A 71,401-nucleotide genomic window follows, 5' to 3' on the forward strand; every position below is an offset into this window, starting at 1 on the left:
GGTAACACTGATGGGGCAGTCGTTGCTGCAATGTCATCTTCGTCTTGTATATGCTACTGCTCTGGTATATGATCCTGATAATTCAGGTACTCCACCTACTGGCTCGGGTCAACCACCTGTGACTGTTCAGGCTGTGTAGCCTAAGAAGTCTGAGAAGTCCTTGAACCATCCCCCCTCCGACATCTTCCCCTCTTTGGGATGTGCCCGCTTTGCCTCTCCTTCTGATGGCTTTGTGTCATCGCACACCTACCACCGATCATCTTAGATGGATCAGTCGGTGGCCCTTGGTCTTGATCAGACATATCTACACAAAAATTTAAAAAATTAACATCATTTTCATAACCTAATCAAACACATTAAACCTAGATTAAACATAAACATTCACATTAAACCTAAACTAAACATAAACATAATCAAACAAATTATAAGTACTTTGTGTGCATCATTTCAATATAATCTAAACTAAACCTTCACATTTCAATAAACATAATCATAAACATAAACATTCAATATAATAATTATAATCATCATTTCAACATAAACATAAACATTCACATTTCAATATAATTTGTGTGCATCATTTCTTTATCAAACTATAATTAACATCATTTCAATAACCTAAACTAATTAAATAATCAATATAATTATCATTGAGGCATTTTATCAAACACTTTGTGTGCAAAGTATAAAACATATTTAAAGAGTGTCCATTTGCCACCATTCAAAACCACATTATCATTAAACATCATTTAAACAGCATAGGCAACATCTACATTCATTTATCAATTCATAAACTACACATGCAATGTTCAAATTGTCAATTCATTCATAAACCCTAACCACATGCAAACTACTCATATTTTTTAAAAAACTTAAACTAAACAAACTAACATTATGATTAAAATGATTGATGCAACTTACTTGTCATAATGTGGGGATGAGAGACTTGCAATTCGTGAAAATGGAATTTGGAGAGAATTTTGGAAGTTTTTGAAGAAAAGAAGGAAACCGCAAAACTGAGTTTCTGCTTCTGTTTATGTTCAACACGCGCCGAGGATTTCCTCGGTAGTTGACTGCAGTTGGTTTTCTTTTTCATCGGCACTTATCTATCGAGGGGTATTTTAGTATTTTATTCGTGTTTCTCAGCCTAACAAGATGTGTCAACAACAATTTTTAAAAAGTATTTTAACCGGGTAAAATTGAATTTTCACGTCGATTAATGAACTGATGTAAAAAGTTTTCATTGTTGAAAGTCTTTCTCTAAGGTCTTTCAATGATCAGAATAAAAAGTCTCAAAGTTTTTATTAGTAAAATTAGAACCTACACTTTTAAGCCGATTCTAAATATCCCTAAATGTAAAACCAAAGTCAGCCAAACATGGTGACAATGTAACGTTGTACAAATAAACTAACACGACCATGACAATAAACTTCTTCATCAATTCCATCTTCTCTAGTCAACTCATCATCTACCAACACCAACAATGTGTAAGAAGCTACATGGAAAGCAAGCAATGATGAAACATCATATTATTCAAAAGCATAAAATGAGTAGAGTTTGATAATTAAAAGTTAAAACGTGCTTTTAGCATAACTCGATTAAACATTTCAATATATCATATGCACTTAACACATAACATATCATGATAAAAAGATTAACCTATAGGTGGTGAAGGTGGTGACCATGAGAATTAAATTACAAATTTAGCCTTACATTTTTTTTAACAATATAAGACCTATTATAGACATAATTAGGGTTATAAACCTTTTTTTTTTTTTTTTAAATTTAACCTTACAATTGTTTATAATTTGTATCACATTAATTATATTTATTTAACAATTATAAAAATTTACCGTTGTCTTTTTCAATGTGTTTAATTAATACATTATTCGTCTCATTTTAATTGTCTCTTTAACATTTTTCTCTGTCTCAAAATAATTGTCAATCTAAAATACCAATGCAACAATTATTATTTTTCCAACCATTATACTCTTATTTATTAAATTTCATTCAACTTAATTATTCCACTAACTACAATTAATAACAGTATTTTAATAAGTTGTTTTGGAAAAAAAATTCGTCTCAAATTATAAGTCGGTTTAAAATACCAATGAAGAATTAATGTTACTTTTTCTATTATACCTTTAACTAATCATTACTCTCTATTCTTTCAATTCTTTAATTTATCTTTCGCATGGTATTTATTAAGGAAAATTTTGTAAAACAATTCATAATATTTCTTTTCCATACAAAATTAATTATAATTTTAATACGTGTGAAATGTCAAATTGTCATAAATTTAGATAAAAAGAGTACTAATTTTACCATTGAAATGAACACAATTAATATTTTACCATTGAATTTGGGAGTATTATACATGATTGTAAAACTTTATTTAGTCAATTTTTATGAAAACTCAATGTTGAGTTTGTGCGAAGACAAACTGGACCGTTATAATATTCCTAAGGACCTAAAAGACCCTCAAAAGGGCTTCCTAGACCCTTCAAGAAGGCCTTAGCACCCTTAAAAAGAGCCCAAAGGCCGAAGGCGCGTATTACCCATAGCGCCGCCTTAATAGTCTCTAAAATCTTCTAGAAACCGCCCTAAATACATAAATACCCCTATTACTTGGAGACTAAGCAACCAAAACCCAAGCCCATAGAAGGCTATAAATACCACCCTTGAGAACACTCTCAAGGATCCAATATTCAGTCTAAACCCTAATAGACGATTCTTAACCCTAGAATCTTTATTGTACTTTTTTTGCAAGTACAGTTGGCGCCGTCTGTGGGAAACGGTAAAACTAACCTAGACCACACTCATAAACCTTAAAAAGAGGAGCCGGCAAATACCAAACCGGCTTCGACTTCAATTTTCCGGCGAATCCATCAAACGATCAAACATCAAACTGCCTCAAAGCGATCAATCTTTCTAATCACTATGTGTTATCGACTCCTCATCGTCTGTCGTCGCCATTAATGCCTGAAAGAATTCATGGCCGTTTTTCGAACCAGGGTTAAATTGCATCTCAAAGGGAAGAACCATTCTTTTCTTGTACTCCAATAATCTGCTAGCGTGTTTCTTAATACCTTTACCTTTAAGCGATTTCTATGAGTAAACTATGACTTTGATATTAATCGTTTGATTCTCATGAAAGTTATCATTTTATTTTTTCTGTTGGGCGGTTATCTTTGATTTGGAGAATAGAATTTGTTATTATGACATACTTAAATAATCTTATTTGTATACATTAGACAATTATACTATATGTAATTGGTTCCCTTATTTATCTCGTTAACTTCAACTTGCTTATGTAAAGATCTTATTTTGAAAAGGAACAAGATCACACCAAACTGGAGGATATACATATTTTGGATCTATTTAACTATGGAAGATCCAACCAACAAGAGGACCTCAATTCATAAACATTATAGTCATCCTCATGAGCAGGCGGAGATGAATTCATTGTGGTTTCTCTCGATGCCAACGACACCATGGACAACGGTTTTACTCATCTTTCTTTCCTTATTACATATATTTTAAAAAAATATTGTCGAATATATTTTGAGAAAATATATTTTTTGATTTGAAGAAAATTTGTTGTCAAATATATTTTGAGAAAATATCGGTTTGATTTGAAGAAAATTTATTGTCGAATATATTTTGAGAAAATATACTGTTTGATTTAAAGAGAATTTATTGTCGAATATATTTTGAGAAAATATCGGTTTGATTTGAAGAAAATTTATTGTCGAATATATTTTGAGAAAATATACTGTTTGATTTGAAGAAAATTTATTGTCGAATATATTTTGAGAAAATATACTGTTTGATTTAAAGAGAATTTATTGTCGAATATATTTTGAGAAAATATACTGTTTGATTTGAAAAGAATTTATTGTCGAATATATTTTGAGAAAATAAACTGTTTGATTTAAAGAGAATTTATTGTCGAATATATTTTGAGAAAATATACTGTTTGATTTGAAAAGAATTTATTGTCGAATATATTTTGAGAAAATAAACTGTTTGATTTAAAGAGAATTTATTGTCGAATATATTTTGAGAAAATATACTGTTTGATTTAAAGAAAATTTGTTGTCAAATATATTTTGAAAAAATATCGGTTTGATTTGAAGAAAATTTACTGTCGAATATATTTTGAGAAAATATACTGTTTGATTTAAAGAGAATTTATTGTCGAATATATTTTGAGAAAATATACTGTTTGATTTGAAGAAAATTTATTGTCGAATATATTTTGAGAAAATATACTATTTGATTTAAAGAGAATTTATTGTCGAATATATTTTGAGAAAATATACTGTTTGATTAGAAAAGAATTTATTGTCGAATATATTTTGAGAAAATATACTGTTTGATTTGAAGAAAATTTGTTGTCAAATATATTTTGAGAAAATATCGGTTAGATTTGAAGGAAATTTATTGTCGAATATATTTTGAGAAAATATACTAGGTTCCCCGTGGCAGAAATAAAGTGTAGTATTGTTAAAAAGTCACATGTGAGGGTCTTAAACACCCTTTGTAAGGACCTTAAACACCCTTTGTAAGGACCTAAAAAGGTTCTCCAAAAGGTTTGTTGGGCTTAGGCGCGCTCTCCTAAAAGACGTCGACCCTCAGAACTTGCCTGAATCTATTATTAAGAACTCTTCAGCTTTAAAAGCACCATGCCTTGTACCAAGACTTGTGCTTGGGGGCTGTGGACCGTCATAATATTCCTAAAGACCTAAAAGACCCTCAAAAGGGCTTCCTAGACCCTTCAAGAAGGCCTTAGCACCCTTAAAAAGAGCCCAAAGGCCGAAGGCGCGTATTACCCATAGCGCCGCCTTAATAGTCTCTAGAATCTTCTAGAAACCGCCCTAAATACATAAATACCCATATTACTTGGAGACTAAGCAACCAAAACCCAAGCCCATAGAAGGCTACAAATACCACCCTTGAGAACACACTCAAGGATCCAATATTCAGTCTAAACCCTAATAGACGATTCTTAACCCTAGAATCTTTATTGTACTTTTTCTGCAAGTACACAAACAAACACGGTTGTCTATGAGTTAGCAAAGGCAACCACGTTAGAAACTAGTTTTCATATCTGCGTTAATCCACCAGATTATATTGAATACATTTTGATTAATGAAATAATATTTTTCTTGCTTAAAGAAAAGGGGAATTAGTCACTTTAGTCCCTGAATGAGAAATGAGTAGTCACTTTAGTCCCTGAATGTAGATAAATTGCAAAACAGTCCATGGATGTAGACTATGTTGGTCAATCTCAGGGATTATAGTGATTAACAGAGTCTACATTCAGGGACTAAATTGACTAACGGAGTCTGCATTCAGGGACTAAATTCGCTAACAGAGTCTAATGGCTAGAATTTACCTTATAAGGTGAATAAGTGGGGTGTCCGGGGTTCGAACTCTGGCCTCTCAATATAATAATGCGTTGTTCTACCAACTGAGACCGACGACTCTTTTTTTTTTTTTTTGTAGATAGATGAAATTGAAAATTCATTATAAACTCACTCACACACAAGTGGAGGTACCGGGTTCAAACTCCGTCATGGCATCCGACCTAACAATTTCGGCATTTTGGCAGTTGAGGTAGGACTTCTGGATCGACGACTCATTTCCTATTCAGGACTAAAGTGACTAATTCCCAACAAAAATATTAAATAAAATGCGACGGAGGAAGCATAGTGGAAAAGGAATGGGATAAGGTTTATCTTGTTTATTTACAACGAATTCATTTCACTGAACCTTGAAACTGCAATAACGGCATCACTGAATGGCGAAGGGGAAGAAGCAACTGATGTCATCGGCGCCATGGAGAGGCGAGGAGGATACCACCGAACAATTCCCAGACGCAAATCTCAAAGTCACCAGTCAATCTGATGGAACTTCAACTATGCATGTCCCCCGTTCCAAATCCAACACTCATAATCACGATGATGATGATGGAATTGAAATTGATCCTGAACTTCGTTACAGTTTTCAACGCAATTATCAGGTCTTCTTTTCTTCAATGTATTCAAATAATTCATACTTGTTTTCAACCTGTTTGCAATTAGGTTGTATACCAAAGCTTATTGTTTTATGGTGTTTGTTAAGTGTGAAAAGTTTATGTAAATGATAGGCTTAAATACACTTTTGGCCCTTAACTTTTAAAAACTCACAATTTTGACCCTAACTTTACAACAAGCAACACAAATATCAATTTCTGTCCTCTATCTTTAACAAAATATGCACTTTTGGCCCCTTATCTTTTAAAAAAATAACAATTTTGGCTCAATGTTTTGAGACACGTGGCATCTTCTCAGCAGTTTTGCAACGTTTTGTAAAGTTAGGGGGCCAAAATCGCAACTTTTTAAAAGTTAAGGGGCCAAAAGTGTATTTAAGCCTAAATGAGATGAAGCACACCATAATTATCTGACTAGTATAAAGATTAGCAGCATAAAAACATACAAAATTGAAACATGAAGCCCTTTCGGTTGCAGTACAGTAACGCTGCAGAACTTTATAGTGCCGTAAGAAGCGGCTGAAATGTCGTTGAAAAGACTTATAACTGTTATATGAAAGTGGCAGATTGAATGTGTTTCAATGTTTGGCTTATCTATGTCAAGGACACCAACATGTGTGATTATATTCGATCACTTTTAACTGATTATGTTGTTAGTGTCGTGTCTAGTGTTTGTCTCTGTTTCATAGCTGACCACTGGGAGGGACTATTGATAGATTTCATTTCATTTGCATTTGACTAATAATCTATAACTGATTAATATAATAAATTATTATCTACGTATCAGTAATATGTAAACTGATTGCCAGATAACTTTAAGTGATCGTAACTTGTAACATTTCCAGGTTTTCTTCGTTCAAGGTTGATATGTTAGGTTCTGTTCTGATTTTTGTCTAAAGGGAAATTTAATTAACTCTATTTTGTATGATTGATTTGTTTATAATTGATTTTTAAATTGAGAACCAGACGCAAAAAATTTAGTTAAAATTAAAATTGTTATGTTGAATGTTATTACTTTAGAAATGAGTTTGGTGTCAAACCTAGTCAACTCCTAGCATAAATTTCTGAAGCTGAGTAGAGTAGTAAACACAAAAGGTGTTTTTTTTATCCGTTGTAGTGAAACCAAGATTTGGAAACAAGAAATTTTGATTCAAAGTAACAAAACATCTAGGTTTGTAGCAAATTCATGTTTGACATAATGTTATCAATCCCAGATCGCGGGGCGTAGTGGTTGATCCCAAAAATACTAGATTTGTATCAAAATCATGTTTGACATAATGTTAGCAATTTATGCAATTTTATATTTATAAAAACTTAACTAGCTTTGATTGATTAATGATGCGGTGAACAATGACAGCATGGATGGGTGAGTTAGAAGAATCTCAAACACAGTTTCTGGTGTTTTCTATTTGCAAAGTCCCAAGGGCTTTTTTGGATTTTTTTATTTCGTTATAAAGTGTGGTGCTAAAGCGGCCGGCCATGAGCCACTATTTTGCGGGCTATAGTGGCAACGATAGAAGCTATTCAAGCCCACGGTCGCTTCACTAAAGTGATCCTCTACTGAATTTCCTCCAGGGGCTACTCTGCCGCTATAGGGCAGTATTGACAACCCTGGTCTGACACTTGCTACCATGTACCCAAACACACAGTTAATATATTACCTTGGCTTTCTGTTTTGTTGTTTGACTTTGTCTATGTGCACCATAAATGTATATTTAAGTCTGCTATTGTGTAATTAAAGTCTGTTGTGCTGTTGTTCTTACCTACATAAATGACCATGTATCATTTTCTTCTTAGTTCTTGATTGTACAATTTGATATTGCTTCCACTATTTTTCTCCAACAATCAAATGTAATATACTTTTCTTTGTATTTGCAGTTTCTACAGCGAGTTTTTACCATTGACACTATGGTGAAACCTCTTCCGCCTGTCATGGCTTACAATGTCTCTCGCAACTTGAACTTCTTCACGCGCATTTTCACTCAATTCTTTGGTATGTTAGATTTAGTGCACCTTTTTAGACAGCTAGAGATTGCATATAATAAAATATATAGAGCCAAAATGTTTCAAAGTTCCCATTATTTTAAGGATCTCTTAAAATCAAACTCAAAGGCCCAAATAGTAGGACTAGGAGCATAAACAGCTCTTACGTTGTTCCTACGCTCAACAGTGGCCTTTACTTTAAAATGCGCCCCACCCAGCCCAGACATTGTCCTCCACCTCACCCAACAATTGAGCTGCACGAAGATTATCTCGAGATTGAATAGTTTGCACGAGTGTGAATGTGACGTCCCCCATGGTCGACATGTCTCATCATTGTTCTTCAAGTCAAATATATGACAGTGTATTTTGAACTGAAATCCTTGCTGAAACAAAAACCTGTAGTACGAAGTACGAACTCAACTTCCCACATCCCTCCATCACCATTTGATTAACTTTCATATTTCAGAGTCAAATCCATGGCTTGTGCTATTACATATAACATGGCTTGAAACCGTCCATTCACATAAAACATCACCTCTTTGGTCCAACACAAACTAGAGATTTCCTTTAGAAGTTGGGTTGAAGCAAAACACAGAATCTGGAGTGCGATAAAATAGATTTCATGGTGTTACATTCTATTCTGTCATATTTTTAGCAGTTTAAACAATGGTAATTGATATCATTTTATTATATTCCTCTTTATTTACCCTCTTCCCATCAATCCAAATATAGCTTTAGCTCAACATTTTTCCTCTTCCCATTAATCTGAATATAGTTTTAGTTCAAACGTTCTATCCAATGATCTTTTTGGCAAAACTGTCAAGTTCTTCAAATCATCTGTGTGGGTGCTATCCTGTATATATGAATTGCAGTCTCATTACCATATTTATGCTTGTCGTGGTCAAAAGTTTTATTTGCGCCTCCTCGTTGGATTAACACATAAAATTTTTGTAGTTCCTATGCATTTAAAATAGGACGACTATTCAACAGATTTTTATATTTGCTCTGTTTTTGTTAATATGGTGTATGTTATCTGTTGCACTGCAGATCCTGAAGGCATTGCAGCTGCCCAGAAATCCATGGGAATAGGACAGGAAGACAGAGATCGCAGAGTTCGGTGAAGATAATCGCAGAAGACACCATAAAATAAATAAAAAATATATGTAAGAACTTTGAAGATGATATTGAATTGTCATTTATGAGTAAAAAATTTCTTGATGTTACTACTCGCAGAATTGTCGAGCTTGTTTGTCCTGATATGTACTGATGTATAGTACAAGTTGAGTAGCGTTACAATTTGATAATGTGTTTGCAATTTCCTCAAAAAAGATATCGTGTCTGCAATCTGTTATTTTTGTTAGTTGTGCTGGATTATTACAAATTTACTACTCTATTACATTTTTTGGGTGCACCCTTACTTTCAAATTTGATTGTATAGGCATACAATAGTTTTGAAAAATTGAGAGGATACATTTTTATATATTTGGACTCAAACCCAACCAAGTGATGACATGCATTTAATTTGGCTTGTGTTTGGACTCCATTTATGTGCATAATAAGTTAATAGGAAAAAACAGGAAGAGAAAAACAAATTATGGTGATGACCAAGGATTTTTCATCTTCTCAAAGAATACTTCTGCTTCTACAATAATAGATTATTACGCATGTATATTTTGAATGTGTTGTTGATATCTCTAGGATGATGAGCATGAAGGATTGTTCTTTTATGTGCATTAGGAAGTTGAGGCATCAAACGATCTACAATTATGTTTGGTTGGATCTTTTGTTACAAATATATTGATTTTGGCACTGATATGAATTGGAGTTTCGTTACAAAGCATTTTTCCACCTCGTGTAGTTTTAGGTCCAAATCCATAACCTAATGGTATGGTTTACGTTGGAAAGTTTCGAGGATTATACATATGATTTAGAGATTATAATGTTTTGATAATTTACCTAATGAGGAAAATGACCATACCAGTAATTTGTGTGATTTGGTATAGAGTGACAACTAATATTAGACAACCTTGGTGACAACCACTTTTCTCCTCTTGGGATTGGACAAAAACAATGGAAAGAAAAAGAGGAAGAGAGAGAATAAAAACATATGTGAGTATAAAAGAGAGAATTGTTTCAAAAGTTATCAAAAAGTAGTTGTATAAATATCATTTCTCTAAATATGAGTGAACCATCAAATTCGTCCCTGAATTTTCACGCGTCGGCCAAATTAGTCCCTCAATTATGCGAAATTTCAATTTCATCCCTGAATTTGTCAGACGTCCATCAAAAAGGTCCCTCCGTTAACGGGCTCCGTTAGCCATGCTGACATGTCGCCTGGCATGCTGTGCTGTCCTGTACGCGTGGCAAGAAGGAAGCCACGTGTTCAGGGACGAATTTGATTGATTTGGAAAAAGTTCACTTTTCATTTTTCAATTTAATTTTTTCGTGCTTTTCCCATTTTGCCCCTGCATTACATATTCCTTCTTCTTCACATTTTACTCAGAAACATCAAAAACATCCTTGACTCTTCTCCTTCCCGCTAAAACGTTCTCCATTGTCACCCCTCCAAAATCATCATCATCTCCATCGATTCTGGCGTGTTTGAAGTTCCTGTGTTCGACCGTGATCAAAGGTAACACCTTTCCTTGAGTTTATCAAGATTCTGTGTTCATTTTGGCACCGTTTTTGTTCATTTTTTGGTTTTTTGGTTTTAAGTTTTTATCATTTCGTTTTGGCGTTTTAAGATTATGTGATCATTTCGTTATCGTTTTGTCCTTTTGTTGCGTGTTTGAGACAGTTGGTTTGGTTTGATTATTCGTTTTTAGGGTTTTGGGTTAAGTTGTAAAAATTTGAAAATTTGATTTTTTTCCTGGTTGATTACTAAATTTGATGAACATTTAACTTTGTAATGAAGGAAATTACACGTTTGTTTTTGAGTTTTGCATTTTAGTTTTGTATTTTTTTGTTGTTTTGTTTGTGATTAAAATCAAGGTTGCCGAAATGTGTAGGATGGAAGAGCATATAACACTAATACTGCATCATGGTGGTGATTTAGTGCGAAATGAGAATCGGAGGCTGCAATATGTTGGCGGTGAATTCTGTGTATGGGAAAAGATATATGTTGATGAGTTGTGTTTGTGGGACATTGAGAAGATGGTGAAACATTGCAAAAGCTACTTCAAGGTATCTAAACTAGGGTACATGAAGCCGTATGAGGGTGTTGCAAATGATCTGAACATCTGCTTGACTCCATTGACAACTGATCAACATATTTTGGATATGGTGCAAGCTGCAAGGTCTAATGGTAATGAAGTTGAAATATATGCACAACATTTGGTAGATAGTGATGAGGTTGAAATTGTTCCATTAACAACTGAAGAGAGGGAGGAGGTTGAGAGAGAAATGGAAGAATGTCTGAGAAGTGCAAAAACAAGGGAGGAGGAACCAATTAAAGTTATGGAGGTTGACATACTAACTGTTGAGGAAAGAAATGTGGTAGAGTGTTTGGTTGCTAGTGTGCAAAATAGGGTTGATAATGAAGAGGAAATTGTTGATGATATGCAGGAGGGAAGGGAAGAAGACAATGTTGGTGCTACTCAAGGAAGGGAAGAAGACTATATGGTTGATAATGAAGGAGGAAATGTCACTCAGGCTCAAGAAAGTCAGCCTCAAGAAACAGTCACCCAACAAGAAACTCAGGTTGAGGAAAATGTCACCAAAGGAGCTCAGAAAAAGGCAAGGAAAAGCAAAGGCAAGGAAAAACAAACTGCTGCACCAAAAAGAAAAAGACCAGTGAGATACTCAAGAGGGACTGGGGTGACCATTAATGATGATGGCCCACTTGTGTTTGATTCTTCTAGTGATGACACTGATTTTGAGGCGGATTATGTGGCTGGACATAGGGACTCTCACTGTGAGGTAGGTAATGGTAGCCAGGTTAACATTGAAATGTCTGAGCCTAATGAAGTATGCAGTGATAATGACAGCTATGTTTCTGAGGAGTTAAGGAGTCCAATAAGCACTGATGATGAAGGTGATGGAAATAGGAATATAGTTTATCCTCAATTTAATGAAAATGCTGGATTTGGTGATGTAAACTTGGAACTTGGAATGGAGTTTGCTACTCTTCAAAAATTTAAGGATGCTGTTAAGGATTACACCATTCACAAGGGAAAAGATATTAAGTGGTTGAAGAATGATAAGAAGAGGGCAAGGGCCGAATGCAAGCATGAAACATGTGGTTGGGTAATATATTGTGCAAGGGATGAAAAGAGGAAATGTTTTCAGATCAGAACATTTGTGAGTAAACATGATTGCCCTACAGATTTCAAGAATAAACAAGCTAATAGGAAATGGGTGGTTAAGATGCTTGAGAAAGTCTTAAGGTTTGATCCTGAAATAAAGCATAGAGAAATATTTGATTTGTTCAAGAAGGATTATAAGGTGATTCTTGATGACAACTTGATTTTTAGGGCAACAAAAGAAGCAAGGGATTTGGTTGAAGGCAGTGAAAGGGAGCAATATGGTCTTTTGTGGGATTATGCAAATGAACTGCTGAGGAGTAACCCAAACTCAACTGTGAGGATGAATACAACACCAATGCCACAGTCCCCTCCACAATTCAAAAGATTTTATGTTTGTCTGGATGCATGTAAACAAGGTTTTAAGGCAGGATGTAGACCATTGATTGGGTTAGATGGATGTTTTCTTAAGGGGTATTATGGAGGGCAACTTTTGTCTGCTGTGGGACAAGATGGAAATAACCATATTTATGTCATTGCTTATGCCATTGTGGATGTGGAGAATAAAGATAACTGGAAATGGTTTTTGGAATTATTACATAAAGATCTTGGAGATTATGAGCGTAATGGATGGAACTTCATCTCCGACATGCAAAAGGTATGAATAACCATCTTAGTCTTTTTCATCTTTCATGTTATGTCCCTTTTTTTCATGCATTCTGATGTATAGTAATAGCTGAAAATAGTAAGTAAAATAATGCAGGGACTATATTGATATTTATTAATATAATTCAGGGACTACTTTGATATTTATTAATATAATTCAGGGACTACTTTGATAGTAAGTTGTATAATTCAGAGACTTGTTTGATAGTAAGTTGTATAATTCTGGGACTTGTTTGATAGTAAGTTGTATAATTCTGGGACTACTTTGATAGTAAGTTGTATAATTCAGGGACTACTTTGATACTAAGTTGTATAATTCAGGGACTTGTTTGATGGATAGTGATAAAATTCAGGGACTTGTTTGATGTATAGTGATATATTTCAGGGAATAATGATTCTGTAATTGTTAAAATTGGCAGGGTTTGATTCCAGCCATGCAAGAAGTGATGCCAGGGGTGCCACATAGATATTGTGCAATGCATCTATGGAGGAACTTCACAAAACAATGGAAGGATAAGGAATTGAGAGGGGTGGTATGGGAGTGTGCAAGGGCAACAACTCCCACTCAATTCAACCGCATTATGGAGAGGGTGAAGAGGCTTAATCAGAAGGCATGGGAGTATCTTAACAAATGGCCAAAGGAAGCATGGACTAAAGCTTATTTTAGTGAAAATTGCAAGGCAGATAACATAGTGAACAATGCTTGTGAGGTTTTCAATGCAAAGATCTTGAACTATAGAGGGAAACCAATACTCACTTTGGCTGAGGATGTTAGGTGCTATGTTATGAGAAAAATGAGTCATAACAAGATGAAGCTTGATGGGAGAGCTGGACCACTATGTCCTTGGCAGCAAAGTAGGCTAGAGAAAGAAAAGCTTGCCAGTCACAATTGGACACCAGTGTGGAGTGGTGATAATCCAAGGCAAAGGTATCAAATAGAAAATTACTCCAGAATCAAAGTGGATGTTGATATATTTAAGCAAACTTGCACCTGCAGATTTTGGCAGTTAACTGGTAAGTGTTTTCTTTTATTTTTCTAGCTAAATATGTTTTATTTTTATACTCATTCTGGTGTTTTTGATTTGAACTGGAATATGTTGGATTTGAATGCAACAGGAATGCCATGTATGCATGCTTGTTCAGCCCTTGCATTGAGAGGTTTAAAGCCAGAAGACCATTGTCATGCTTGGTTGACCCTTGGATCTTATAGGGCAACATACAACTACTTCATTCAGCCAGTTAATTCCCAAATATATTGGGAATCAACTCCTTATGAAAAACCTGTGCCACCAAAGGTTAAAAGGGCTCCAGGAAGACCAAAGAAAGCCAGAAGAAAGGATGGTAATGAGGAACCTGTTTGTGGGAGTCTGATGAAGAAGACATACAATGACACTCAATGTGGGAGGTGTGGATTGCTTGGTCATAATGCAAGAAGTTGTATGATGCAAGGTGTTAGTAGGAGACCAAAGGAAAATCCTGGCAATGTAGATGCTGTGGATGAAAATGCTGGGAATACTCCTAATGAAGTGCCAGAAAATGCTCCTAACTTTGTGCCTGGAAATGCTCCTAATGAAGTGCCAGAAAATGTTGTGCCAGCAATTGATCCTAATGAAGTGCCTGCAAATGTTGTGCCAGAAAATGCTCCTTACTTTGTGCAACATAATGTTGTTGCACATGCTGGACAGGTATGACTTTTAATTTTTAAGGATCGTTTTGGCAATTAGTATATTAATTGAAGGACTGATATGATTGATTCTGTTATGATTTTAGGGACTAATTTGATTGAAATTGAAATTTCAGAGTCTTGCACCAAGGAGGTATGGCCTTAGAGGACCGGTTCCTTCAGCTAATAGGCCAAAGAATACACCAATGAGGGGTCCTGCACCAGCTCATCCAACTCCTGCTGGCATGATTAGGGTTCCATATCCAACCTATGGTCCACCCGGTTCGACTCAACCTCAATTCATGGAGTTTATACCAACTCCCGGATTTCCCAAGAAGTGATGCTTCCTGAAGTTTAATAGATGTTTTGGATTTGTAATATGTAGGCTTATTTGAATTATGCCCCATAGTTGGGTTTTTTTTTGCTTAACTTGCCATTTAAGTCTTATGACTTGTTAATGCCCCAAAATTGGGTTGCTTTTGCTTATGTAATTTCTCAGAATTATGACTTATTACCTATGACTTTTGCCTATGTAATATCACAGTTTAATTTCTGTGTTCTGTAATTTCAAGGATCAATTTGATATATGATTAAAATATTCAGGGACTAATTTGATGGTTTTAAATATGATCTGTGGACGAATTTGTGTGTTCTGAATCATCTTCAACCTCTTTTCATAACCATTAAACTTATTATTCGAGGAAATTTAGGTGATATTAGAATGTAGATTATAGATTGTGTAATTAGGGTTCCAATTTTATACAATTGGGGAAGACAAAGTCGTTGGGGAAGAAAAGAGTTGTTTGGGGAAAAAATAAAAAAAAATTCTGCAAATTAATCAATTTAGTCCTTCAAAATGTTTGGAATTATCAGCCAAATTAGTCCCTGCCTACGTGGCGTATGACATGTAAGAGGTTAACGGCCACGTCAGCCCCGTTAATGGCCCGTTTGACCAGAAGGACTAAATTGATTGACAATTAACAAATTCAGGGATGAAAATGAAATTTCGCATAATTGAGGGACTAATTTGGCCGACGCGTGAAAATTCAGGAACTAACTTGATGGTTCACTCCTCTAAATATTGTATCCACGTTGTTATTTAATGACGTTATGTCATGTCAGGTTAATGATTTTATTTAGATCTGAACCCATCAAAATAGATGTTTTCCAGATCTGTTATAATGATGTTATGTTAAGTTAATGGTGAAACTAAAAAATTATATCAGAGCAAGCGTTTGCATGGTTTTGAAGGATTTAAATAATTCCTTCAAACCCAATCTATATTTTGAAAAATTAAAAGTATTACTGTAATTATAAACGTTAATTTATTATTTTCTACAAAAATACACCATTACAAAATATATTCATTATATTTTTATCTCAACCACTCCCACCAAAACCTTCTCCTCTCCCCCTCAAAACTTTCAAACAAACCCTAGGGAAAATATAGATAGGAAGTGAATAATGTGTGTGAATGTGATGGTCTGACATGAACTCATTACATTGACTTGTTTTGAAAACTCTTTTTCCTACTAATGAGTACTACTAGCTTGCAATAGGAAAGCATACTTTGATTATATGTAATGGATCAATCCTCCATAAGTGGAAATCTGAATGTACACCTAACAAAGTCCCTAAGTAAATGCTTGGTTGAGATAAATACAAATATATTTCCACTTAACCTCAAAACTATAAGGATTGGTGATGGACAAAGCACACACTTTGCAGGTTAGACTTATATGTTTTTTTTTCCTTCAAAATTCAGACTTATATTGTCATGCTATACATTTTTTTTTACAAAATAGTCATACCATACATAACATTGTTACTTTTGATTAAAGAGATATACTGATCGAATGATTTATTTTTGTAATATGATTATTCAGAAATCAGGAGTACAAATAAGAGGGGTAACATATCACAAGATTATCGGAACAACTGAGTAAATTTGCAATTTGCAATGAGATTTCAGGTTACACCGATATCTTGATGGAAGTAGTTAATATAACCTCGATTTCTCGAAAAACTACCGAAGCTTATTGCAAAAATGCTCATGGAAAAGCTTCTTCAACTTCACCTTATGTACCTTGCTTGTCGTAGGATAATGATTAGTATTTACCTTTTTTCATTAGTTCTCAATCTTGGGTTCATATGTTTTAGTGTTTGACTTTGGGTAGAATTGATTTAGTGTGATTTTGGTTTAGTTGAAACATATGACTATGATTATACTAGTGTATGTAATAGTGGAATCATACTTGAGGCATGCATAGACATTCTATTGATGTGGTTAAAATTTCAAAGAAGCTATGATGCCAATGTATGCAAATTATACTAAACTTTAAGTGATTTTCTCTTTCTGTCACTTATAGCTATGTCATTAGGGAAGAGGTCTATGAAGAAAAATGTATGCAATATTGTGTATAAAGGAAGTGCTATCACTGTGAATGTTGAGATGAAAGCCAATGCAAATACATAGTATTTTAATGTTGTAACTTAAGCATAGGTAATTGATAAAAGGAATTTAGCAGCATAAGCAAACATAAACAAATCTAGAGATCTCTTGATAACAAAGAAAGAATCACCAAAATTTGACCATGCCTTGAACATGTCTTGCACAATTAAAGGCTGCATTTTCTAAACTATTTGGTGATGCTATCAACAAATCTAGATATCTCTTTGGACATGTTCAAGGCATCTATTGCTACTTTGATGGTTGATTAACATGCTATCAAGCTATTAGAAAGATTGATTTCTCTTGGAAAAATTGTTATTGTTATCATTGTTCTCAACATCTATAACTTCTATTCTCTTGTTCTCTTGACTCTGGTTTCAACTAAAAAATAATTCATTCTTAGCAGGTCGTTTTCACATTACCAAAGAAAAACAACAGTCCTCCACTCCTCCTTGCTTAACCATAAAACTTGTGACATTAAAACGTCTTCGAAGGGTATGCAACAAAGTGGAACAAACTATGTACAGCATACCACTACCAGCAACAAGTTGAACTGGTGCATCGTAGTTCACATTAAAAAGAATAGTTAAGTATAAAAATAAGGCAAGCTTATACTGAATGTATAGACTACTAAAAATAACTTATGATTAATAAGTTGTGATGACAGGTGCAAAAACAATTTTGCTTATATCCAGACGACATTCTAAACCAAACTGAAATATAAATATACCAAAAAAGTTTGGTTTACTTACGGAATTATGCTGTTTAATTGGCTTTTGAAAAACTTATATTAACATCTAATTCAATCAGAGGCTAGCTTACATGCGAACATTCTGTCACTTAAACAAGTTTTGATATGATTGGCACATTAATATAATTTAAAGAAGATATCACAGATTATCAACCAGTGTTATTTATATCAAAAGAAAAAACTCATAGTTAACAACAAAAGCTATCAGTTTCTACACTCCCAACTCAAGGTTACAACAAATAACAGAAAGTAACGTATATTGAAAATCTCACAACATACATGAAAACTTATGATATATCCTCCAAGTGACATTACGACAATTAGCCTTCATAATCTCCCTGAGCAAATTTGTTCTCTGAATAGAAGACGGCTATTACTTCATTTCCACCGAATTTCCTCCCATTCAATCCAGTGCGGGCTTTTGTAGCACCCTCAATATCTACATATTCTAAAAACACCTGCAAATGCGAAAAACAAAAAAGTTGTCACTCTTTGTTTGCCCACAATATTACATGAGAACTGCTCTATAACCATGATAGAAACTCTGATATCACACTCACTAACACATTTTTCAACCCCATTCAATTGGTTGAAATTCTTAAGGATTCCACCAAATTTATGACAACCATGTAGATTAGTGAGATGTATTTGAATTTTAACCAAAAGAGGGAGTGTGTGTGTGTTAGAATTTGGAAAATGTGTTTAAAGTGTATTTGCTACCACTTCTCCAACCCTGTTGTTTTCAAGTCCCAAACACCAAAAAGCATATTTTAAAGTGCTAATTGAGTTCACTACTCTGCGCTCTGCAGCTTACCACAGATGGATTTTAACCCTTTAAAAACAACTCTAAAAGCTAACAGAAAACATGCACTCTATCTAGTCAATTTCAAGGATTAGAACTTTCTAAAATATATGCATCAAAATATAATGGTATAAAAAAATATATGAATTTTCCATCAGTAACTATACATCAATATATGACTAGCATAAAAACGCCATGCACCCTTAATTTTTATAATAATCATAATAACTACAACTATCATCATGAAGAAAACAAGAATGATAACTGGAAGAAGAAAAAAAAAAAAATTGTATCATGGCAACAAAATTTTCTACCACGATAGGTCCAGAATACAGACCTTTCCGACTCCACCAGATAGATCCCCATCTGGTTGTGGGCGAGGGATCACAACATTCACCAAACTACCTGCACATGTTGTAAAAGTAAAGAGTGTAAGTTAGTCCTGATACAAAGAATGTCAGACTGCAAATGGCTGTGAAACAAATAAATAAAGCAGTTAATAAACATGCATTGCAGGTAGAAAACCAGCACATAAAATCAGTAATTACCAAATTTGGAGCATTCCTGTCTCATGTCATCGATAATCTCTTCAAAGTCCTCGTCTTCTTTGAGCTCCTCAGGAGCAACTGCGTTAGTTAAACACACCACCTTTGTAGCCACTAATGCTGGTTGAAATATAAGTTTCTGCAAAATTAAAAGTATAAAATAATTATAGTTTTAAATGGGCACCAGAACATTGGTAATAGAAACATTTTCAGAGGCAACATTTTATACCTGCAGAGCGATTTGCTGTTGTGCATGCATTAAAATGCTCTCTTGTTCAGGTTTAGGCTGGGTTGTCCCTTGATTAGCTCGTCTAACAGTAAGAGTCTTATCTCCCATCTTAATTCCATTCAGAGCTGCACATGCAATATCTGTAACTGCAAGGTCCGCGTAAACACAAAATGCATAACCCTTTGAGTTTCCTGTTTCTCTATCTTTCACCAGATCGAAACCCCGAAGAGGACCAAAAGTTTCTAAAAGCTCCCTGATTTGAGTTTCTGTAAAGTAATAGGGAAGTCCACCAACAAAAATGCGATCAGGACCTTCAAGTCCACCAGCAGACCCAGGTGTTAAGCCAACAGCACCAAGGTTAAGGTTTGGGTTAGGTTGGCTTGGGCCAAGCGTAGCAGCTAGAGAAGGGTTGTAATCAGTAGGTCTCCTGACTTTGACAGGTGCCCCCTAGAGTTAAAATTAAAATTAAAGTTAAATCAAATTCATTTAGATTCAGATGATCAACATTCATTTACTTCAAAAAAAGAAAGAGGGAGAGAGAGAAGTCTCATTAAACCTCAAAAATAATCCCATCCAAAGCCATTGCGTTGCTAGCTTCCTCAACGGACCTCATCTCAACAAAGGCAAATTTTTTGTCGTGGTTAATGTAAACATTGACCACAGCATCACCTTCATACACACACAGCCAAAAATTAGTTCCTAACAGTGATAGTCAATCTAAAATTTGAACAGGCTGAAGAATATCATATTTGAAGATTGTATGTACCTGGACCAGCAGTGTTTCCTCCAATATTAGCCATGACCTGGCTGAAGAAAATAGCAACAGACTGCAGTATAACATGAAAAAAACCCTTAAAAATGTTAGTGGCAAAACAAACATGAACAAAACTAGCTTTAAAAATTAAAGTCTTGTCTTCCACTTGTTTGTTGGTCAATAATAATGACACATTAAAACTGGTCCCAGAATTCATAAGTAAAAGTAAAAGCTTCCCAATAAAGTAACTGAATAGAATACAAGATAAGACTCTAGATAGCCATTTGATAAAACATGAAAAACTATTTGACAAGAAGGCAGTTTAGCATATTGCCAAGTGCCAACTCACTCATTCACTCGTTCAGAGATTCAAGTAAGACACGGAAGTACATTATAATAGATTGTAAATGGTTGGTCATACGATGAAACAAGAAAAACAATTTGACAAGGTAGATTAGTTAAAAGTCACTCATATGTTAAAAGGGATGTACTCTGAGCAATCTTATAAATATAATATTTGAGCATTGAAAAATATGAACAATTCCAGAAAACCTATTTCATGCAGTATTTACAATTATCCAAAAACCAACAGCGAGGTAATAAATAAGCTCAAAGATCATGATGCTAAAGGCCAGTACCTGCTCATTGGCTGTAGGAGGGAGTCCACCAACATACACCCGCCTAGCATGTCGAGTAGCCTATATAAATTTCATACATCAAAGAAGTGCCTGAATTAGAGACAACAACACTAAAAGCAAAGAAAAAATTATCAGTATATCACTGAAATGTTTTTCTCTACCTGTTGTGTCATAGCTTGAATTGGCATCATAGGGAGAGCACTGAACTGCGGCATCTTAAGAAGGAGAAAAACAGGAAGACAGAAATTAATATAAGCCAAACCATACAAAACCACGAGCGGGAACAAATAAAGGGAGATATACCTGATTAGCACCCATTGGAAACATGTTTGGCAACACTCCAGAAATTGCAGGATTTGGCACAGTAATCTGACCTGCAAATATAGGCATATTACAACTCAGAACCTCAGAAAAAATTTATTTTTTTTATCTATTGAATAACAATTGATAGATTAAGTATCAAATGACTCCTTTTACTCCAATTTCCATTTATTTAAGCAGAATTTAACCTTGTTAATATAGGCATACAATTGAAGGAACATTTAAACAAGTTTTGGAGATAATATATGTACGTCTACCAAAGTAGATATAGTTTCCAGTTGAAGACGAACAAGACCCACCAAAAACCGGTGCATTGATTCCTCCTTGGACATAAAAGCTACAGATGTCGGCTCACGCCCATTGTCAGCACAGTGGGGCAAGTAGCCCAACATTGCCTTCTTAGAGCATAAGACAAGACATAGAAACAAAACAAACAAACACCAAACAGAAGACAAAAAACCAAAACATCTTTTAGTTCCAGGATATCAACAAGTAAACCAAAAGAAGACTAAATTGCACACCATAGGAGACGAGTTCTCAAAGAGCAACATGATCGGATAATAACTGAATATAGCTTACCAAGATAACAGCATGCAATTTGATATGAACTTTTTCCCATACTACGACCAACAAAAAAAGAAAGCAGTTAAGATAAACAAAGTTTGTACAAAATACAAGAGCAAATACCTGTAACAGCCGCAGGACCAGCTAACATTGAAGCAGGGGGAGCCAAATCAAAACCACTAACCCTTTTGCTGTAAGTAAATCATGTTAGCATTCAAATATAAATAAATGCTACCTCACACCAAGAAACACTTATCATGTAATTAGACTGTTAGAATATTGAACTGTAATAATTTAATAATAATTAAAATATAATATTGAACCTTACATGCAACAGATGGTTTTAAGAAACAGAACTTAATAATTTTCCAAATAGCTGTCACATGCATTAATATTTGCAAATGTGTTGCCATATTCCAGAATCTTAAATGGTAAGTATGCTTTTGTTTACACAATTTACCTCTTCGAGCGAGACCGTGACCTTGTTCCATGCTCAGATCTATCCTTGGATGGTGAAATAGATCGAGACCGAGACCTACGCTTATGCCTTTCCTCTCGATCATAATCCCTTCTTCTGTAATATAAACTAGTTTTTTAAGGAAAACTGAAAATGAACAAAAACAACAATTCCAAAAGAAACAAGATTACTAAAAATTCATGACCGGGCAAAAATAAATTAGGCATCAATATTGCAAATCATATATGAGCTTTTAACCTGTCGCGGTCACGGTCACGACTTCTGTGAGAATCACCATCATCCCTATCTCTACCCCTTTCCCTATCTTTTCTGTCACGATGTCGATGATCTCTGTGGTGATCCCTTTCCTTCTCCCCATCACCACGATCTCTCTCTCTGTCTCTATCTCTATCTCTGGGCCGATCCTTTTCTCTTTTCCTGTCTCTCTCTCGTTCCTTTTCTCTGCTTCTCGAAGATTCTCTATCATAATCACGAGATTCATGCTGCCAAAACAAAAAAACAATATAAGCTATGCGTAAGAGTCCAACTCCACTATAAATTACTCAAACCAAAAGGGGAAAAAAATCCCTCTCTACATCTGTACATAGGTTCTAATTTCAAAGAAGAAACACATTTAACCGTACTTGTTAATTAACAATAAAACACAAACCAATTGCTAACTAACCCTAGTTGGTTAATTTTCAAAATGGAAATTGATCATTCTTATAAAGAGACTTAATAAAGAAACACAAGAACGATTGTAAGCCGTAGATTTACACAATATAGGACACATGATTTCAGCCAGCGATGGACCTAGCAATGTAAACTTTTTTAAAATGGTTCAGAAGACACATTCATGCCTTTTGTATATAAGTGCTTTTGTAATATTTAGCAATGCTGATTGTTAAGTAACACAAGAAAACAGAAATCAATTATCAACTAACCCTAAATGGTTAATTTCAAAAAAGAAATGCATTCAACCCTACAAAAACAACAACCAAGCCTTATCCCACTATGTGGGGTCGGCGACATAAATCAAACAATGTCAGTGTTCTATCAAAAACCATGTCTTTCTCCAACTCATTGTTTTCTAGATCCTTCTTGATGGTTTCTCTAATAGTTCTTTTAGGTCTTCCTCTATCTTTAGTTATTTGACTCCCCTCTCTGATTAAACCACCTATGTCTAGTTTCTACCATCTTTTCTACTATAGGTGTTACCCCAACACTCTCTCTAATGTTGTCATTTCTAATTCTTTCCTGTCTGGTCCTGCCACGCATCCAACACAACATCATCATCTCTGCTACGCTTAATTTATTTTTGCATTAGTTCTTTACCGCCCAACACTCTTTCCCATACAACATCATTGGTCTTACCGTTGTCCAATAAAATTTTCCCTTCAACTTGAGGGGTGCTTTCGCATCACATAAAACAAGTAAGGCACTCCTCCATTTCAACCACCCATTTTGAATTCTATGGTTTACATCTTAAACTTCTCCATCATTTTGTATTATAGACCCAAGATATTTAAACCATGTAACTTGTGGTATGATATGATCTCCAACTTTCCCCTCTAAACTAGAAACATTTCGCCTTTTGCTAAAATTACATTCCATATAGTATGTCGTGCTTCTGCTCAGGCGGAAGCCATACATTTCTAAGGCTTGTCTCCAAGTGTCCTACCTCCCATTTAATTCCTCTCTCGACTCTCCATGTAGGACTATATCATCTGCAAAAAGCATACATCTTGGTGTCCGCTCTTGAATGTGTTCCGTAAGTACATCCAAAACTAAAATGAAAAGATAAGGGCTTGGTGTTGAACCTTGGTGCAATCCTATTGTCATGGGAAAATCGTCAGTGTCTCCACCTTGTGTTCTCACACTAGTCAATCCCAACACTGACATCTAACTAACCCTAATGGTTAATGTCAAAGCTGAAATGCAATAAAACCTATTCATTCATTAATAAACAAGCCAAACAAACCATGATTGATTAATTTCAAAATTGTATTGCATTAAACCCTAATTGTTAATTTAAAAAACCTAGAAAGAATAATAAAAAGGAATCAACCAAGCAGAAATGCAATTAAACCTAATTATCAATGAACATGAAAACACAAACCAATTGTTAACTAACCCTAATTGATTAATTTCAAAATTGCATTACAATAAATCCTAATTGTTAGTTAAAAAAAGTCTAGAAAGACTGATAAAAAAGAATCAACCAAGCTGAAACACAATTAACCCCAATTAACAATTAAAATTGAATTACAATAAACCCTAATTTTTCTATGACAATTATAAATCCTATATGTTAATCAACAAAAGGAAAAGGCTATAACGAAGAGTATGAATGAATCAATTTTAAATCAAATTTAGTTGGATATATGAAAGTGTTGGAAATTGAAAAGGAGAACGTACCCGAGATTTGGAAACGGGTTGATCGAGAGGTTGAGGAGAAGATGCAGAAGAAGGAAAAGGATCCTCTCCTTCTCTTCCTTCTACGCCACCGCCTCCTCCGGCTCCACCACCGTTCCCTTCGTATCCCTCTTCTGCTTCGTATTCCGCCATTACTTCTTTTCTCTTCTGTTCCAAACGAAACGTAAAAGCAGTGTTTGTTTCAGTTCACTTCTTTTACTACTCTCAACTCAAGCCACCGTTTGTTTCCCTAGCTGGAATTCTATTTTATTATGCTTACGGACCATTTTATAATGTATAAGTGAGATAAATCTTGTACTCCAACTCTTTTTAATATATGAGTTTTTTTTTTTTTTTAAATCATTGTTATTTAAAAAATGTATAGTTGTCTACAAGTCTTAGCTCGGTAAAATTTGGCATTACTTGGTAAATAGTGTTGTAGGATGAGGGTTGTGATGGTCAGATAAACAAATGTATCAAATCGTTTATAAGTATAAAGTGATAAGTAGAGTATTGTATTCACGGGGATTGTTGTTTCAACTAAACAACTCGTGTTACTTGTTTTAGAACAAAATAAAAGAGACAAGGGTTTAGAGATTTGCAAAGTTAATATGTTAGCAACAAAGAAAAGTTTTTATTGCAATGTTAGCAGCGCTTACGAATCCTCCTTATTTAGTTGTTGGAATCATTTAGCAGTCAAGTCTCATTTATGCTATTTATCGTTATCTATCTAAGTGATGAGTTCGTGGAATTTTACTACCTATCAGTTGTCAAGTTGCACTTACTGATCATACGGTGATCGTTACGTGTGGGATCTTACTCTCTGAGATATGAGCTCATTCCCCTCCAGCTGTCGAGTTGCACATACTGATCACACGCCCGTACGTGTGGGGTCTTACTCTCTCATATGTAATTGAAACTAGGGGTGTTCAAAACCGAACCAACCCAATAGAAAAACCCCAAACCAAACCAATCCAAAGCGAAAATCGCATTTGATTCAGATGTATTCGGATAATATTTTTACTCAACCGCATGGTACAATTCGGCTTGCGGTTTTTATTTTAGCAACCGAACCAAACCACAACATAAGATAAACACTAATTAAACTTAGATCACAAACCTAGTACTCCTAAATAGTCAATAAGAAATCTTATAGAATGACATGTTTTTTCTCTTTTTTTTTTTGACCAAGACATATTATTTCTTGTGTTAAATTTTTTCTATGCTTTTGATTTTAAAATTGTATTTATGTGCTTTAATTTAATTGTACTTGCACTTTTGCATATATGTTTATGTTAGATATATCTTCAATAGAAACTCAATGTGAACTTTTAGAGAATGATAAAATCTTAGACTTTTGTTAGAGAATGTTAGATATTTCTTACTGAAGAGAATTATTTTTTGGTCAATGTTTTTAATTCAGTCTATGTCGATGGGAGTATGAAAATAAAATTGTAATGTTGGATCAAATTTGAAACATTGTTGAATATAAGTTGTTTTTAACTTTTAACTTGACTTTAATGTTGAAAACAAAAATATGTATTGTCTTGCAAAAAACTACAACAACCGAACCAATCCAAATGCATTGGTTTGGTTTGGTTAGGTTTTCATTTAAAAAGCCAACCAAACCAAATCAAACCGCGTGTTTTTTTATCTTGCGGTTCAGATAACTTTTAATCTCAAAATCGAATCAAACCGCACCGTGAACACCCCTAAATAAAACTTAGACTTAAATTAGCTTTCCTAAATTGCCATAAGTGTAATCCCGATCTTCCTAGACTTGATTACTTTAAATTAAAAGAAGACTTGAAAATTATTTAAGATATCTTTACATTAATACATTATTTGAGACTTGATTACTAGACTTTAAATTATTCAAATAATGTATCAAATAATGTAAAGATATGTTAGAAATATCTTTACATTAATACATTATTCCTAGACTTGATTACTTTAATTTACAATGGTTAATTTACAATATGTTATTGTTAAAATATCTTTACATTAATACTGATTCGTTAATTACTTTAAATTAAAAGAAGAATACTTTCAATTTAGAAAATTATTTTAAGAGAAATTTTATTATTAAATAGGGAACTTCTATGGTACACTCACAATTTTGAGTGTACCGGTACTCTTGTTTCACAAAATATATAAATTAAAGATCACTTTAATGAAATAAAAAGATATTTGTCAATATTTATATTTTAGAAAATATCATTTCGTAAGAAAAACCATCATTTCATTGTTTATAAGGATCATATTACAAAATTTACATTTTGTCATAAAAAATAATCAATATTCATTGTTATGAGTAATAAAAATTCTTAAAAATTAAATTTTATTTCGTCGAAACTTTTGGTATATAAAATTTAATTATCTTAGTTGTCAATGATAGAAAATAATTATTTTTCTTCAAAAAAACAACTCATTTATTATTAATTTTACGACTTGGTGTACCGATACACCCAAATTTATTGGATATACCATAGAATTTGCCTATTAAATAAATTGGCTTTAATGACCATTTTACAAGACTAATCTCATTGACTAATCACCTAATAGACAAAAAGTAGAATACAAAGAAAAACCCTAAAGGAAATAACTGTGAAACAACCAAAATTATCACCCCTTCTAAAAATCATCAAGATATTTTGCGAGTAAAGGGCTGGTTTTTTTATCTTGAGGCAGACTAATAAAACATTCATTAACTTGAAACGTTATATCTTCTGAATCTCCAGCAACATAATAATTTATGCGATCCAAATTAAATTTTGCATCCCCAATCCTGGACCTCACACTCTCAGGGCCAGATAATTCATCTGAACATATTTGATAATAGTTTGCACTTTTAACCAATTCATTTAATAGGTTAAATGTGTTGGTACAATTGTTATTAAGCACATCAATTGTGTAATATGCAAGGTGAACAAGATCTACTACACCTTTTGCTCCTCCTGGCTTTGAGTTGAGAAGATTTAAGCAATATGAAGGATTTGAGGCTTCTTTGCAAATGACATTTACTTCGACAACTTTAGTGGAAACTGATTTGGAGGAATCAACATCAACATATTGAATAAAAGGAGGAGTGTTATTTGAACAACCATTTTATGGGACAACCAAAATATACAAAGAAAGTGAGTCTAGGCACAAAAATCAAAGCAATGGAGAGAGAAAATGAAAATATGATGTGAGCATGAGAAAAAAAGTTGTCATAAAATTTATTAAAAAATGGATGTTCAAATATCTTTTCTTGTTCTTTGCCTTGTTGTTTTACCCTTTGTTTTATACTAGTTTCAATTGCTGAAAAAGTGTATGGTTGATATCTCTATCTCTATTTGTATCTCTATCTTTATTATAAATATTTGGGTTGTTAAAATTTAAAAGTACATGTGACATCTTTATATCTCTCATCTTAATTAATGCAATTTTTTCAACCAATCAAAATAAAGTTTGACTCATTTATTTTTTATTAGCCAATCAAATTTTCCTATATATAGGCAATTTGTTTTTCATTATTTTCATTTACCTCCTCCTTCCACCTCTTTTAACCCATTCATTTTTCTTTTATTTGTTTGTTTCTTATTTTTTATTGTTTTATTGATTTTTTTACATTTCTTATTCTTATGTTACTTTTTATTGTAATTTATTATGTTGTTTTTTTCTTATTTATATTCTCTTTTAAATTTTCTTTTGGTGTTTATATGTTCTTTGTGTTTTTACCAAATTATTATTTTGGACATTGAAGCCAATCAAAATGGATCATTACTCATTTGTTAATTATTATATGATTTTTTTTTCTATATATAGACAAGGCTTAAATATGTATTTGATCCTTGCAATTAGGGGTCGTTTAAAAATTGGTCCATGCATTCGCTAATCCTTGCAAACTAGCCTTGCAATCATTAATCATTTAAAATTTCATCCTTTGACCCGATTAATGACTGCCACATCACGTAATTATTGACGTGTCTATGTTAAATGGGCCATACGCACGCGAAATGACCAAAATACTCTTCTTATTCTTCTTCTTCTTCTTCTTCTTCTTCTTCTTCTCTCTACTAGAGATCTGTCCAACTTCTTCTCTATTTCTCAACAAACTTCATTTCATCTTTCTCTTTCACTCTCAAAAATCCAGTTTTTTTTTTTTTATCAAATTTGCACAAATTCGAATTTGAATTCTGGGTTGGGGTTAGGGTAAAAAAAATTCAGCGAATTCTGGGTTGGGGTTGGCACAAATTCCGCCGGTGATGTTACCACCACCGTCGTCGTCATCTCTGGCGCTCTTCAGGTTTGGTTTGTTGGGGTTTCAGCTGTCATGCCCCTTCCATCTTTCTTCTCAATCAATTTCTTGCTGAGAAGAAGAACCTTGATGATTTGATATTGAATGCCACTGACGTGGTGCTCCGGTTTCTGTTTCGGCCCCAATTGCCGTTGTTGCCTCCACTGCAGTTGCTGCTCTTACCGAGGAGAAGAAGGAAGAACCTAAGGATGAGAGTGACGATGACATGGGATTCAACTTGTTTGATTAGAAGCACTTTTAGTATGATCTTTTCTGATTTTTGTCCTCGTATTGGGGTAGTTACTTGGTGGAATTCCTTTTTTTGGGACTCAATTTTATTTTGATTGCATTATTAGCTCAAGATTTTGTTGTGCTTTTGAGTTTAATTTGAGTTGAATTGTTGAAGGTTTTAATTCCACTGAGATTTGAATTTTTTTTCTCTGCCATGAATGAAAATTGCTGAAGGTTTTTGGACTGGGAATGGTAGGAGGAGAAAGATGAAAGAGTGTTTTGGTTGAAGATGAATTTAAGGGTAAATTGATCATTTCGCGTGCGTATGGGCAAATCATCAATGCCACCTCATCAGATTAGTGACGTGACAGTGGTTAACTGGGGAGAGGGACGAAATTTTAAATGATTAATGATTGCAAGGCTAGTTTGCAAGGATTAGCGAATACATGGACCAATTTTTAAACGACCCCTAATTGCAAGGATCAAATACATATTTAAGCCTATAGACAATTAGTCTTTCATCATTTTTATCTTCCTCTTCCTCCAATTAAAAAAAGGTATTTGTGTGTTTTTAAAAGACAGTTTAGTCTTTTGATGGTAAATATCTAATTGTCAATGCTATTTTTTCAAAATTCCATTGAAGAGCATGTGTCTGCATTCTATAACTTTAAGTCTTCAATTTGAGCAATATAATTCATAGTCAAAATTCCATTGGTATAATTGTTATTAAGCACATCCTTTTGCTCTTCCTGACTTTGAGTTGAGAAGATTTAAGCAATATGAAGGATTGGAGGCTTCTTTAATGCCATTTACTTCAACAACTTTAGTGGAAACTGATTTGGAGGAATCAACATTAACATATAGAAGAAAAAGCACCAACAAGAGAAAGGAGTATTGCCTCGTCATTTAAAATCTACTCTTAGGCTAATGTCTTGAATGATAAATATTGTAGATTAATGTAAAGATATTTTAACATATTGTAAATTAACCATTGTCCTAAATTGCCAACATTGTAATCTCGATCTTCCTAAAGGTCCTTCCATCTATGAATATTAGAAGCATATATCATACTCTCTTTCGATAGTTCTACAAACGAGCAGCTTTATCAATGTCTATCTTATCGAGGTGAAAGAAGAGCGGAGTTACTGAGCTGATTTAAGTCATGAAGTCACCTGTTTTCTTAATTACTAATAGTTGCTTCCAGATTTTAGCAGATATGCATCAATATTAGGTATGCCACCTCCTTGAGCACTTACTTTCAGGGTTCGCTCGCATTCGGCTTGTTTCCCCGGTAACTAATTAATTACTTCATGATAAGACAAATTTAGATCAATATTAGGTAAATATGTCACCTTCATAAGTGCCTAAGTTAGGGTTATACTTCCGTGGAGACAAATCTCACACAATAGTAAAACTAGTAGCATAAAGATAAACAACGACTTTAAATTAAATAAATTATCTAACAATCAGAATAGAGGTTCATCTTAGAACCCTAGCCTAAAAATATTTAGTTAATCATAGTAACTAAAGAAAAATTACAAAATAAATAAAACATACCATATAAAACTTGGAGTGAGGAGAGAGACTCCTCCTTTGAAGCTCCTAGTGCTTTCCTTCCTCTTGAACCACTTCATTCCGATTGTCACCACTTATGCGTCTTTGGTTGTTTCCATGGTTACCTATGTAACGCCCTAGTCGTTGTTTTATTTATTTTTTATTTATTTAGAGTCTTTTATACAATTTTAAATAATATTTGTTGATTATGAAGTGTGTTATATTTTATTATATGGTTTATTTTAATATTAATTAGAATAAGTGGGAATTTGAATTAATTGGAGTTTTGGGGGTTATGTTATAATTAATAGAATTAAGGGGGAGTTAAGTGAAATAAAGGGGGAGTTAAGTGTTGGGAGTTAGGAAAAGAGAAGTCAGAAAGCAGTTTACGTGAAAACAGAGTTTTGGGAGAAAAGGGAGAAGAGCCAAGTGAACCAGAATTGTTGTGCATTTGTTCATCTGAATTAAGGTAAGGGTGAGGTTTGCTTCAGTAGTATAGTTATTGAATTCTGATTTTGGTTTAACAGGTTTATGGTAGAAATTGGGGATTATGGGTTTATGATGAATTATTGGGTTTTGAGTGTAGAGATTGTTGTTTTGATGTTAGAAATAGGTTCTGAGTGTATACATCATTTAGTTTTTACATCTGTAAACTGATTTGGGGAGTGAAATTGAGAAAATTGGGATTTTGGGGAAAAACCTGCATTTTGCCCGTACTGATATTCATCGCTCGCCTCGCGAGTAGCCTGAGCTCACCATAGCGAGTGAGCAACTTCATAGCTCGCCTCGCGAGCAAGACAACTCGCCATGGCGAGTACCTGTGAGAAAATCTGACTTTTTGAATTGTTGTTATAAGGTACAAGTAGGATAGTTTTGAGTGCTTAGATGATTTTAGAGAGGACTGAGACAATTTTCAGATTAAAAAGATGAATAGGGAGCTTAAAATTGAAGTTTTAGTGAGAAAAATGTCAAAACTCCTGAGAGCAGCCTCTTCCTGTTCGCCTTGAACTCGCCATAGCGAGTGACCCATTTTCATGGGTTCGCCATAGCGAGTAGATGTACTCGCGAGGCGAGTAGTCCAGTTTCAGAGCTGTTTGTTATTTAATTGATGAATGGTAATGAATGATCTTGATGTATGAGCATAATTATGATAAATTGTGCATGTTCTGGGATTGTTGAAATACTGATGATGATCTGTTGATGACTGTGATGTATGTTATGTTGATTAAATCATACATGTTTGTCATACCCAATTTTGGACCGTTTAAAATCTCTTGTCCGTATTTTAAAATGGTTCACGTTCCCTTTTATTCGTTTTTTTGTACCATTTAAAATTCGGATTTCTTGTCTTTAGTCATTCAAAAAGTTTTTATTTTTACATTTAAATCAACGTTCGCATTTCACACTTTCATTTTTACGTCGCATAGTCTTTTTTTTAATCGTAACGATCACGTCAAAAAAAAAGAGAAGGCCTGATCGCATTTTAAAAGGCGTTTTTTTTATTAATCATTTCAAACAAAATTTCGGCAGGGAGGATACTTTGAAGTACCTCATGTCAGATTTCGAAGGGATTTTTTTTTATTTTCTTTTTAGGCTAGTTTGTTTATTATTATTATTATTTTTTTTACTTTTATTTTTTTTAGAAAAAAAAGAAAAAACAAAAGTCACTCACGTGACTTTCTTCTTTCCCTTTTCTTTTCTTTTTTTATTATTTATTTTTTTACTTATTTTACTCATTTTGTTTTTTTATTTATTTATTTATCTTTTTGTCAAATCTTTTTCTCCAAGTCTCAGCTGCAGGGGCATTTTGGTCATTTGTTTGTACCAGAGCCAACCCTAGTTTGTCACTATAAAAACACTGTCAATCATTGGGAAATGAGCCAGAATCACTGTTCACGTCAGAAAAATCAGCAGCAATTCACAAACACTCATTTTCTACTTTTCCAACCCTTTTTCAGATCAAACACTAAAATTACAAAGAAATAACATGAACTCATGAAGAACATTCATAGATTCATCAAAATCCAGCAACACAAAACTTAAACAAAACCTCAAATCAGCCCATACAACCACAAATCATCATCATCCCAAACCAAGGAAGAACTGAACCGTAGCAAAAGAGGGGGAAACGAACCGGACCGAACCGGAAGGAGAGGAGCAGAACCGGACCGGACCGGAAGGAGAGAAGCAGAACCGTAGCAAAAGAGGGGGAAGAGAACCGGACCGGAAAAGCTAGGAAAGGAGGAGACCGGAAAAAGAGGTAAAACTTCCACACTTTCATTTGTAGATCTAGGATTTTTGGTGTATGTTTTCGAAATTTTGAGTTTGGATTCGAGTAGAGGAAGGGAAGAGGAGTGTTTTGATGTAAAAAAAATTCGAAAAAAAAGCAAAAAAAAAACTCCGGCGCGGCGGCGCTCCGGCCGACCACCACGCCGGAGTTGCTCCGGCCACCCCTCCCCCACCTTCTTCTCCGGCGAGATTCCTAGAGAGAAGTGGGAGCTTCTCTCTCTAGGTTTTTAGAAAGAGGTTTTTTTTGTGAATTGTGTTATGTTTTTTTGTTAAAACTCTTTTATAGTGCTTTTTTTTGGTTGGATCTTGTGCACATGCGCATACTGCAATTCAGTGCTCCATCGCGTTACAGCCCTTGGATCTGGATCATCCCTTGATCAGAGGGCTCCTGTGTATCTTGATTTTGGATCAGGTGTGTGTTTTTTCTGCGTGAGTGTGGTGTGGTTTCTGTTTGGACCGTCAGATCGTTGATCTGACGGTCACTGTGTGTTCAGTATAATCCCTTTGTTTCTATGTTGTTTTTGTGACCCTTGGATTGTTGGATCCAATGGCTGTGATGAATCCAGTGAATGAATCTGGACTATTGATTTAATCCAATGGTCCAGAATTAATCCTGCTGAGCCAATATTTTTTATTCCTTATTTTTAATTATCTTTATTTTTAAATACTGTTTTTACACTTTTTTTGACATTTTGTGTCTAAAAAAATTCAAAAAATATTTTTTCACCATTTTAATTTCCTCTAATTTTAAAAATCCATCCTATTTGTTTCCTTTTATTTTTTTGTTTATCTCTTATATGATGATCTTAATTTTTATTTGTCTTAATTCTTGCTTATTATTTCTTATGTCTCATTCACCATAATATTTCTTGTGATTACTAACCATTTAATTTTTGTCTTGAATCATAGCATGCACATTTAATTTTCTCATCATTTTATTTTGTCATTGACTTAGTATGTATAAATAGGGAATTGATGTAATTTTATTTCTCGCATTTTATTTTGGCATAAAGGCCTTAGGGTTGTATTTAGGAATTGATGTAATAATGTAGGTAACACAAGCACCGACACATGCACCGACACTACCACATTTTATTTACCGCTTTCCGTTAGTTTTTACGACGTTACGTTAGTTTTCACCGTTAGTTTAGAAAAAAATCATTTTTCTCAAAAAGTCAAATATGCAAAACTTCAAAAATCATTTTCTTAATAACTTTTTTTCTTTATTTTCTTAATCAAACTCTCAATCAATTTTAATTCAACTTCAATCATTTTCAAAATTTAAAATCAAGTAACCTCACTCATTTCTTTTATCTCATGCCTTGAGGCCTCTTTCTCTTCTTAAAACCTATTTCAAAAAAATCTTAAAATCAACCTAACCCACTAAAGAAATTTTTGAGTGGAACTACGTCGGTTTTGATCCCTTTCCAAAAAGGGTACGTAGGCAGAGGACTTGTCCTTCCAAATCAAATAAAAATAACCAAAAACATACTTCTTCTCCCTCCATTCTTTCACTTAGATTTTAGGTAATAATTTTTCAAGTAAGCCAAATGAATTTAGCACAAGATAATTTAGGTAAGCGGTTCCTTCGGAGTACCGAAGTCGTTTAGGGTGCTTAACACCTTCCCTACTCGAAACCAACCCCCGAATCCAAAGTCTCGAAAAGGGTTTTTACTCATTTTTTCCCTTCCCAAGAATAAAAATCAAGAGTTCAAAGATTGACGATTCAAATCAATTAATGGTTTGACATCCGAAAATCGCGAGCACAGAAATGGCGACTTCACTGGGGATATAGATCCTACACGGGTTAAACCCACCTTACTCTCTTTATTTTGTGCTTTATTATTTGTTTATGCTTTGTAAATATTTTGCTTACATGTTTACTTTATTACGTGAGTGGTGAGATAAGCTCTACACCCGAGCTTGAGGGAAACTTAAGATAGGACGGTGGTATAATCATAGTTCCATGCCAAGATTACTCTTCGGTATTGGCACATGTGATAACCCCACTCAACGGAGGGATCTTGGAAGTATATGTTGTCAACGTGAGTACTCATGTTTGGCATGCTATTTTCAAGTGACCTTTGAAGTTGAGGACCTTTAGTCACCTTTAACCCATCTTGGCCTTTTAGGAACGTAGTGCGGTGGCTAATCGAGAGTACTCTTGAATTAGTTGATACGCGATACTACACCCAAACGAGACTTTCCGACGAATATAATTGGAATGGGAGTACTCCCGTCACCCGATAAATATTCGGAAGTGGTTAAAGACTTTGGGAACTTGGTAGAACCCTTGTTACAAGTGCAATCTAAAAACCTTAGTCCTTACCAAATGGCGTTGTTACCCTTTGACTCCAACATATGAATTTAACCTCATCATGCATACATGCATCCATCCATAAATATTTTTTCCATTCATCATTTTTTTGAAGGACTTATAAAAGCTTTGTTGTAAACATTGTAGATATGAGGAACCTTAGGCAATATAGTTTCAGGAGGCCAGATCTCTTGAGTTTGAGGAAGCTAGGGAAGAAAGTGGTTTGTATGGACGATTTCTACAAGCAACATGGAAATTTGATGGGTGTTGTTAAGACAGATATCGACGAAGGGCTTCTCAACGCTTTTGTTCAGTTCTATGACCCGAGCTACCATTGCTTTACTTTTCAAGATTACCAGATTCTCCCCACCTTGGAGGAGTACTCTTGTTGGATTAATCTACCAGTGTTGGACAAAGTACCTTTCAGTGGCCTCGAGGAAATCCCCAAGCACTCAACCATTGCCGCAGCTCTCCATCTTGAAACGGACGAAGTGAAAGCACATCTCATCACTAAGGGAAAACTTTTGGGTTTCTCCACCGATTTTCTTTACGAAAGGACCACATTCTTTGACAAAATGGGGGTTGCCTATGCCTTTAACTCCATCCTTGCCTTGCTTATTTATGGCCTCGTACTCTTCCCTAGCCTCGACAACTTTGTGGACATTAAAGCCATTCAAATTTTCTTGTCAAACCCTGTCCCTACCTTATTAGGTGATACTTACCTCTCCATCCATAGGCGCACCCAGGCTGGTCGTGGAACTATCCTTTGTTGTGCACAATTGCTATATCGATGGATCACCTCGCACTTACCCCGAACTCCTCGCTTCACCACCAATCCAGAAAACCTTCTTTGGTCAAAAAGACTCATGTCCCTGACTCCAACCGAGGTAGTGTGGTACGATCGGGTTTATGACAAAGGAACTATTATTGACAGTTGTGGGAAATTTGCCAATGTACCACTTCTTGGTATAGAAGGAGGAATTAGCTACAATCCTACACTTGCCAGACGTCAGTTCGGATATCCCATGGAAGGGAAGCCGCTCAGCATCTATCTAGAGAATGTATATTACCTCAACGTAGATGACAGTAAAGGCATGAAAGAGCAGGTTGTGCGAGCTTGGCACACCATTCGTAGAAGAGACAAGAGCCAGTTAGGGAGGAAGACAGGAGCCGTTCATGAATCATATACTCAGTGGGTGATAGATAGAGCTGTTCAAATTGGGATGCCTTACAAGATATCAAGATTTGTATCTGCAATCACTCCAGCACCACCCCTACCTATGACCTTTGACACCGAGAAGGAATACCAAGAGCGTTTGGTTGAGGCGGAACGTGAAGTACAAAAGTGGAAAGGGGAGTATCAGAAAAAGGATCAGGAATATGAGGCTGTGATGGCCCTACTAGAGCAAGAAGCCTATGATAGCCACAAGAAAGATGTGATAATCGCCCAGCTGAAAAAGGGTATCAGAGAGAAAGATGCCTCACTTGATCAAATTCCCGGGCGGAAGAAGAAACGTATGGATCTCTTTGATGGGCCGCATTCTGATTTTGAGGAGTAGCTCGGTTCAGAGGCTTGAGAGTCTTTCAGTTTGTTTTGATGTTTTTTGTGTAGTTACGGAGTCTATCCCTTGGCTTTGTTGTTAGAAAGGGAATTATCTTGTTTTATTTTGAAAGTTTATCCCTTGGCTTTGTTGTTAGAAAGGGAATTATCTTGTTTTTCTTTGAAAGTTTATCCCTTGGCTTTGTTGTTAGAAAGGGAATTATCTTGTAATCAACTTTGTTTTTTTATGTTTTGTTTAGGTTGGTATGTTTACAAAACTGCTTTTATAGGTCCTTCAATAAAAAAAAAAAAAATAAAAAAAATAAAAAAATATATATATAAAAATCGCATATTTTGGCATATAGCATATCATGCATCATATTGCATTCATAAAAAGTATCAAAATCCAAGTCTCATACTCTCCTCATTTCTGCCTCAGAAAAGCAAAGTGGCCCGGCGTATTCAGTACAAACCCGCTCGCATTCACAACACTCGAGCTCATATCAAGAAAAGGATGTTAGCGGCAGAACAGGAAAACGCTCAGCTCAGAGAGGAACTGGTTAACCTCAAAGGGGAGATGGAAAGAATGGCACTTATGATGGAAACTATGATGGCTGAGAGAGAGCAAGCAGCAATCTCCAATTCAACTCCTGTTATGGTCGTCACAGCTGCACCTGAGGGTCCCCCGCAACCATCTCCGACTACTACTACAACTATCGGTCTCACCCAGCCTCTGATGACTGATTTTTCTTCTGGTAATATGGCAACTATGGGCAACTCAGGCTTCCGTCCTCTTGGCCCCCAGGGTCCCTTTGCTACTCCTCAGTATTCCATGCCTTCAGGCTACCCTTGGGGCATGCCGATTGCAACCAACGGGGGTTTTGGTCCAGGCGCTACTGAAATGCCTTTCGCACAGGGTCAACAGACATCGGCACATTTCCAGATGAGTCAACCGATTCCTCAAGCTACCATGACTCAAGCAGGTCCTACTGTGCATGTTGGGCCACAACATGAAGAACAGATTTATCACTCCGACAGTATAATGGGGGATGACAAAGCAATCGATTGGGAAGAAAGGTTCGGTGCTCTAGAGAAGAAGATGAGTAATATGCGGGGAAAGGAAACGGTCGTCCAAAGCATATATGACCTTTGCTTGGTACCAGATGTAAACATACCTCCAAAGTTCAAGATGCCTGTATTTGAGAAGTATCAAGGGGACACATGTCCACAAAATCATCTAACTATGTATATTAGCAAGATGATAGCTTACAAGAATAATGTTCCCTTACTCATTCACTGCTTCCAGGATAGTTTGACTGGTCCGGCACATACTTGGTTCATGGGGTTGAAAGGAGTCACTACTTTTGAACAGTTGGCTGAGGCCTTCATGCAACAGTACAAATATAATACCTATCTGGCGCCAAGTCGCAAGGAGTTGCAGTCCTTAACCCAGAAAGATAAAGAATCGTTCAAAGAATACGCACAACGCTTCATTCAAAAAGCTGCTCAGATTCGTCCTCCCTTGGATGAGAGGGAACTTTCAGAATTGTTCTATGAAACCCTGAGCCCTTGTTATTCAGAAAAGATGATTGTCTGTGCATCACAGAAGTTCACTGACTTGGTGGAAACAGGAATGCGTATCGAGGAGTGGGCTCGTAAGGGAGCAGCTGTTTCGGGAAGTTCTTCAGGTGGTTCTTCAGGAGTTTCGTCCAGTGGTAATAAGAAATTTGGAACTGGTTACCCAAAGAGGAATGCTCAAGAGGTTAGCATGGTGGCTCATGGAGGACCTCAGCCCGTGTACCCTAATCACCCCTTTGTTGCCAACATCACCCCACAAATGACCGCACCCCAGAACCCAAACTATCAATCACCCAGACCTCAAGGACCTGCACCATACTACCCCCCATTATACCAACCACTATACAACCTACAACAATTCCCTCAACAACCATATTACCCCCAACAACCATACCAACAAAGACCACAGCAACAACCCCGTCCTCAGGCTCCTTACAATCAGCAGAATCAAAGGCAACAATTTGACCCCTTGCCAATGACCTATGGAGCATTGCTCCCTTCTTTACTTGCACAGAATCTGGTCCAAACAATACCACCTCCTCGCATTCCGGACCCTCTCCCACGCTGGTACCGTCCGGACCTTCATTGTATTTACCATCAAGGGGCACCAGGCCACGATGTGGAGCGTTGTTTTGCTCTTAAGAAAGAGGTTCAGAAACTGATAAATAGTAAAGAGTTAACCTTCACCGATCCTGATGCTGTAGCTCAGAACAATCCTCTGCCTACTCATGGGCCTGCTGTTAATATGATTCAAGACGATCAGGAAGAGGCTCGCATTCTCTCTGTAGGTGATATCAAGACTCCTCTGGTACCGATACATGTGAAAATGTGTAAAGCAACTCTCTTCAACCACAATCATGAAGCTTGTGACATATGTTTGATGGATCCTCGTGGATGTATACAAGTCCAGAATGATGTGCAGGGTCTCCTAAATAGAAGGGAACTTGTGGTTACAAGGGAACCCGAGAGCAAGGACGTCTGTGTTGTCACTCCGGTATTCAGAGCCAGGAGGCCGCTGGTGATAAACCCTAACAGTACAAAGCCCGTTGGTACTCCCTTGGTAATTTGTGTGCCTAGGCCCACGCCTACTACTGCTCAGAAAGCTGTACCCTATAAGTATGAAGGCACGATTCTTGAGCCTGGAAGTGAGACAACTTCACCTGTTGCTGTGGATAATATCGCAGAGAATAGCCGGATTTTGAGGAGTGGCCGCATCTTTCCTACGGTGGGTCCGAAGAGTGTTAGTGTTCCGGTCGATGAGCCAGTAAAAGAGCGAAACGCCGGTAAAGGTAAAGCTGGGGAGCAGGCCAAAGAGTTTGACTTTGAGGATGCCGATGAAGTCTTGAAGCTGATCAAGAAGAGTGAATACAGGGTGGTGGACCAGCTGTTACAAACGCCTGCGAAGATTTCCATCATGGCCCTGTTATCAAGTTCTGGTGCTCATCGGGATGCCCTGAGGAAAGTACTAGACCAGGCATTTGTAGATTATGATGTAACTCTGGGTCAATTCGAAAGCATTGTGGGGAATGTGACCGCGTGTAACAGTCTGACTTTCAGTGATGAAGATCTCCCGGTGGAGGGGAATAAGCATAATCAAGCATTACTCATCTCTGTACTTTGCAGAACAGACTCGTTATCCAACGTCTTGATAGATACCGGCTCTGCACTTAATGTGATGCCCAAGTCAACTCTCGACCAATTGGCGTACTCCGAGGCTCCTTTGAGACTTAGCAAGGTGACAGTAAGGGCCTTCGATGGAACTAGGAGATCGGTGTATGGTGAGGTAGATTTGCCAATTTCGGTCGGCCCACATGAATTTCAGGTTACTTTCCAAGTCATGGAAATCCAGGCTTCTTTCAGCTGTTTGCTCGGCAGACCATGGATTCATGACGCTGGGGCTGTGACATCTACTCTCCATCAGAAATTGAAGTTTGTAAGTCGTGGAAAGTTGATCACTGTGAGTGGCGAGTCGGCCTTTTTAATCAGCAATTTGTCTGCTTTCTCTGTTATCGGTGGTAGTAGTTCGGACGGGCCATCATTCCAAGGGTTCTCTGCCGAAGAAAGTGTCGGTAAAATTGAGACTTGTATGGCCTCGTTGAAGGATGCCCGGAGAGTAATTCAGGAAGGCAAAACCGAAGGCTGGGGTCAGCTAGTGGAGTTGCCAGAAAACAAGCGTAAAGAGGGAATCGGTTTCCTTAACAGTAAGCCTGGGATGTTCGACCCTACCAGAGGTTCTTTCCACAGTGCTGGTTTCATTCATGATTAGACCAATGCAATTTTAGATGATGCACCTGGAGGAGTGACACCGGTCTTTGTGACGCCTGGAGGAGCTTGCTGCAACTGGATTGCTGTTGACATTCCTTCTGTGACACCCCGCTCTAAGTAATGTGTTTGTCTTGTCTTTTGTTGTTTTTTTTTGTTTTTAAGAAAACTCCTTTCGTTCTGCCCAAGGCGAAAGTGAAATCATGTAGGGCTTTGTTTTGCTTCTAGTACTTTTATTACAAATAAAAATCGTCGTTTCTATCACGGCTTTTATTACTTTTTATTTTTTGTTGCTTTTTCTGGAAAAAATGGTAATACAAAAATCCAAAAAAAAATCATTCTCTTTTTCTTTCAAATTTCAAAACCAAAGGTCTGCATTTACTCATTAAAATCAATCATGAATCATGTGCAGACTGAACATAAGTGAATCCGTTGAACACAGTGACCCCATGCTTTCTCCCAACTTTGAGGTCCCGGTTTACGAGGCTGTGGCAGAGGAGGATGAGGAGATCCCGAATGAGATCAAATGGACGTTGGAACAAGAAAGGAAGACAATTCAACCTCATCAGGAGGAGATAGAAATCATCAATCTGGGTACTGAGGAAGACAAGAAAGAAATCAAGATTGGGGCATTGTTGGATGTATCTGTCAAGAAAAGAGTAATTGAGCTTATCAGAGAATATGTTGATATATTCGCATGGTCATACAAAGACATGCCGGGTCTAGACCCTGATGTCGTTGAACACAGACTACCTTTGAAGCCTGAGTGTCCTCCGGTAAAGCAGAAATTGAGAAGATCTCATCCTGATATGGCCCTCAAGATCAAAGAGGAGGTGCGAAAGCAGATTGATGCAGGTTTCCTAGTCACATCAGAGTATCCTCAATGGTTAGCCAACATAGTGCCTGTTCCAAAAAAAGATGGCAAAGTCAGAATGTGTGTTGATTATCGGGACTTGAACAAGGCTAGTCCGAAGGATAATTTTCCTTTGCCTCACATTGATGTATTGGTTGATAACACTGCTAAGTGCAAGGTTTTCTCCTTCATGGACGGTTTCTCCGGCTACAATCAGATCAGGATGGCTCCTGAGGATAGAGAAAAGACGTCTTTCATCACGCCCTGGGGTGCTTTCTGCTATGTGGTGATGCCATTTGGTTTGATAAATGCTGGTGCCACTTACCAGAGGGGTATGACCAAAATCTTTCATGATATGATTCACAAAGAAATTGAGGTCTACGTAGATGATATGATTGTTAAGTCTGGCACAGAAGAAGAACATGTTGAGTATTTGTTGAAGATGTTTCAGCGGTTGAGAAAGTACAAGCTCCGGTTGAATCCTAACAAATGTACTTTCGGTGTTAGATCTGGTAAACTCGTAGGCTTTATCGTCAGTCAAAAGGGTATTGAAGTTGATCCCGACAAGGTCAGAGCCATCAGAGAAATGCCTGTTCCAAAGACAGAGAAGCAAGTCAGAGGTTTTCTTGGTAGACTCAATTATATCTCCAGATTTATCTCTCACATGACCGCCACATGTGGACCAATTTTCAAGTTACTCCGCAAGGATCAAGGAGTGAAGTGGAATGATGATTGTCAGAAGGCTTTTGATCAAATCAAAGAATATCTGTTAGAACCTCCAATTCTTGTTCCTCCAGTTGACGGAAGACCTTTGATCATGTATTTAACAGTACTAGAAGATTCCATGGGCTGTGTTTTGGGTCAACAAGACGAAACCGGAAAGAAAGAGCACGCTATCTACTATTTGAGTAAGAAGTTCACTGATTGTGAGTCCCGATATTCTGTACTTGAGAAAACTTGTTGTGCTTTAACTTGGGCTGCCAAGCGTCTCCGTCATTATATGATTAATCATACAACTTGGTTGATATCCAAGATGGATCCTATCAAGTACATATTTGAGAAGCCAGCTTTAACTGGAAGGATTGCTCGCTGGCAGATGTTATTGTCCGAGTATGATATCGAGTATCGCACTCAGAAAGCAGTCAAAGGTAGCATCTTGGCAGAACATTTGGCTCATCAACCAATCGAAGACTATCAACCAATCAAATTCGACTTCCCAGATGAAGAGGTTATGTATCTAAAAGCAAAAGATTGTGACGAACCAGTGTTCGGTGAAGGTCCTGATCCTGAATCCGAATGGGGTTTGATATTTGATGGAGCTGTTAATGTCTATGGAAGTGGAATTGGTGCGGTGCTCATTACCCCTAAGGGTACTCACATCCCTTTTACTGCGAGGTTACGTTTTGATTGCACAAACAACATCGCAGAGTACGAAGCTTGCATCATGGGTATCGAGGAAGCCATCGATTTGAGGATCAAGAAAATTGTCATTTATGGAGATTCCGCTCTTGTGATTAACCAGATCAAAGGAGAATGGGAAACTCGTCATCCTGGATTGATTCCCTACAGAGATTATGCAAGGTGTTTGCTGACTTTCTTCAACAAAGTAGAGTTACATCATGTGCCCCGCGATGAGAATCAAATGGCAGATGCTTTAGCTACTCTATCCTCAATGATCAATGTGAATGGTCACAATACTGTGCCAGTAATCAATGTCCAATTTCTCGACCGACCTGCTTATGTGTTTGTAGCTGAAGCAATTGATGATGACAAGCCATGGTATCATGATATCCAAGTTTTCCTTCAAACTCAAAAGTACCCACCTGGGGCATCCAACAAGGACAAGAAAACATTGAGAAGATTGTCAAGCCGTTTCTTCCTTAACGAAGACGTTTTGTATAAAAGGAACTTTGATGGGGTCCTACTTAGATGTGTGGATAAGCATGAAGCAGAAAAATTGATGTGCGAGATTCATGAAGGCTCTTTCGGAACTCACTCATGTGGGCACGCCATGGCGAAGAAGATATTGAGAGCTGGGTACTACTGGATAACAATGCACGCTGATTGCTACAATCATGCCAAGAGATGCCACAAATGTCAAATCTATGCTGACAAGATTCATATACCACCATCTATGCTCAATGTCATCTCTTCCCCGTGGCCCTTCTCTATGTGGGGCATTGACATGATTGGTCGGATTGAACCAAAGGCTTCCAATGGGCATCGCTTCATATTAGTGGCTATCGATTATTTCACCAAGTGGGTTGAAGCAGCATCTTATGCCAATGTGACCAAGCAGGTAGTGGTCAGATTTATCAAGAACAACCTCATCAGCCGCTACGGTGTTCCCAACAGAATCATCACAGACAATGGCACAAATCTGAATAACAACATGATGAAAGAGTTTTGCGATGACTTCAAGATTCAACATCACAATTCTTCTCCTTACAGACCACAGATGAATGGGGCAGTTGAAGCTGCAAACAAGAACATCAAGAAGATCATACAGAAGATGGTAGTTACTTATAAGGACTGGCATGAAATGTTACCCTACGCTTTGTATGGATACCGTACCTCAGTGCGAACCTCGACAGGGGCAACCCCTTTCTCTTTGGTATATGGTATGGAGGTTGTACTACCTGTAGAGATTGAGATTCCTTCTTTAAGAGTCTTGATGGAAGCTGAATTGTCTGAAGCTGAATGGTGCCAGAGCAGGTACGACCAGTTGAATTTGATTGAGGAAAAACGTATGGCGGCTTTGTGTCATGGACAGTTATATCAGTCAAGGATGAAACAAGCATTCGATAAAGGAGTCCATCCCCGCGAATTCAAGGAAGGAGATCTTGTGCTCAAATGTATCAAATCCTTTCAACCAGATCCTAGGGGCAAATGGACGCCAAACTATGAAGGTCCCTATGTGGTGAAGAGAGCTTTCTCTGGTGGTGCTTTAATTCTTACAGATATGGATGGAGAGGAGTTACCTCGTCCTGTGAATTCTGATGCAGTCAAGAAATACTTTGTCTAAATATATAAAAGAACAGCTCGGTAGGTCGAAAACCTGAAAGGGCGGCTTAAACCAAAAATGAGCGTCTCGGTGGATCGAAAACCCGAAAGGGCGGTCCAGGCAAAAGTTAGAGAAAAAAAAAAAAAAAAAAAAGAGAAATTATCCTGATAGATCGAAAACCCGCAAGGGCGATCTATGCAAAAATTAAGGATCGAGACAAGTAACTGCATCAGATGAAACATCACTCGCCCGAGACACCTTGACTTTCAGAAGTTCTCTAATGTTGAAGCATCCAAACTGTGGAATTCAAAGTGGTTAAGAAGTATAGCGGTTATTGTGTTCAATGTACCTATCCCATATAATTACCATATTCCAACTCTTTGTAATCTGTGGTGCCATGCCTTTAGCCGGTCACCATTTCTATTAAATCAATTTGAGCATGTGCCCCTTTGTTGGAATTCTTGTTTATTCTATGTGCAAAAAAATCTTTCTTTCGTTTTTAGTATTAGTATTTGAAGCAAAAATTTTGAAAAAAAACTTTTCTAAAGATTTTATGTTTTCTTTCTAAAAAAAAAAAACAAAAAAATGACAAACATATTATCTTTAAAAACATGTATCACATAAGTATGTGTCAACAGTTGGTCCGAAACAAGCAGGTTCAACAAAGGAGAAATAGTCATTGCAAAAAAAAAAAAAAAAAAAAAAAAAAAAAAAGAGGCGCCCTAGTGGATCGAAAACCCGAAAGGGCGGTCCAGGTAAAAATTAGGGGCATACAAAAAGAGAAAAAGAAAAATGTCTCCCCGGTGGATTGAAAATCCGAAAGGACGATCCAGGCAAAAGTTAGAGAAAAAAAAAAAAAAAAAAAAAAAAAAGAGGCGCCCTAGTGGATCGAAAACCCGAAAGGGCGGTCCAGGTAAAAATTAGGGGCATACAAAAAGAGAAAAAGAAAAATGTCTCCCCGGTGGATTGAAAATCCGAAAGGACGATCCAGGTAAAAGTTAGGGATTTCAAAAAAAAAAGGAATAAATACAAAAAGCAATGACTATTCAGACAAGACAGTACGGTGTTGCATTGGTGAAATGACGACTTCTACCCCGGTTTGTGAGGGCTGTACCCCAACGATGGTTGATTCATTCCCCGTGACTTTATCCCCATTGAAGGCTTTGAGTGTTCGTACAGTGATGCCGGGCCATTCTCCTCGTAGACCTGCCCAGTCCTGTCTCAACAATCTTACCATTACACCATCATATGAGTCTCATACATATTCATTCATTCATGCATACCTAGCACGCATATAAACATCATCCATACATAGTTTCTTTTTTTACCCAATATTTTGCTTCATTATCCTCAAAATGTGTCTAAATTCGGGTATGTTATAAAACTAATCATGCTTCAAAGTGGCAGGTCTCGCCAGTAACCAGTCTATACAATTGCCCCATCGTCTTCAGACAATTTCATTGTTCCCCTCAGGTGTATCTTTGTCAAGTCACTCCCCTGATACCAAGCTTTACATTGTCTTTACTTTCACCGGAGGCTTTTGCTTTTAGCAAACCCTGTCGGTCCATCATGTCTTTACATTCGCCACTCGTCGGCTAATCATGTTTTTACTTTCGCCACTCGTCGGCAATTAATCATGTCTTTACATTCGCCACTCGTCGGCCAATCATGTCTTTACTTTCGCCACTCGTCGGCAATCAATCATGTCTTTACTTTCGTCACTCGTCGGCTAATCATGTTTTTACTTTCGCCACTCGTCGGCAATTAATCATGTCTTTACATTCGCCACTCGTCGGCCAATCATGTCTTTACTTTCGCCACTCGTCAGCAATCAATCATGTCTTTACTTTCGCCACTCGTCGGCCAATCATGTCTTTACTTTCGCCACTCGTCGGCAATCAATCATGTCTTTACTTTCGCCACTCGTCGGCAATTAATCATGTCTTTACATTCGCCACTCGTCGGCAATCAATCATGTCTTTACTTTCGCCACTCGTCGGCCAATCATGTCTTTACTTTCGCCTTGAAACATTGTCATTTATACTTACCTATCATTTCTTTCCCCAGTGATACCTATCCATTTGGCTCCCAGTCAGCCTCTGCATCATCGTTACCTTCATACTTACATCATATTCAGTCGTATTATCACATTCATCAGCATTACATCTCTGGCGTTTCAAATGGTCCAAAATTGGCGTTTTTATATATTTAAGTCTCTCCGACCCTTTGGTTTAAAAAGTTCTCTTTTAAAACCTTTGTGACGAAGAAACTTAAATAGGGGCATCTGTCATACCCCAATTTTGGACCGTTTAAAATCTCTTGTCCGTATTTTAAAATGGTTCACGTTCCCTTTTATTCGTTTTTTTGTACCATTTAAAATTCGGGTTTCTTGTCTTTAGTCATTCAAAAAGTTTTTATTTTTACATTTAAATCAACGTTCGCATTTCACACTTTCATTTTTACGTCGCATAGTCTTTTTTTTAATCGTAACGATCACGTCAAAAAAAAAGAGAAGGCCTGATCGCATTTTAAAAGGCGTTTTTTTTATTAATCATTTCAAACAAAATTTCGGCAGGGAGGATACTTTGAAGTACCTCATGTCAGATTTCGAAGGGATTTTTTTTTATTTTCTTTTTTAGGCTAGTTTGTTTATTATTATTATTATTTTTTTTACTTTTATTTTTTTTAGAAAAAAAAGAAAAAACAAAAGTCACTCACGTGACTTTCTTCTTTCCCTTTTCTTTTCTTTTTTTATTATTTATTTTTTTACTTATTTTACTCATTTTGTTTTTTTATTTATTTATTTATCTTTTTTGTCAAATCTTTTTCTCCAAGTCTCAGCTGCAGGGGCATTTTGGTCATTTGTTTGTACCAGAGCCAACCCTAGTTTGTCACTATAAAAACACTGTCAATCATTGGGAAATGAGCCAGAATCACTGTTCACGTCAGAAAAATCAGCAGCAATTCACAAACACTCATTTTCTACTTTTCCAACCCTTTTTCAGATCAAACACTAAAATTACAAAGAAATAACATGAACTCATGAAGAACATTCATAGATTCATCAAAATCCAGCAACACAAAACTTAAACAAAACCTCAAATCAGCCCATACAACCACAAATCATCATCATCCCAAACCAAGGAAGAACTGAACCGTAGCAAAAGAGGGGGAAACGAACCGGACCGAACCGGAAGGAGAGGAGCAGAACCGGACCGGACCGGAAGGAGAGAAGCAGAACCGTAGCAAAAGAGGGGGAAGAGAACCGGACCGGAAAAGCTAGGAAAGGAGGAGACCGGAAAAAGAGGTAAAACTTCCACACTTTCATTTGTAGATCTAGGATATTTGGTGTATGTTTTTGAAATTTTGAGTTTGGATTCGAGTAGAGGAAGGGAAGAGGAGTGTTTTGATGTAAAAAAAATTCGAAAAAAAAGCAAAAAAAAAACTCCGGCGCGGCGGCGCTCCGGCCGACCACCACGCCGGAGTTGCTCCGGCCACCCCTCCCCCACCTTCTTCTCCGGCGAGATTCCTAGAGAGAAGTGGGAGCTTCTCTCTCTAGGTTTTTAGAAAGAGGTTTTTTTTGTGAATTGTGTTATGTTTTTTTGTTAAAACTCTTTTATAGTGCTTTTTTTTGGTTGGATCTTGTGCACATGCGCATACTGCAATTCAGTGCTCCATCGCGTTACAGCCCTTGGATCTGGATCATCCCTTGATCTGAGGGCTCCTGTGTATCTTGATTTTGGATCAGGTGTGTGTTTTTTCTGCGTGAGTGTGGTGTGGTTTCTGTTTGGACCGTCAGATCGTTGATCTGACGGTCACTGTGTGTTCAGTATAATCCCTTTGTTTCTATGTTGTTTTTGTGACCCTTGGATTGTTGGATCCAATGGCTGTGATGAATCCAGTGAATGAATCTGGACTATTGATTTAATCCAATGGTCCAGAATTAATCCTGCTGAGCCAATATTTTTTATTCCTTATTTTTAATTATCTTTATTTTTAAATACTGTTTTTACACTTTTTTTGACATTTTGTGTCTAAAAAAATTCCAAAAATATTTTTTCACCATTTTAATTTCCTCTAATTTTAAAAATCCATCCTATTTGTTTCCTTTTATTTTTTTGTTTATCTCTTATATGATGATCTTAATTTTTATTTGTCTTAATTCTTGCTTATTATTTCTTATGTCTCATTCACCATAATATTTCTTGTGATTACTAACCATTTAATTTTTGTCTTGAATCATAGCATGCACATTTAATTTTCTCATCATTTTATTTTGTCATTGACTTAGTATGTATAAATAGGGAATTGATGTAATTTTATTTCTCGCATTTTATTTTGGCATAAAGGCCTTAGGGTTGTATTTAGGAATTGATGTAATAATGTAGGTAACACAAGCACCGACACATGCACCGACACTACCACATTTTATTTACCGCTTTCCGTTAGTTTTTACGACGTTACGTTAGTTTTCACCGTTAGTTTAGAAAAAAATCATTTTTCTCAAAAAGTCAAATATGCAAAACTTCAAAAATCATTTTCTTAATAACTTTTTTTCTTTATTTTCTTAATCAAACTCTCAATCAATTTTAATTCAACTTCAATCATTTTCAAAATTTAAAATCAAGTAACCTCACTCATTTCTTTTATCTCATGCCTTGAGGCCTCTTTCTCTTCTTAAAACCTATTTCAAAAAAATCTTAAAATCAACCTAACCCACTAAAGAAATTTTTGAGTGGAACTACGTCGGTTTTGATCCCTTTCCAAAAAGGGTACGTAGGCAGAGGACTTGTCCTTCCAAATCAAATAAAAATAACCAAAAACATACTTCTTCTCCCTCCATTCTTTCACTTAGATTTTAGGTAATAATTTTTCAAGTAAGCCAAATGAATTTAGCACAAGATAATTTAGGTAAGCGGTTCCTTCGGAGTACCGAAGTCGTTTAGGGTGCTTAACACCTTCCCTACTCGAAACCAACCCCCGAATCCAAAGTCTCGAAAAGGGTTTTTACTCATTTTTTCCCTTCCCAAGAATAAAAATCGAGAGTTCAAAGATTGACGATTCAAATCAATTAATGGTTTGACATCCGAAAATCGCGAGCACAATGTTGTTTAAATGAGTGGGATGTAAGTCATATTTCATATATGCATTGTTAAGTTGTATGTAGATATACACAAGTGGAGTCCATTGCATAAGCATATAAAGCGGGAGGGCTCTTGCCTTGGAATGCATTGTCGTTCAAAGCGGGAGGACTCATGTCCTGGAACACCTTGTTGTTCAAAGCGGTGAGGACTTATGTCCTGATGAATTCTTTAACCATTCAATTAGCGGTGAGGGCTTCGACCCTAAATTTGGTACCACATGCATAATCGCATGTATTGAGGAGTCTAAGTGGTGTTGTCATGTCATTTGTATGAGTCGTTATTGTTGGTTGGAATTGCTATATTGATGATGATGTTGTTGATTTATGAAATATATATATATATATATATATACATGTATTTTATATCTATATTTAATGTTGTGAATCTCACCCCTTCTGCTTGAAAATGTTGCCCTTTCTATGGGTAACTTGCAGGTGATCCTGAGTAGTAGGTGGTGGCTCAATGTCTAGGGCTCTGATACGTATGGGATGAGATTTAATTATTTATTGTTTCATTCCTTATGTATTATATTTTGGAACATGCTGATGTAGCCCTATTGTTGTTTGAATTAATTTGATGAGGCTTTTATGCCAGGATTATTTTGTGGAGTTTAACATGGATGTTAATGTTGTTATTTAATGAAAGACATTCCGCTGCAATGAAGTTGATGTTTATTAAATAGTTTTTATATTCTATTTAAGAATTTTTGAATTAGCAGTGTAGCATGCCCGTTTGGTGTTTAACTCTGATGAATTATTTAATATTTAATTGTTTTGGGATAACGGGGTGTTACAATTGGTATCAGAGCAGGTTGGTCCGTCCGGCCAAGCAGTAGAGTCGTGTTGAGCCACCTAGGATAGAGTGTCAACTCTAATGTTGTCTTTGTTGTTGTTCTGAATTGTTGTTTCTTATGTAGAATTTCTGAGATGGATGGTAGAAACGATGCTGCTGCACTTGAGGCTGTTGCTCAAACTGTAGGACAACAACCGAATGCTGCTGGTAATGATGGTGTGAGAATGTTGGAAACCTTTCTGAGAAACCATCCACCAACATTCAAAGGGAGGTATGACCCTGACGGAGCTCAGAAGTGGCTCAAGGAGGTTGAAAGAATTTTCAGAGTTATGCAGTGCAGTGAGGTACAGAAGGTGCAGTTTGGGACACACATGTTAGCTGAAGAAGCTGATGACTGGTGGGTAAGTCTGTTGTCTGTGCTTGAACAGGATGGTGTTGTGGTGATCTGGGCTGTGTTCAGGAGAGAATTCTTGAATAGGTATTTTCCGGAGGATGTCCGAGGTAAGAAAGAGATCGAATTTTTGGAGTTGAAACAGGGGGATATGTCTGTTACCAAATATGCTGCTAAGTTTGTAAAGCTTGCAAAGTTCTATCCCCATTATAGTGCGGAGACAGCTGAGTTCTCCAAGTGCATCAAGTTTGAGAATGACTTGAGAGTTGATATCAAGAGGGCTATTGGTTATTCGAAAATAAGAAACTTCTCTGATTTGGTAAGCAGCTGTAGGATCTATGAAGAGGATACGAAAGCTCATTACAAGGTGATGAGTGAGCGTAGAGGCAAGGGACAACAGAGTCGTCCGAAGCCATACAGTGCTCCTGCTGACAAGGGTAAACAGAGGCTGAATGATGAGAGGAGGCCCAAGAGGAGAGATGCTCCTACTGAGATAATTTGTTTCAAGTGTGGTGAAAAAGGCCACAAGAGTAATGCTTGTGATAGAGATGAGAAGAAGTGCTTCAGGTGTGGTCAGAAAGGACACACTTTAGCTGAATGTAAGCGTGGGGATATTGTTTGCTACACTTGCAATGAGGAAGGTCATATCAGTTCGCAGTGTACTCAGCCTAAGAAGGTTAGGACAGGTGGTAAAGTGTTCGCGTTGACTGGCATGCAGACTACTAGTGAGGACCGACTTATCAGAGGTACTTGTTTCTTTAATAGTACTCCTTTAATTGCTATTATAGATACTGGTGCTACTCATTGTTTCATTGCTATTGACTGTGCATATAAGTTGGGTCTGGTTGTATCTGATACGAAAGGAGAAATGGTTGTTGAAACTCCAGCTAAGGGTTCGGTAATTACTTCTCTTGTTTGTCTAAGGTGTCCGTTGTCTATGTTTGGTAGAGACTTTGAAGTCGATCTTGTTTGTTTACCGTTGACGGGTATGGATGTAATTTTTGGGATGAACTGGTTAGAGTATAACCGAGTTCATATCAATTGCTTTAGTAAGACGATGCATTTTTCTTCTGCTGAAGAAGAGGGTGAAGTTGAGTTCTTGTCTACGAAATAGATGAAGCAACTAGAACGTGATGGAATTCTCATGTTTTCTTTGATGGCATACTTGTCGTTAGAAAATCAAGCTGTGATTAACAGGTTGCCAGTTGTGAATGAATTTTCAGAAGTTTTTCCTGATGAGATTCCCGATGTACCACCAGAGAGGGAGGTTGAATTTTCAATTGACCTTGTTCCAGGAACGAAGCCGGTGTCGATGGCACCTTATCGTATGTCGGCGTCCGAGTTAGCTGAGTTGAAGAAACAGTTGGAGAACTTGCTTGATAAGAAATTTGTAAGATCAAGTGTTTCACCTTGGGGAGCGCCGGTGTTGTTGGTTAAGAAGAAGGATGGTAGCATGAGGTTATGTATAGACTTCCGTCAGTTGAATAAAGTTACGATAAAGAACAGGTATCCACTTCCGAGGATTGATGGATCGGTTAGTGGGTGCTCGTGTATTCCGTAAGATTGATTTGAGGTCAGGTTACCATCAGATTAAAGTGAAGGATGAGGATATGCAGAAGACGGCCTTTAGGACACGATATGGTCATTACGAATATAAGGTGATGCCTTTCGGTGTTACTAATGCGCCTGATGTGTTTATAGAGTATATGAACCGAATTTTTCATGCTTTTCTGATTAAATTTGTGGTTGTGTTTATTGATGACATCTTGATTTATTCTAAGACTGAGGAAGAGCATGTAGAACATCTGAAGATTGTATTGCAAGTATTGAAAGAGAAGAAGTTGTATGCCAAGTTGTCAAAATGTGAGTTCTGGTTAAGTGAAGTGAGTTTTCTTGGCCACATTATTTCTGGTAGTGGTATTACAGTTGATCCATCGAAAGTTGATGCAATATCACAATGGGAGACTCCGAAGTCAGTGACTGAGATTAGAAGTTTCTTGGGTTTGGCTGGTTATTATCGTAGGTTCATAGAAGGATTTTCGAAGTTAGCACTTCCGTTGACTCAGTTGACCTGTAAGGGTAAGTCTTTTGTGTGGGATGCTCAGTGTGAGAGTAGTTTCAATGAATTGAAGCGAAGATTGACGACTGCTCCTATTTTGATTTTACCGAAGCCGGAAGAACCTTTTGTTGTTTACTGTGATGCGTCCAAGATGGGCTTAGGTGGTGTTTTGATGCAAGATGGCAAAGTGGTAGCTTATACTTCTAGGCAGTTGAGGATTCATGAGAAGAATTATCCTACGCATGATTTAGAGTTGGCTGCAGTGGTTTTTGTTTTGAAAATTTGGAGGCCTTACTTGTACGGTTTCAGATTTGAGGTGTTCAGTGATCATAAAAGTTTGAACTATTTATTTGATCAGAAAGAATTGAATATGAGGCAGAGAAGATGACTTGAGTTGCTAAAGGATTATGATTTTGGTTTGAATTACCATCCGGGTAAAGCTAATGTGGTTGCAGATGCTTTGAGCAGGAAAACGTTGCACATGTTTGTTATGATGGTAAAGGAGTTTGAGTTGCTAGAGCAGTTTAGAGACTTGAGTCTTGTCTATGAGTTGTCACCTCAGAGTGTACAGTTGGGTATGTTGAAGATTAATAGTGATTTCTTGAATAGTATCCGAGAAGCACAACAAGTTGATGTCAAGTTTGTTGATTTGATGGTTGCTGGTAATGAAATTGAAGATAGTGACTTCAAGGTTGATGATCAGGGTATGTTGAGGTTCAGAGGAAGAATTTGTATTCCTGATAATGATGATTTGAAAAAGTTGATTCTGGAAGAAAGTCACAAGAGTAGCTTAAGTATTCATCCGGGAGCTACAAAAATGTATCATGATTTGAAGAAATTGTTTTGGTGGTCTGGGTTGAAACGTGATGTTGCTCAGTTTGTCTATGCATGTTTGACTTGTCAGAAGTCTAAGGTTGAGCATCAGAAGCCTGCAGGGTTGTTGACACCGTTAGATGTGCCAGACTGGAAGTGGGACAACATTTCCATGGATTTTGTGACGAGTTTACCGAATAATACGAGAGGGCATGATGCCATTTGGGTTGTTGTCGACAGGTTGACGAAGTTGGCACACTTCATTCCTATTAATATCAGTTATCCGGTAGCTCAGTTAGCGGAGATTTATATTCATAACATTGTGAAGTTGCATGGTGTACCATCGAGTATTGTGTCGGATAGAGATTCGAGGTTCACTTCTAGATTTTGGAAGAGCTTGCAAGATGCATTGGGTTCGAAGTTGAGGTTGAGTTCAACTTATCATCTGCAGACAGATGGTCAGTCGGAGAGGACGATTCAATCGTTAGAGGATTTTCCGAGAGTGTGTGTACTTGAGCAAGGTGGAGCTTGGGATAGTCACCTACCGTTGATAGAGTTCACGTACAACAACAGTTACCATTCGAGTATTGGTATGGCACCGTTCGAAGCTTTGTATGGTCAGAGGTGCAGAACTCCTTTATAATGGTTTGAGTCAGGAGAAAGTGTGGTGTTGGGACCAGATTTGGTTCATCAGACTACTGAGAAAGTCAAGATGATAAGAGAAAAGATGAAAGCGTCGCAGAGTCGACAGAAGAGTTACCATGACAAGCGTAGAAAGGCCCTTGAGTTTCAAGAGGGAGATCATGTATTTCTGAGAGTTACTCCTATGACGGGTGTAGGATGTGCATTGAAGTCTAAGAAATTGACTCCAAAGTTCATTGGTCCGTATAAGATATCTGAGAGGGTTGGAACAGTGGCATACAGAGTGGGTTTGCCACCACATCTTTCAAATTTGCATGATGTGTTTCATGTGTCGCAACTTTGATGAGATAAAACCGCAAGTGCACGGTCTTATCGAAGTAGTATAAAAGAGTATCGTTCCGACAGGGAGTAGTTCAATTTAATTAACCTTTAGAGATGATTAGAAGAGAGAAGAGATTGTAGATTGGGGGTTTTTAAATGGTTAAAAGCGATATAATAAAAGAGCCTTGGGATCGTTGATTTCATCTAAATAACAAGTCCTTCTCAAACCAAAACCATAAGCTTATAATGTTATGCTAGACCTAATTTCTCAAGACAGTTTCTCTTAAGTTCCTCTAGCAACCAAGCCTATTTCGCTGACTTGATTACTATTGGATTTTGGTTCCTCTAACAACCAAGCCTATTTCGCTGACTTGATTGTTATTAGTTCCCTTGAAGATCGAAACTATATGTCTCAAAGATTGCAAAGCCTATTTCGCTGACTTTGCAATCCTTGTCTGAATTCACTTGTTCGAATATCAAAGCTCCACTTTCGTTTTATGAATTGATATTTGGAATAATGGACGAACAATTATCAAACCCTCCACTTTCGTTTCCACAGTTTGATAATGGTTAATCCATGTTAAGACGGTGAATTCAGATAAGAAACTAGGGTTACATAAGATTAAGGCTTAGGGCTTGGTTTGATTAAGATTATGTCATTTAGACTTATCCAACAATCCCAAGACAAGAAGAAGTCTACTCACTCATGTTCATCGTAGACATGGGGGAGAAGGGAGAAAGCATGAAAGTAAAAGACAGGAAAATAAAGGAAAGGAAAAGAACTTTATTTAGAAAAGCAATTGTCACTTATTGTATTCCAAGTAAAGATGAATATTTGTGATGGCTAGCTACTCTATTTATAGTACACAATTGACTTAAAATCTAAGCAAGTATATTCCAAGAATATTCCTCAGTAGATTGTGCGCCAAAATAGAATAGCTTGGAGCCCAAGCAAAAGCAGCAAAAGGTCTCTGGAGGGTGGCACGGCCGTGCCAGGCTTCTGACTTGTGGGAGATATATTTTGTTTCCCAATCTTCGTATTTTCGTGTCCAATTTGCTCCAAATCCCTTTCTTTTGCTCCAAGACTCAATCCATCCAATATTCTTCCCTGAAATATAATAAATTGCAATTTAAAGTAAACTATCCTAAAAAGGAAATAATACTAATATAAAATAATATAAAATCTAAATAAAACTAAACTAAAAAGCATATTAAAATAGCATATAAATGACTCATCAAACTCCCCCATACTTGAATCTTTGCTTTTCCTCAAGCAAAAGGCATAAACGTAGTAGCATCAGCAGTTAAATCAAATGACAATTTAATTAAAGCACATGTCTCCTCAAGGGCTTAAATCCCAAATGTACACTAATCACAAACTCAAGTATTTCTTGAAATCTTTATTCTACCCAACAATCAAGTTTCAAGTGAGTGTATGTGTGAAGTCCAACCCTTTTCTTGCTCCTGTATAAGATAGGTATAATGAGGAAACATGGTCTAATCCTAGCACTAAACTAACCAAGAAAAATTCCTTCTACAATTCATATAAGAGAGATGGGAGTTTTTGAGAATCTTTGTTCTTTTGCCATATGCACATTTTAAGTTCTTTATTTAAGGAACAACATTTTCACGTAGGAGGTCGGAGGGCCTACCCCCTTCCCCAATCTAGATTCAATGGTATTCCTTAAAACATCGTCTTCACGTAGGAAGTCGGAGGGCCTACCTCCTTCCCCAATCTAGTTTCAACAATGCTTTTTAAAGTTTTTCTCAAGATAACAATCACCTTCACGTAGGAAGTCGGAGGGCCTACCTCCTTCCCCAATCTAGATTCAGTGATGAGATCTTGGAGTTATTTGGCTTTTTGGCTTTTTATGATCTCCCTTATACTCACTTATACTACTGGCGCTTTGAGAATTTTTAAAGGTTAATGCACCACTAAGATTAGAACGCGTTTCCTTAAAATACCTATTCATACATTTACTCTAGGGAAGCAACTTTGTGTTTTTCTCATTGGAGAATTTTATTCACTTTAAAACAAGATGTGGTTATATCAAGAAGACTTAAAACACAAGAGTTTGCTTTTATGCACAAGAATCAACAAAATAAGAGGAGACAATGAAAATTTTTGTGTCATGATTTTTTCAATAAAAATTAGCTACTTAACTATGCCTTTTTACAATAAAACAAAACAAAAGAATGAAGTTCAAGGGAGTTTGGAAACACTACGACTAAAGACACTTTATTAGGCTCCCCCAACACTTAGGAGAAGCATTGTCCTCAATGATTCAAGATAAAAGAAAAATAAAAGAGAAGGAGAGGTAGAAGAAGAAGAAGAAGAAGAAGAAGAAGAAAGAGAAAGAAGGGAAGAGTGGAAGAGGAAAGCTCACATTTTTATCATTGAGGTCCATATGGAGGACCTTGGAGGTGAAAGTGGTGCATCATGTTCCGAAGCATTTGGTTATTTTCTTCGGATATGCGGTTGCCCCTTTGGACATCCTGTCTTATGCTCATGAGTTCAACACCTTGCCTTTGTTGCTCGGTGCCTATTCTTTCGACCTCGGTAGTCATCCATGCCCATCTTGCATCTTCATTTGTTTCACCTTCATTAGGGTTATGGTGTTCCTCATCATGGTGCAGTTGAGCACCTTCCTCTTCTTGATGCAAGTGTGCACCCTCTGTTTCTTCATTATGCTGTTCTATGTGCACCTGTGGGTCATCATCAACATACAACAAATTTGCTTCCACCTCGGTGTTAGTGCGAGATGGGTTAGGCAATAAAATCAAGATGGGCACATTGAGTTGGAGTGTATAGACAAAGGGGACTCGAGTTTTGATGAAATTCATAGAGATGAGAGTTTCTATGTTTAGTCTATTGTTACCCTCGATCTTCTTTATCCCTAGGTCTTCACTCACACCGAATCGCCCAGCTATGTATGTTATTATACCACCAACTACTATTTCTCCCCTACTATCAGACCTATTTCCTATAAGGGAAAGGTAGTCAAGCAAGTAAAAACAAGTGTTAATGGGTTGGTTGTGCAGCATAGCCCAAAGCATGAAGAGTTCATCATTCCTAGTGTTCCCTAGTTCTTTCCGTCCCCTAATGGTGCAAGCCATAACCCTTTGAAGGTACCTAAGTACGGGGTTGTGAATGTTGCTAGCTTTGTTGGCACGTGTGTTAAATTGGTCAAGACCGGTGATTTGCTCCCAAAAGGCGGCGGGTTGATAGTCAACCGGTTTTAAATTTTGATCCCAAGAGTCGTGGATGAACCCCGCATTTGCGAAGCCCATCTCATCACAGAAGTGCTGAAGAGACATCTCGTAATCAATATTCAAAAGCCGGAATGAAACTCTATGGTTAGGGTTATCAAAGTTCAACCTATCTTTCGTAAAAACAATAGAACTTAAAAATTCATAGGTGAAATTCTCATACCCTCGCATAGGTCTCAACATATCAACCCATCCTAACCTTTCTAGCAGATTCCACACATTATCTTTAATACCTAGCTTATTCATGTCATGGTTATCAGGGTACCTGCAAGGTTGTAGAGGTTTAGAGATTAGAAGTTTGTACCTATCCCTTTGCTTGTTGTCCCGGAAGATGATGCCATGATTTTTGGCTTGTGCTTTCTTCTTTGGGGGAGGTCCTCCGGATGAGCTTGCAACTTCCTTTCCACTTCTCTTTGAAGTCATTGCCTTGACCTTGCCTTTGGTGTGGTGGTTTGGGTAAGGGTTGTTTTGGTGGAAAAGGTTGGATTAGTGTTGTGGTGAAGGTTTAAGTGAGTTTAGGGGGTTGGGTTATGAGATTGGTGAGGAATTTTAGGTTTTTGGGTTAGGTTTATGAGGGTTACGAATTTGGGTGATGTTGTTTGGATGGATGAAATTGGTTTTTGAATGGTGGGTTATGATTGGAATGGTGTTTGTGATTGATTGGGTGGAGAAATTTTGGGAATTGGTGAGATTTGGGGGTGGGTGTGGAGGTTTGAGGTTGTATGGTTATGGAGGTTTTAGAGAGAAGGTGAAGGTAGAGAGATGTTTGTGTTTGAGAGTGAAGGAAGAAGATGAGGGAAAAACGAGCAAATAGCCTACCTGGGTCGGGCACGACCGTGCCAACCTTAGCACGGGCCGTGCCAACATTCTGGAATTTTTTGCTGGTTTGGATAGGCAAGGTCTGGCACGGCCGTGCCAGTGTGAGCACGGGCCGTGCCAAGGTTCTGGACATGGGCCTCAAAATATTTCTCGTTTTCTTGAATCACCTTCGGACAATTACCTACAAAATAACTTAAAAACAACAAAAACAAACAAAACGAAAGCAGTTAAATGCGTGGGTTGCCTCCCACGAAGCGCTCTTTTATTGTCATTAGCTTGACGTTAAGAAAGTGTTCTTAGAAAGGATCAAAGAGATCATATTGTGTAGTTGACGCTAGGAAACGTTCTTTCACACTATGTACTTCAATCATGTTACAAGAATAAAGAGCGGGACCTTTCATAACATTTTCCAACTCGAATCCAATCATCGCATCACTCGCTTGAAAAACTATCCTACCACTCTGAACATCTACTATAGCACCTGCAGTAGCTAGGAATGGTCGTCCTAAGATTATAGGGACATCATGGTCCTCCTCTATGTCAACCACCACGAAATCAGTCGGGATATATATCCCTTCTATTTTGACGGGTATGTCATCGATGTAGCCAACGAGAGGGATAGTAGAACGATCCGCTAACTTCAAGATCATTTCGGTAGGTTTAAGCTCTCCTATTCCCATCCTTTTGAAGAGGGATAAGGGCAACAAACTCACACTAGCCCCTAAGTCACACAAGGCCTTGTCAACGGTTTCTTTCCCTATCACACAAGGGATGGCAAAACTACCTGGATCTCTTAAGCTTTGGGGTTTGCTGCTTGACGATTGCACTACTTTCCCTAGTTAAAGCTATTGTCTTGTTGTGATCCATAGCCTTTTTCTTTGAAAAAATTTCTTTTAAAAACTTGGTGTATATAGGCATACGAGACAAGGCTTCAGCAAAGGGAATCTTAATGCAAATCCTTTTAAGTATGTTTAAGAATTTAGCAAATTGGGCCTCCAAGTTGAGCTTAGTGAACCTTAATGGGTTAAGGGCCTTGTTCTTATCAAGCGGTGTCTTTATCGCATCCTTCTCACCTAGAAGCTTAACACTCTCTCCCTTGACACTTTTGGCTTTGGTAATGGTCTCTTCTAACTTATTGCCCCCAAGAGAAATGGCATTGACATGGGCTTTGGGGTTTGTTTCAGTTTGACCAGGAAAGACTCCTGGTGTTTGAGAAGAGATGGCCACTTGTTGGGCCACTTGGGAGATTTGGGTCTCAAGCATTTTGGTGTGTGTGGTGATGAAATCAACCTTGGTATTGAGCTTGGAGAGAGAGTCGTTCAGAGATCCTGTTTGGTTTTTTAACTCCTGAAGTTGTTTATTTTGATTCATCATGCAATTTTCCAACAGTATTTCCAAACTAGATTTCTGAGCTACTCTCTGGTTGTTTGTATAGCCAGGTGGTGCTGTTTGCCCATAGGAACCTTGAGGATTTTTGTAAAAATTTTGATTTGGCCTCATTCCTTGGTTGTATTGAGCGTAATTCAGTTGCTCAATATTGGCAGCACTACCTAACTGACAATCAACACCTATATGACCAGTTATACCACAGACTTCACAAGTAGGGGATGCAGGGGAAGGTTGGGCAGCATTAACATTAAGTTTTTCAATTTTTTGTGTTAATGCCTCAACCTTAGCAGCAAGGTGGTTATATTCAGAGACTTCGTGTATACCTGCCTCTTTCTTAGAGGGAGTAGGAGTGGTGACGGCTCTTTCGTTGGTCCATTGATAGTGATTTTGAGCCATGTCCTCAATCAAAGCATAAGCCTCCGTGTAGTTTTTGTTCATTAGAGCTCCACCTGCGGCTGCATCAACAGACATTTTAGTGGTATATGACAAGCCATTATAAAACGTGTGGACTATAAGCCACTTCTCTAGGCCATGGTGGGGACAAAGTCTAAGCATTTCCTTGAAACGCTCCCACGCCTCATAGAGAGACTCCCCATCTTTTTGATTGAAACGCGTAATTTGGTCTCTAAGCTTAGCTGTTTTAGATGGGGGGAAAAATCGGGCGAGGAATGCTCGCCTCATATCGTCCCATGAAGTAATGGAACCGACTTCTAGGGAATGGAACCAAGCGCTAGCTCTATCCCTTAAGGAAAAGGGAAAGAGATGAAGTCTTATGGCTTCTTGGTTCTCTTTTATGGTGCCACTGAGTCTAAGGAAGGAAGAAATATGGAGATTTGGATCCTCAGTGGGTGATCCAGAAAACTGGTTTTGCTGCACTAAATTGAGTAGTGCAGGCTTGATCTCGAAGTTATTACCCGCAACCGTTGGGTACACGATAATAGCTTGTGGCTCTTCCGTTGAAGGAGTAGCATACTCTTTGAGAGTGCGTTCAGCCATAACAGTATTATTTTGTGCCTCTCTCTTTTTCCTATGCAAAAATCTTTCGATCTCAGGAATAAATTCTCCGAGACTTTTACTTCTTCGCATAAGAAACCGAGAACCCAAGAAGTTAGTGGTAAAACAAAATAAAGAAGTAGAAGAAAAGAGGAAGAGAAGAGAGTTCTAATCACAAGGAAAGAGTTAATCAAATTAGTTTACTCCCTGGCAGCGGCGCCAAAAACTTGATGAGATAAAACCGCAAGTGCACGGTCTTACCGAAGTAGTATAAAAGAGTATCGTTCCGACAGGGAGTAGTTCAATTTAATTAACCTTTAGAGATGATTAGAAGAGAGAAGAGATTGTAGATTGGGGGTTTTTAAATGGTTAAAAGCGATATAATAAAAGAGCCTTGGGATCGTTGATTTCATCTAAATAACAAGTCCTTCTCAAACCAAAACCATAAGCTTATAATGTTATGCTAGACCTAATTTCTCAAGACAGTTTCTCTTAAGTTCCTCTAGCAACCAAGCCTATTTCGCTGACTTGATTACTATTGGATTTTGGTTCCTCTAACAACCAAGCCTATTTCGCTGACTTGATTGTTATTAGTTCCCTTGAAGATCGAAACTATATGTCTCAAAGATTGCAAAGCCTATTTCGCTGAATTTGCAATCCTTGTCTGAATTCACTTGTTCGAATATCAAAGCTCCACTTTCGTTTTATGAATTGATATTTGGAATAATGGACGAACAATTATCAAACCCTCCACTTTCGTTTCCACAGTTTGATAATGGTTAATCCATGTTAAGACGGTGAATTCAGATAAGAAACTAGGGTTACATAAGATTAAGGCTTAGGGCTTGGTTTGATTAAGATTATGTCATTTAGACTTATCCAACAATCCCAAGACAAGAAGAAGTCTACTCACTCATGTTCATCGTAGACATGGGGGAGAAGAGAGAAAGCATGAAAGTAAAAGACAGGAAAATAAAGGAAAGGAAAAGAACTTTATTTAGAAAAGCAATTGTCACTTATTGTATTCCAAGTAAAGATGAATATTTGTGATGGCTAGCTACTCTATTTATAGTACACAATTGACTTAAAATCTAAGCAAGTATATTCCAAGAATATTCCTCAGTAGATTGTGCGCCAAAATAGAATAGCTTGGAGCCCAAGCAAAAGCAGCAAAAGGTCTCTGGAGGGTGGCACGGCCGTGCCAAGGCTAGCACGGGCCGTGCCAGGCTTCTGACTTGTGGGAGATATATTTTGTTTCCCAATCTTCGTATTTTCGTGTCCAATTTGCTCCAAATCCCTTTCTTTTGCTCCAAGACTCAATCCATCCAATATTCTTCCCTGAAATATAATAAATTGCAATTTAAAGTAAACTATCCTAAAAAGGAAATAATACTAATATAAAATAATATAAAATCTAAATAAAACTAAACTAAAAAGCATATTAAAATAGCATATAAATGACTCATCAAACTCCCCCATACTTGAATCTTTGCTTGTCCTCAAGCAAAAGGCATAAACGTAGTAGCATCAGCAGTTAAATCAAATGACAATTTAATTAAAGCACATGTCTCCTCAAGGGCTTAAATCCCAAATGTACACTAATCACAAACTCAAGTATTTCTTGAAATCTTTATTCTATCCAACAATCAAGTTTCAAGTGAGTGTGTGTGTGAAGTCCAACCCTTTTCTTGCTCCTGTATAAGATAGGTATAATGAGGAAACATGGTCTAATCCTAGCACTAAACTAACCAAGAAAAATTCCTTCTACAATTCATATAAGAGAGATGGGAGTTTTTGAGAATCTTTGTTCTTTTGCCATATGCACATTTTAAGTTCTTTATTTAAGGAACAACATTTTCACGTAGGAGGTCGGAGGGCCTACCTCCTTCCCCAATCTAGATTCAATGGTATTCCTTAAAACATCGTCTTCACGTAGGAAGTCGGAGGGCCTACCTCCTTCCCCAATCTAGTTTCAACAATGCTTTTTAAAGTTTTTCTCAAGATAACAATCACCTTCACGTAGGAAGTCGGAGGGCCTACCTCCTTCCCCAATCTAGATTCAGTGATGAGATCTTGGAGTTATTTGGCTTTTTGGCTTTTTGATTTATTTAGAGTTTTTTTTATAGGATTTTAAATAATATTTGTTGATTATGATGTGTGTTATATTTTATTATATGGTTTATTTTAATATTAATTAGAATAAGTGGGAATTTGAATTAATTGGAGTTTTAGGGGTTATGTTATAATTAATAGAATTAAGGGGGAGTTAAGTGATATAAAGGGGGAGTTAAGTGTTGGGAGTTAGGAAAAGAGAAGTCAGAAAGCAGTTTACGTGAAAACAGAGTTTTGGGAGAAAAGGGAGAAGAGCCAAATGAACCAGAATTGTTGTGCATTTGTTCATCTGAATTAAGGTAAGGGTGAGGTTTGCTTCAGTAGTATAGTTATTGAATTCTGATTTTGGTTTAACAGGTTTATGGTAGAAATTGGGGATTATGGGTTTATGATGAATTATTGGGTTTTGAGTGTAGAGATTGCTGTTTTGATGTTAGAAATAGGTTATGAGTGTATACATCATTTAGATTTTACATCTGTAAACTGATTTGGGGAGTGAAATTGAGAAAATTGGGATTTTGGGGAAAAACCTGCATTCTACCCGTACTGATATTCATCGCTCGCCTCGCGAGTAGCCTGAGATCGCCATAGCGAGTGAACAACCTCATAGCTCGCCTCGTGAACAAGACAACTCGCCATGGCGAGTACCTGTGAGAAAATCTGACTTTTTGAATTGTTGTTATAAGGTACAAGTAGGATAGTTTTGAGTGCTTAGATGATTTTAGAGAGGACTGAGACAATTTTCAGATTTAAAAGATGAATAGGGAGCTTAAAATTGAAGTTTTAGTGAGAAAAATGTCAAAACTCCCGAGAGCAGCCTCTTCCTGTTCGCCTTGAACTCGCCATAGCGAGTAGATGTACTCGCGAGGCGAGTAGTCCAGTTTCAGAGCTGTTTGTTATTTAATTGATGAATGGTAATGAATGATCTTGATGTATGAGCATAATTATGATAAATCGTGCATGTTCTGGGATTGTTGAAATACTGATGATGATCTGTTGATGACTGTGATGTATGTTATGTTGATTAAATCATACATGTTGTTTAAATGTGTGGGATGTAAATCATATTTTATATATGCATTGTTAAGTTGTATGTAGATATACACAAGTGGAGTCCATTGCATAAGCATATAAAGCGAGAGGGCTCTTGCCCTGGAACGCCTTGTCGTTCAAAGCGGGAGGACTCATGTCCTGGAACACCTTGTTGTTCAAAGCGGTGAGGACTGTAACGCCCCATTTTTATTTAATTATTTTTAGTTGATTTAAAGTCTTTTATATGATTTTTAAATGATTTACGTTGATTTTGTGGTGTGGTATATTTTATTAAATGACTATTTTATTATTTAATAGAATAAGTGAGAAATAGGATTTAATTGGAGTTTGGGGGTTATACGAGAATTAAGTAAACTTAGGGGGAGTAAAGTGAATATTGGGAGATTATATTTATTAAAGAATTAGAAAATAGAAGTGGGGAAAGCAGTTTTTACGTACAACAGAGAAAAGGGAGAAAAATCAAGAAAAGGGAAGAGAACCAAGAAGGGCTGCGATTTCGATTATCTAAGGTAAGGGTGAGGCTAACTTACATTAATTTTAGCGTATATGATTCTGATTATGTTTTAACAAAATTTATGAATAAATTTGGAGAATTGGGAATTAGGGTTATGATGAGAATTGATGATTAAATGATGGAATTAGGGTGAATTGATGTAGAAATGATGAACAGATCTTAAATGTTTCATATATTGATGTTTAGAATCAGTTTTAAGGTTAGAACAATGGGTTTGGGTGAATTTTTGAGAAAAACTGTAACCTGGCCGTACTGTTATTCATCGCTCGCCTCCCGAGTGATGATCCTCGCCATAGCGAGTGATGAAGATCATCGCTCGCCTCGCGAGCAGGAGTTGATCGCCTCGCGAGTTGCATTTCGCAGCTCGCCATAGCGAGCAAGTTTACTCGCCGTGGCGAGTGTGGGCATAGAGCTTGCAAGATTCTGTGTTTTTGAGCTGTGAGTTTAACCTTAGGTGTTTGTGAGGGCCTGAACATGTACCTTAATGATTAGGCAAAGTTTTAGAATGAGTTTGAACTCGGAATAGGGTCAGAATGGATTCTAGAGTGTTTTACCCTAACTCGCCGTGGCGAGTAGAGGCTCTCGCCTCGCGAGCTAGTGCTTGACAGACTGCGTTGTTTAGGATTTCATGTGACTTTGTCGCACGAGAGGCTGTGAGTTGAACCTTGAGATAGCAATGAAAGATGTATAGGATTTAAATGATGAACAGTGAAGCTGGATAGGGCAAATTGAGGTTATTAATGTGATAAAAATTGTATAAGTAATACTTGGATTATGTGAAAATGCTAGACATCGTTGGATTGTATAAGATATTGTTATATCATGCTGTTGTATACTGTTGTGTTGCTGTTGATTGATTATGATTGTTAATGATCGCTGGTTTATACTTAACTGCATTCAATTAGAATGTACAATATGTTGGTTCGAGTTGTAAGTGGCGAGTTGTCGTTCTAAGTAACGGAGTCATAGGTTGTTGATGTTGATCAAGTTGGGGAGTGAGTCATAGTTATTATGCACGGTCGTTGTCGTTGCCTATGTTGTCGTTGTCGTAGTTGAGTTGTATGCTGATATACACAAGTTGAGTCCTTCATGATTAGGAATCTGTTGAGGGCTTATGCCCTGGAATGCTATGTCATTCAACTGTTGAGGGCTTATGCCCTGGAATGCTTTGTCATTCAAATTGTTGGGGGCTTATGCCCCGTAATGCTTAGTCATTCAACCCGTTGAAATTAGTACCACGTTGTTGTTGTTGTAGATGTTGTTGAGCGAGTTGGTGTTGTAGATGTTGTTGAGAGAGTTGTTGTGGTTGATGTTGTTGAGTGTTGTTGAATGAGCTGTTGTAGTCGTTGATAAATACTGATGTGTCGTTGTTGTTGATTGGATTAGTAAGTGTTATTAAAATTGAAGAAGTATGAATATTATCATTGGATATATGTTGTTAATTATGTTATTTAATTAAGTTGATGATTTATATATATCTATTATTATTGTTTGTGAATCTCACCCCTTCTACTTGGAATTGTTGCCCTTCGTATGGGTAACTTGCAGGTATTTAAGAATATTAGAAGTGGTGGCTCAAGTGTCTTAGGGCTCTGATACGTAACGGGATGGGATATCGTTGTCATGTTTTCATTCCTTATGTATCATTATGAACATGTTGATATTGATTTTAATCATTAAAGATAATTTGTTGAGGCCAAGTGCCAAGGATTTATTTGAAGGATGTTTAATGTTGAAAATTATTCCCGCTGCGATGAATTGATATGTTTTAATGAACTATTATTTAATGAATATCATTTTATCCTATTCAAGAATTTTTGAAAAGCAGTGTAACACTCCGTTGTTGATTTAACTCTGATTTTACTTATTAATATAACTGTTAGGAAGTCGGGGTGTTACAAGGACTTATGTCCTGATGAATGCTTTAACCATTCAATTAGCGGTGAGGGCTTCGGCTCTGAATATGGTACCACATGCATAGTCGCATTTATTGAGGAGTCTTAGTGGTGTTGTCATGTCATTTGCATGAGTCGTTATTGTTGGTTGGAATTGCTATATTGATGATGATGTTGTTGATTTATGAAATATATATATACACACACATGTATTTTATATCTATATTTATTGTTGTGAATCTCACCCCTTCTGCTTGAAAATGTTGTCATTCCTATGTGTAACTTGCAGGTGATCCTGAGTAGTAGGTGGTGGCTCAATATCTAGGGCTCTGATACGTACGGGATGAGATTTAATTATTTATTGTTTCATTCCTTATGTATCATATTTTGGAACATACTGATGTAGCCCTATTGTTGTTTGAATTAATTTGATGAGGCTTTTATGCCAGGATTATTTAGTGGAGTTTAACATGGATGTTAATGTTGTTATTTAATGAAAGACATTCCACTGCAATGAAGTTGATGTTTATTAAATAGTTTTTATATTCTATTTAAGAATTTTTGAATTAGCAGGGTAGCATGCCCGTTTGGTGTTTAACTATGATGAATTATTTAATATTTAATTGTTTTGGGATAACGGATGTTACAACCTATTCCACACAATAATAACAAGTTCGAGAAAATTTCCTAACAAAGATAAGGTTGCACTTAATTTTAAAGCGTAATGCTTGATATCGCGATAACTTTTATCAGGAATTCTTCATGACTGTACAATACAAGCAACCTTTTTTTCCACCAAATCCGGAATTTCATTCATTGAGCGGTTTAAGCACGTTTTATTAAAGCAATATTGTACTTCGTGGAATTTTCTTGAAAAGAATTGTCGCTGGATTTAGCAGCGCTCAATTTTAAATTGTTTAGGTTGGTGTTGATTCCAAATTGGTTACTTGACTCGATTGACTCTAATGACCTAAATACTATTATGCAATGCAAATTTGATCTAAATTAAATGCTATTATTACCTATGATCAGGGGCGTCCCTGAGAGGGTGCAAACAGCTCAAACGAGCTGCGCCTCAAAAAAAAAAAATATACCCTATATCCTCCAATAAAAAAAATTTATTTCATTCCCTCACAAAAGTTGAAACGCGTTTCCTCGCTCTCATCACCGATTTTCTTCCATTCCATCACAGATTCACAACCACTATCACTGATCAAGCATCAACTGATTCACATCATCAGGCTTTCCTTCTTCACCAAATCATCACTGATTCTCAACTCTCAAGGTTTCAATCAGTTTCCCCCTTTCCAAAGCAACACTGTTTGGTAAGTAAATAAACTCTCTTTCATTAATTTGAATGTTGAAATTGCTAAAATAGAGATTGATAGAGATTTATTGAATGTTGAAAACAACACTGTTTCAAATTTCAATCGGTTTTCCCCTTTCCAAAACAACACTGTTTGTTGAAGGCTCATTTTGGTGTGAATGAAGACTCGTTTTGAAGGTATTCGCCTAAACTCGTTTTATATTATTTATTTCTTATGTTTACGAACTTCATTTTTAATTTAAACAGGGCTGTGATTTTTTTGCTGTTGTTGTGACTGTTTGGCTTCTGTACTGCTAGCTTTGTGGGTTTTTTGTTGTTGTTGTTGTGACTGCTTGGTTGTTGTGCTGCCAGCTTTGTGCGCGCATGGATTTTGGTGGTTTTGTGCAGGTTTCATTTTCTGTTCTCTTGTTTTAGCCTTTTAGGATTATTAGAATTAGTTCCTCTTGATTTTGGTGTTAGGTGGGGGTTCCTCATGTATACGGTAGTCATTTTCACTTCTGGGTGTACCGCATATATACGACACCTTGTATTTATCTTTTAAAAAATATAAATAGAACATTGCTCTTTTAAAAAAAAAAATACGTTTTGATTTTATCACTAACCTCTTTTCATTCCCAGAGCTAAACCTCCGAATTCTCAGAGACGGCCCTGCCTATAATTACTACTACTAACTAAGACTCTATTGATATTATTAGATGATAATCCTAATCCTAAATGCAAAATAAAATGAGCTGACTACTAATGTTAAATAACCTAATTTTAACTAGACTCAATCTAATGAATGTAGTTATTATAACAATTGTTATTATTATTATAACTTTTTAAAATGCATGAATACTAATTATTACCTAAAACTACGACTATAACAAAAATTGTTGGTTTTTGTATTGTGTTATCTGCATTTTGTTAAAATAAGAAGTTCTAGCAACATGTTGTATCAGATGTCCTAGACATGTAAGTACGACATCTTAGTTTAAGGTGAAGTACTTTGTTTCGCTTTCTTAGAAAATTATATTTTTGCGTGAAATCCTTGAAGACTTGACTGAAGATTTTATTCACGTGACTTGTGGTCCAAGAAGCGTGTGTTTCTAGGAGCTTACTATTGCTGGTTTGTTATGTCGTGCTTTTGAAGCAACTAAACATTTTAGGAAATAATATATTTGGCTCCAAGAAGATTGTTAATGAAAATATAAAAGATTTACTTCAAATATATTTTGTGCTTCAAGAAGATTGTTGCTGAAAATATATTTATGGACAACAAATATATTTTTGTGCTGTATGAAGGAAGATTTGATGCAAATATATTTTTAAAGGAATATTTGATGCAAATATATCTTGCCCGTACTTTTGAAAATACAGTGTCTGTGCGGATTCGTTTGGGGGATTCGTTTATGCGGATCCTCGTAGAGATTACCCCATTCAGGTGTAGTAAAATATTGATCCAACGAATTTATGTATTACATAGCATATTTTTATAAGATCTTATCAACATAAAAATATTGATCCAACGAATATAAAATAGTGTTTTTATATTATTTTTTTATATAAAACAACTAAAAATACATATGGTTAGAAAGACATATTTTTAGGATCAGTAGTGTTAGATGCAATTGTTATAGAGACAACCATGTTTGTCACATGAAAGACAAAAACATGTAAAATTAAAGGAACATAAAACTTGTTGTATAGGAACCTATATTTCTCACCTCAAAACTTGAAATTAAGAACTTATCAAGAATCGAAAGAGAGACGATAGTATGAAAAGACAAATGACGGCTAGAATATAAACTTGACACACTTCCATGCACAACTAAAGGTCGACAATATGTAACAAAAATTGAAACAACAGTAAAGGGCCAAACTAGAGTTGAAAATAAATAGAATTATAACTTCAAGGTCCATGAAATTAAGTAAAAAAGGGAAGAAAAAAATACAATTATTCGGTACATGAACAAAAATGAAATGACAGTTTATGGAATATTCTAGGATAAGGTATATTGTAAAATTATTTTGCTAGCACAAGAACTCATGGTGTGAATTTATGGATTTGTATACAAAAGCCTTTACGACATCTAACATTATTAATTTTCATTTGTGGACAATCTTTATCCGTAATACATGGAGGAGGCTTACGAAAATAAATAGAATCATATACTACCATCAATTGAAATATGGAAAGAAATAGAAACATAACATAAACATACTTTAGAGTTTCAACCATATTTTTTTTCTTTTTGCACTTAAAATCTAGGATATTATTTGATCTCTTTATAGTCTGTAAAGTTCATGCTCTCATAGAAATGATTAAATAGTTTAAGACTTTATGAAATATTTAAAACCCTTCATAAAATTATAATAATTATTAAAAGTCTCTTAAGTATATTAATGTGTCGTGTTTGTCCCTTAACACTTAGAAATGAGGTAATACAATAAACTTGATAATCATAAGAATCAAATATTATTTAACTAACTTATGATTACTTTTTACTTCAAAAAATCCGTTATCTTTTTAACTTTTTGTGATAGTAAAGCATTTTTTTTGGGACCATGGTAAATATATCTACATATATAATGCACTGATGGGTGAAAACATATTTATGCACACATAGAACGTATTGTAGGATCAATATTTTATTTTTTTTGACAAATCATTGGATTATACAGAATGTAAAAATTTGCTAAAATTTTGTGTCTCAATAGCACCACAAAAGCTCTATTATACTATGGACTAAACAATTAAGATAATTAATTACAACATAATATGATATTCTAAGAAGCCTATAGAGTCCTTTCAAAAAAAAAAAAAAAGCTTATAGAGTATGCCAAAATGTATTTAATATTATTCCTATATATATATATATATATATATATATGATTTGCTAGAACACACCCAGTTTTAGTTATAACTTAAGGTGTATTTATTAACAAGTGGGTGTGTTCTAACAAATTTTATAGGCATTTGCTAGAATACATCCACTTATTTTCTAGAAGGAGTATTTTAGCAAGTGAATAACTAAAAAGTGGTTAAATACACATTAAGGTGTAGCTTTGCTAAAACACTCTCACATAAAAACTAGTGGGTGTGTTCTAGCAAACCCATATATATATAGATATTTTTGAATTTCAAACGTAACAAACTCAAACTATATTTATCTTTTTCAATGACAACAATAATATAATAAATAAAATAATTATTTTAAGGAAAATAAAATAAAAGTTCTTATCTAATATAACATTATTATAAGAAAATTTGTTTAAGGGTATAATTGGAATAACAAAAAAGCCAACCCAACATCCTCCTAAAATGGACGATTTTTTCTTTTTATATAGTTGATCTGTCCGATGAGGATGGATGAGAGGCAACAATGGTGGAATGTGCTCCAGTACGGTGATGATGAGTCTTCGCAGTGGGACGAAAGGTGCCTGCAGCAACGTTGGC

At 36.5% G+C, this 71,401-nt stretch overlaps 5 protein-coding genes and 1 non-coding gene across 11 annotated transcripts; 5 read left to right on the forward strand and 1 right to left on the reverse strand.

Annotated features, from left to right (window-relative positions):
• The first annotated feature begins 5,689 nt into the window (after positions 1-5,689).
• On the forward strand, positions 5,690-9,387 carry LOC11420897 (uncharacterized). The gene is made up of 3 exons (XM_003605409.4): positions 5,690-6,028; positions 7,916-8,030; positions 9,068-9,387. The coding sequence occupies exons 1-3, from the start codon at positions 5,807-5,809 to the stop codon at positions 9,139-9,141; spliced, it is 411 nt and encodes a 136-aa protein (XP_003605457.1). The 5' UTR covers positions 5,690-5,806; the 3' UTR covers positions 9,142-9,387.
• Positions 9,388-10,299: 912 nt separating this feature from the next.
• On the forward strand, positions 10,300-13,967 carry LOC112421234 (uncharacterized). The gene is made up of 3 exons (XM_024781934.2): positions 10,300-10,652; positions 11,029-12,919; positions 13,347-13,967. The coding sequence occupies exons 2-3, from the start codon at positions 11,030-11,032 to the stop codon at positions 13,965-13,967; spliced, it is 2,511 nt and encodes an 836-aa protein (XP_024637702.2). The 5' UTR covers positions 10,300-10,652; position 11,029.
• Positions 13,968-14,048: 81 nt separating this feature from the next.
• On the forward strand, positions 14,049-15,113 carry LOC120580097 (uncharacterized). The gene is made up of 2 exons (XM_039833075.1): positions 14,049-14,612; positions 14,728-15,113. Exons 1-2 carry the CDS (start codon positions 14,055-14,057, stop codon positions 14,929-14,931), a joined length of 762 nt encoding a protein of 253 aa, XP_039689009.1. The 5' UTR covers positions 14,049-14,054; the 3' UTR covers positions 14,932-15,113.
• A 2,803-nt stretch (positions 15,114-17,916) lies between these two features.
• Positions 17,917-24,780, reverse strand: LOC11429844 (splicing factor U2af large subunit A). 6 transcript variants are annotated; one of them, XM_003605411.4, is made up of 13 exons: positions 24,522-24,780; positions 22,362-22,606; positions 22,107-22,220; positions 21,770-21,837; positions 21,065-21,135; positions 20,923-20,976; positions 20,762-20,821; positions 20,136-20,196; positions 19,926-20,038; positions 19,370-19,816; positions 19,144-19,279; positions 18,933-19,000; positions 17,917-18,251 (listed from the first exon to the last, which is right to left on the reverse strand). In XM_003605411.4, the coding sequence occupies exons 1-13, from the start codon at positions 24,669-24,671 to the stop codon at positions 18,114-18,116; spliced, it is 1,725 nt and encodes a 574-aa protein (XP_003605459.2). In that variant the 5' UTR covers positions 24,672-24,780; the 3' UTR covers positions 17,917-18,113. The 6 variants fall into 6 exon arrangements, with proteins under 6 accessions (XP_003605459.2, XP_039689105.1, XP_024637891.1 ...); XM_039833171.1 differs by lacking the exon at positions 24,522-24,780 and adding an exon at positions 21,382-21,480 and having other exon boundaries at positions 18,114-18,251; positions 21,662-21,837; positions 22,107-22,250; positions 22,362-22,502; XM_024782123.1 differs by lacking the exon at positions 24,522-24,780 and having other exon boundaries at positions 18,114-18,251; positions 22,107-22,250; positions 22,362-22,502.
• A 12,465-nt stretch (positions 24,781-37,245) lies between these two features.
• Positions 37,246-51,610, forward strand: LOC112420765 (uncharacterized). Its single transcript, XM_039832617.1, has 11 exons — positions 37,246-40,540; positions 40,592-40,691; positions 40,984-41,347; positions 41,405-41,756; positions 41,949-43,683; positions 43,780-44,139; positions 50,489-50,582; positions 50,700-50,765; positions 50,901-51,074; positions 51,333-51,501; positions 51,591-51,610. Exons 1-11 carry the CDS (start codon positions 37,246-37,248, stop codon positions 51,608-51,610), a joined length of 6,729 nt encoding a protein of 2,242 aa, XP_039688551.1.
• An 8,984-nt stretch (positions 51,611-60,594) lies between these two features.
• LOC120580352 (small nucleolar RNA R71) lies at positions 60,595-60,701 on the forward strand. Its single transcript, XR_005646076.1, has one exon. It is a non-coding gene; the product is annotated as a small nucleolar RNA R71 (small nucleolar RNA).
• The last annotated feature ends 10,700 nt before the right edge of the window (positions 60,702-71,401 follow it).

Source organism: Medicago truncatula, chromosome 4 (genome assembly GCF_003473485.1).
Source record: "Medicago truncatula cultivar Jemalong A17 chromosome 4, MtrunA17r5.0-ANR, whole genome shotgun sequence".
Lineage (NCBI taxonomy): Eukaryota > Viridiplantae > Streptophyta > Magnoliopsida > Fabales > Fabaceae > Medicago > Medicago truncatula.

Excerpts from the sequence above, each read along its gene's own strand:
- LOC11429844 (XM_003605411.4), bottom strand. The coding sequence starts at position 24,671 with ATGGCGGAATACGAAGCAGAAGAGGGATACGAAGGGAACGGTGGTGGA. Across the intron at positions 22,221-22,361 it reads CGTGACCGTGACCGCGACAG|AAGAAGGGATTATGATCGAG; the intron begins GTTAAAAGCTCA and ends TTTATATTACAG. Across the intron at positions 19,001-19,143 it reads ACAGGAATGCTCCAAATTTG|GTAGTTTGGTGAATGTTGTG; the intron begins GTAATTACTGAT and ends CAACATGTGCAG.
- LOC11420897 (XM_003605409.4), top strand. The coding sequence starts at position 5,807 with ATGGCGAAGGGGAAGAAGCAACTGATGTCATCGGCGCCATGGAGAGGC. Across the intron at positions 6,029-7,915 it reads GTTTTCAACGCAATTATCAG|TTTCTACAGCGAGTTTTTAC; the intron begins GTCTTCTTTTCT and ends TTGTATTTGCAG. Across the intron at positions 8,031-9,067 it reads CATTTTCACTCAATTCTTTG|ATCCTGAAGGCATTGCAGCT; the intron begins GTATGTTAGATT and ends GTTGCACTGCAG.
- LOC112420765 (XM_039832617.1), top strand. The coding sequence starts at position 37,246 with ATGTTAGCGGCAGAACAGGAAAACGCTCAGCTCAGAGAGGAACTGGTT. Across the intron at positions 44,140-50,488 it reads GCTGAATGGTGCCAGAGCAG|AATTTCTGAGATGGATGGTA; the intron begins GTACGACCAGTT and ends TTTCTTATGTAG. Across the intron at positions 50,583-50,699 it reads ATGCTGCTGGTAATGATGGT|TGCAGTGAGGTACAGAAGGT; the intron begins GTGAGAATGTTG and ends AGAGTTATGCAG.
- LOC120580097 (XM_039833075.1), top strand. The coding sequence starts at position 14,055 with ATGCATGCTTGTTCAGCCCTTGCATTGAGAGGTTTAAAGCCAGAAGAC. Across the intron at positions 14,613-14,727 it reads TTGTTGCACATGCTGGACAG|AGTCTTGCACCAAGGAGGTA; the intron begins GTATGACTTTTA and ends TTGAAATTTCAG.
- LOC112421234 (XM_024781934.2), top strand. The coding sequence starts at position 11,030 with ATGGAAGAGCATATAACACTAATACTGCATCATGGTGGTGATTTAGTG. Across the intron at positions 12,920-13,346 it reads TCATCTCCGACATGCAAAAG|GGTTTGATTCCAGCCATGCA; the intron begins GTATGAATAACC and ends TAAAATTGGCAG.